Source organism: the organism of the source record quoted next, unplaced genomic scaffold (genome assembly GCF_019419815.1).
Source record: "Pyrus x bretschneideri cultivar Hongxiangsu unplaced genomic scaffold, Pyrus_bretschneideri_v1 Contig20, whole genome shotgun sequence".
NCBI classification, from domain to species: Eukaryota; Viridiplantae; Streptophyta; class Magnoliopsida; order Rosales; family Rosaceae; genus Pyrus; species Pyrus x bretschneideri.
In genome coordinates this window covers 1544641-1616729 of record NW_025999502.1, presented here as the reverse complement: position 1 = coordinate 1616729, position 72089 = coordinate 1544641, and the positions used below count along the sequence as shown (strand labels likewise).

Here is a 72089-nt window from a genome sequence, read left to right as displayed (position 1 = left end):
TCGTTACCAATAATCCCACAGCTGGTGTGAAAGTGATCACAATTATCAGAAGATTAATTAAATCGAGTACCTTGATTTGGGTTCGACGATTCTGAAACCAAAACTTGACCTGCCTTGGAGCAAGGCCTAATTGCTTGCTCAGTTGCTGCCTCTGCTTCTCATCAGGATGTGGTGATTCTTTGAACAACCTGCAGATTAGTAACATTCTCAATTGATTAACACAATCTGGTTTAAACATTAAAATTTAGATCAGTATTTTTAAAATTAAATCACTGCAATTAGGAAACTAATCAGTATTTTTAAATTGTATGTAAAACAAAGAGCCAAAACACTTTTCAATGTATGTATGTTTTCTTTTGTGATGAGCAAATTTATGTCACCAACTCTCTTTGAACCTTTACATCGTACATGGTAAAGTAATCTTGTTTTCAAAAAAGCTGCATGCAAGTTAAAAGAGATTAAACCGACCAATTACAAAAGCATGTGCTTTGTTCAAATTCCAAAATCCTAACTAATCCAACTTCCTATTTTTTTTCTTTTTTTTCTTTTTTTGAACTGATAATCCAACTTCCATTAAAACATGGTATTTTACACAGGAAAATTGGCATTTTTTTGTCACGGAAGTGAACGAATTAACGAACATAAATGTGTAAAAGAAGAGAAGAGATGTGCGAAAATTATTTTCATTTTGCAAGAATAACTCATTGGTTCTAGTGTTCCAATGAAGATGTGACTAGGCCATATCTGTTCCTAGTCATAACACATTAAACCGTCTTAAATTTCGCTTGTACTAGGGGGAAAAAAAATATAAAGAGAGGGAATGTGTAGTTACGCTTCCATTTCTCGGATTTGCTCGGTGGTGTGCCTATGGTACTTTTTCCTCTTCTTCTTCTTGTTCTTGTTGTCTCCATCAACATCATCTTCGTCATGCTCTCCTTCTCCGTCAAATTCATCTTCCGATCTCGACCTCCCAGGGCCCGAGTTCTCGCTGCTAATCTCCGTCGTGTCTTCTCTCCGGCGGACACTGCCTACAGCTGCACTTGCGCCTCCACCGCTGCCCTCATCCCCTTCCTCCACCTCCCTGCTTGCCGCCGCCCCAGCATCACGAAAAATCCCAGCCTTCAAAACCCAAATACAAAAAACATTATTAAGCACAACCCAAAAGAGGATTTATCTTTACTAGTGATAAAGCTAAGATTAAAAAGGTTAACTAGTTGAAATGAAATGGATGAGGGTTGGTGAAGAAGTACATACGAGGGAGAGGGAGAGGGCTGGGGAAGCAAAGAAGTCCTTGGTCCGAGAAGTTGGTGGATTGTTAGACATGTCGACGCCCATGGCAAGCTTAGTGCATGTTCTTGGTATTATTAAGGAGAGAGTGGCCAATAGGCTTGTTTTATGGGATGGCAATGGTGGCTCTACCTAGCTAGCTCTGCACAAAGAGAGAGAGAGAGAGAGAGAGAGAGAGAGAGAGAGAGGTGGGCGGATGTAGTTGATTAAGGATATAAAACAAAATGAACTGAAAGAGTTGCTCTTTTCTATTTTTTTGCTGTTGGAATGGAGGGTTCGATTTGATGAGAGAGAGAGAGAGAGAGAGAGAGAGAGAGAGAGAGAGAGGGGGGGGGGGGGGGGGGGGGCTGGTAGGGGTTGACTGTTAGATATTCTTCTGTAAATGGAATGTGAGAGAATTGACCTCAACTAACTTGACAAGGAAGCAGTTGAATATATATCTAACGCCTCAACGGTATTTTCTGTTTTCCTCCTTATTCCAAATTTTACAGGCTAATGGCTAGCCAGCTTATTGGCTAGGCTTTGGTGGCTGGCTCATACACCACTAATTAAATTAATTTGTTACCTAGGGTTAGGGTTTATACATGTATGTAATGTATATAGACAGATGTGTTTCTATTTTCCCTCCATGACGCAAAAATGACAACAATCTCCACCCTTCCTCTTTGATGGCACAACAAAGCAATTAGGAATAAATCATGAAGGGGTTTTAGATTGGATCCCACTAGCTCTAAACAATATTGATAAAAGAAGTAATGTAGATATGTTGAATGATTGTGGTTTTGGGATTCATATTTCTCCTCTTTTTAGGTCTCTTTGCTCAAATATTTTTCTTTGAATAACAACTCATTTTTGTCATTTTAAGCATAATAATACCCAAAAAGGAGTATGGAAGTGATAGATGCTATGTGGAGTTTGTTACTCTCATTTCTTCTTTTTTTAGGAGAAATTTTAGTGTCCGTCTGTCTCACTAGTAAGATGATCCCACCACATTCTCACAAATATGATGCTGTGAGATGTATATATTAGTTAAGTTCTAAATAGTTTCTTTATCCCACATTAGTGAAATACTTGTAAAATAACTCATGAAATTCCTATATTTATATATCTATATATCTCTAATTGGAGAATAATAAAATTATTCATATTTTTCCTAAACATAATTTAACTTGGCATCAAAGCAATTCGCTCTTGGTACTAATTTGTGTGCCCTAACCTCGTGCCCAGTTTTCCTGTGTGTCGTGCCCTAGTTATTCAAAAAAGGTTTGTGTTGCAGTTCCCTAATTTCTTGAATTAGGGTTTTGCTTGTGTTCGTACCCAACTGTTCAGATCTACCTCGACGGTAACATCACTGACCGCCGCTTTAGATTTGGATACTTTACTTTTTATAGGTAAAAGTAAAGAAACTAAAAGTGTTACCAAGGTCAATAACAAAAGTTGAGTTTCATGGTATGTAACATTGTGTTTGTGAGTTGTTGTGGTTGAAGAAATTATTTAGGAGACCTTGGGTTAGACCTAAGGAGGCTATGAATTTATATTGTGATAATATGTTAGCTATATATATTTTCCATAATCTAGTGCAACATGATTGTACTAAATATGTTGAGATTGGTCGACGCATCGTCAAGGAAATTTTTTTATGTTGGAATCATTTCCTTGCCATTTGTAGGAACTGAAGATCAACTTGCTAATGTGCTTACTAAGGCTATGTCTAGTAGTTTGTTTTTCAATTTGCTCGACATGTTGGGCATACGTGACATCTTTACTCTAACTAGAGAGGAAGTGTTTCCAGTTGTATATATTGATTAAGTTGTAAATACTTCCCTTGTTCTGCATCCGTGAAATACTTGTAAAAATAACTCTTGTAATTCATATATATATGTACACACGCACACCTTGAATTGATTAATAATGAAATTATTCAGAATTTTCCTAAGTACAAGCTGAGGGTTTCTGTATACTTGTTGCTTATGTGCCCATTAATGTTAAATCTCTCTTTCCCTTAATAATTAAACCCATATGTCATTTAGCATCAGAATTCCATGTTAAAACTTTGAAAACATTAGGGTTTTAAAAGCTTAGCTCAAGAACAATGCAGTAGAACGAGATTGACAATAGAATGCAGATTCAATTTTTATCTACTAAAAATAAGAAAAAGTGCAATTCAATCTTCTATAAAACTTTATAGATTCCAAAGAGTTTGTTATAATAAAAATTTGAGAAGCTTTAAACTTTACAAGGCGATACTCTAAATTACTTAAAACCAGAAGAATGAGTCAAATTTGGACGCAATCATGTAAAGAATTGACACATTACCTTTAGGCAACTAGCCTAACTCACATCTGGAACGATGCTTTTAAAAGGTTTAACTTGAAAGAATGAGATCACATGTCGTTGTGGGATCTTATTATTTATTTCAAAGAGGGTATTTTACCTTTCCTTGTGGGGTCATTATTTTGTAAGGTTCAACTCGAATGGTTGTCCTACAAGATTCTCAAATATTATAAAGATTATCGTCTTATTTATTACGGTAACTAGCACCTAATGGTCATAATCTTCACTACTCAGCAAGTTGTTTTGGATTCAATTCAATTAACATCAACCAGCACGACTATTCCTTTCTTAATACCATATATATACTAATGACAACCCTCTTTCTTCTCTACCTTATAATTAATTAGTTAAATTCGTATTTGATGGAAATTAATAAATTAGATAGTTGTGCTAATTAAGAAACCTTTAACACAACTTTAGGACGATGTTAATATACATCTCAACGATCTTTTCCTAATCCGACATGGCATTCCCACATTTCTACTTATGCAATGTATGATGTACATATGAAACCTTTTTCCTATTTCGGATTTGCGAAATTTTCAATGTATAATTTTCTTTCAACCGACTATTGTATCTTTTAAACTACAACAAGAATTTTTCGATAGACAAACACGACATTGTTGGACCAAACTAGTTTTATTATTATAAAAACACTTGTTATTCATAATAATGAAAGTTGTATGAATACAAAGTATTGCGCTAATAGCATCATTAGCATGTCAATTTTCAAGATGCAAACAGTGAAAAAAGATAGAGACCTAGTCTAGCTAAGGCATGCATATAGTGGTTATGAAGTTATGTAAAAGAGTCATCTTGAAGGTCGTAATGAGGAGACAAGTTTCTTAATCTGAGACTTTAAAAACTAATAAATTATTACAATGTAGAAGTTAGACATGACAAAAGATTACACAACGAGTTTAATTAATGACCTATTTAGCCCGTTTATTTTGATATCCCACTAATAAGGTGGTGATTGTGGGTATTGGTAGTTTTGATGGTGGTGTTGGTATTAGTGATGATATCAAAATAAATAGGATAATTGAGTCACGCATTAAACTCAAGGAGTGATAAATTGTCAGGTCCAATTGAAGCTATTATGATTTATTCTTTAACTAGATATAAATTATTAATATATAGAATATCACTATATAGATGCTTTTTACTTTATATATTATGTTGTGAGACTCTCAAACTATGTGATTGATCAGTTGGTTAGATGAGAGCTAAGACTAATGAGCTTTGGCTTAGGGTTAGCCAAGCCATATAGTAAGAAGACAAGAGGAAGCTGGGGAGGAGGGAGCTAACAAATAGTTTAACGGGAAGGAAGAAGGAAAGGTCAAAACATACAGTCATAGGTCACGAACAACCAGCACATGCTGATGTAAGTGCCTGGTGTGAGTGTGAGTGACTTCTTTTGTGGATTTATTAGTATTTTTCTTTGTTTGTGTCCTTTTGTCATTTAAAAGGTTGAAACGAGTGAATGCAATTAATGAATTTGGCTCCAAGCTTTTCGAATTATTTATTAGTAATTTACCAAAAAACACACTCAAACTAAGCTCGGCTGCATCTGCATCTGCATCTTCATATGCATCTGCACTGCATGGACATTTGTCCACACATTTTCTTTCTCTGGGTCAAATACCTAATCCTCTTACTATGTTGTGGACTTGATAGGAAATAGACAAGAGCCTCACATGCTGAGGCACGCAATTCTTTGTCCTTAAAACTAATTTTTCTAATAAACATTTGCACCTCAATTATCATTTTCTTTTCGAGAAAATTGTAGCAATGGTCATTTAAACATTTATGATTACTGGTCCCTTAATTCATCAAAACGTCAGCTATAATCATTTTCGTCAACTCCGTTAGAACTTCCGTTAAAATGAGTCACATGCCACACACCCAAGGCTAAATGAATGAGCAAATATGGAAAACTAAATGAGAAAAATTGTAGCAATGGTCCATCAACTTTAACTCAATTAGAGAAATGGTCGCTCAACTTTAACTTAACTAGAGCAATGGTCCATCAACTTTGACTCTTGTAGCATTCCCTCAAAAAAATAAAAAATAAAAAATAAATAAGAAAACTCAATTGTAGCAATGGTCATTCCAACATGACTCATTTTGACATAGGTTCTAACGAAGTTGACGAAAAGAATCATAATTGCACGTTTTGATGAGTTAAGGAATCAATGGTTACGGATTTTTTGTTGTGAAACTATTACTCTAATTGAGTTAAAGTTGAAGGACATTTGCTATAATTTTCTCTTTCTTTTCTAATAGGACACCTAATAATTATTGATATTAATATGAAAATAGAAGAAGGGTTTATTTGAAAGTGATAATTGCTTTTAGTTTTTTTTTTTTAATTGAAATAAACAAAGGAAAAAAAAAAAGATGTTTCTCCTCCTACCCCTACAACTTTTGAAGGAGGACAAAAGGAAAGTGAAGTTAAGGGAAAACCCAAATTACTAAGCAAGAACGTAGCATGGACCTTGGGGACCTCCACCCTCTAGTTTAATATTGGATCGTACTGTTAGTAAGGGATTAGGGTTACAAAGAAATTTTTTCGTTTGGAAAGAATGGTACGTTAAAATGGAAGTATTCCAAACTAATCACACGATATTAAGTGAACAAACTAAAATACATGACAACATGTAAAAGGTTTAGATTACTACTACATTTGCACTCTAGTTGCATATAAGCTCCTCTTGAAGAATGAGTGGTTAATTAAGCCGCACCTACAATTTTAAAGGTAAAGTATTATTTTGTTTATGCATCAATTTACGAGTAGTATTTTGAGTTTATGATTGAGTTAACTACTTTTTACCTTTCTCCATGTTTAAGGTGATTTTCTAAATGGTTCATGAAGTTTCAACTTTGTCACGTTGCATCCTGAGGTTTGAAATGTACGTTTCCCTCTATTTGAGCGTATTATCCTTTATCATATTGATGTGAAACCCGTTTCTAGGCAATGCAGAAACCTCACTTACTATATTCCCGCCAAACAGTATGATTGTTTGTCATATTGTAATACGCAATATTGATCAAGGAGAAGCCGAAACTCCATAATCACTAGTTCAAGTCTATGCGATGCAAATGTGGTTTTCAAATCAATTTATAAATAAATTACACATGTTTATCACGTTATTAATTTGTTGAATGACTGTACAGTCAAAAATATACGAATACCTAATTGATCTCGAAAACTCAATAATATAATATGTGAAAATTAAAACTCCATGACCCATTTTAAAAATATTAGGTGACTTGCAGATTGAAGTAGCTGGTCTAGTGGTCCATTGATTCCTTACTTTTTTTCGGAAACCCTGGTCCTTGCTGTCAGACGGCACAACATCGATCCAACAACATTGATCTAATTCACAATGTGTTAATGAGCTTGTAATTTTTTGTTACTTTCCCATCAAATCTTCCATCAACACACCTATACCTTTGACCTTTGGTTGTACATAAGGTTCAAAACTCCATGCCATTTAGTATCACAGTCAGTGATATTTTTCTTCACTTGTAAGTAAAACGTCTTAGGTTTAATTTTCACGAAAAGTAAATTTAAACCACATTATTATAGCTCACCCATTGTAAGACTTAACCTACTCCTCCATCCCTTCAGTGTAGATAATTTCACTTGTTCAAATAAAATAAAATTAAAAAATTAAAAAAATAAATAAAAAAACGCCATGCAATTTTATTTTTATTTATAAATAAAAATAAAATAAAGTGACCAGCATCATCATGAGCCATCACCATCCTTAATTATAGTTTTGGTGGCATACGGGTTATGATTAATTTCATCTGCAATTCAAATCATCAAATTATAATGTTGTTTCATCATGTCCTCCTTTGTGCTTCCTCCTCCAATATTTGGTAGTTTGGAACGGTAGATAGTTTGTAACAATCACATAATTCTTAAAAAAAAAAACCAATTAAAATATTCAAATTTATTGTCCTGAGGTTCCTTTTGGGTAAATAAGATCCTTTCCGGATCCTCTTTATGGAGATTTGGAGGATCAATTAATCATATTTGTTCATCGTATATTGTACGGTTAAAAATTATTTAAAATTTTTAATTTAAAATTGAATATAAATAGTACCAAATGAAAACTAGCCGCACAATGTACAGACACGATTCATTGATTCCCGGATCCCCACAGAGAGGATCCGGAGAGGATCCTTGTCCCTTTTGAAGGATGAGAATCCTTTCTAGATCCTCGGATATTCACATTCTATTTGTTCATCATTCATTGTGCGATCAATTTTTGTAAGGTATTATTTGTGCTAGTTTTAAATAAAAAAAATTCAAAATGATTTTTAATCGCATAATGTACGATAAATGGATAAGATGTGATGATCCTAAAGATTTAAATCCCCTTTTGGGATCTCTCTCTCTCCTCTCTCTCCATCACTCTCTGCTTTCTCTCTGTCCTTTTTTGACATCCATTAAGGAAAGCAAATAAAAAGAGAAACCAGAAAAACCCACAAGAAAGTGGCATCTTTGCTTTGGTTTGCTTTATTTCCACCTTTGTTTTCAAGTAGTTTCAGCTTTCTTGTGGAACAAGTTTTGGAGTGACAACATTAATTGAAAATATTCCAATTTGGAAAGAAAGAAAGAAAGAAAAGGCAAAGTTTTGAAGGGCTGGGTAAATTTGAGGTGGGAAAACCTGAAATGATGTAAGCTACAAAAGGACTCAAAAGAAAGAAGAATTAAAGAAAAAGATTTCAAAGTTGGGAATATTAAACTTGCTAAGAGGAAAGTTAACAACCTGGGAAGATATGCAAATGAACAGAAATATTTGAATGTCCTGTATCAAGTTTTGAGTCTACCTCTTCCAAATCACTGTTTCCTTCAACTTTGGGTACTTGTTTCTTGTACAAACATCTCATTCATACCGAATTACAATATCTATTAAATATTCTCTTTCGTGTCGTGCGTAAACATCGTTATGTGATTCACTTTATGGAAATTCATGAATGCAAAATACACTAGTTTTATCATTCAATCAGTCTGCACATAGATAAATATATGAAAGATTGGAGACATGCTGCCAAGCAGCCATTCCATGTAGTCACACTTGAAAGCATATTCAACATCGGGGTTCAATTTCATTAAACAATCACAACTTGGTTTAATCCCGACATAAGCCATCGCAGGAAATGTTCATACATTCTAGTAAAAATCAAATAGATACGGCTGAATACCTACCTCTCACTATCACATGGAATTCTATGGTCTAATCGAACAATCCTTAGGCTGTCAAGTCTTTCGTTCATCAGAAAGAACCTGCTCAGGACATCAATGAACATCTATGAGTAATAAAATGCGGGAGATGTTATTAATTAGCACTCCAAAAATTCATCCTGCACTCCTCTCTTGTAGCAACATAAGGTAAGAAACTGCCTTTCGAGGAGTGCAGGATGACCATTTTGGATTGCCAATCGCAACTCCTAATGATATTTAGTTATAAATTCCCAATCACCAAGCAAACAAAGACGACACGTAATCCACATGGCGGCAGACTCGGGCCCCATGAAACGTAAAAATAGACTGCCCACCTTGGGACGCGGTAGTCAAATAAGGATACCACACCATTCAATTTCTAGCCTTGACACGAAGCTCATAAGATCCTGCACATAAAGCAGACTTCCTATCCAACCTTGAGAGGCAGTTAGCTATTGAAGAGTAGATGGAATGGTGGTCATGGAAGTCAGGTGAAAAGCTACCAGCAAATAGTGCCAAGAAAAATGAATAGATTATACAGAAATGAAATAAATGCAACGGACATTTTTGTGAAATATGCAGTCTGAACAATTTTATGCAACTCATTAATGAATGCACAAGTATATATCATTGAGGCAATTCAAATGAAAAAATAGATTCACCAACATGATTTGTCCCTTATTAGTAATTGAACTACTAAATAAATTTAGACTCATGCATGCATAACAGGAGGTTAGGTGAGCAAAAACAATTGGCAGAAACTATACAAGCTACACTAAATTGCATATCCTTGTCACTCCCTGCAATGTAAAATCATTACCACTAAACTTACAAATCATATCTAATTGAAACTTTAAACAACAATTTTGAATTTTTATCATTTTTCTCCATTTAAAACTACAGTTTCGAATTTTACGCTAAGCCTCCATCAACCAACCATTCTAAAGTATTAGCATTCAATCCAATCCCAAAGTATGCCTTTCTTTCAGCAAACCCTTATCTATTTCGTCAAGGTAATGTCTAAAATATGGGCCAACTAATTCTAGATTAGTTTTTAACTTTTCAACGAACTAAAATACGTTAGCTGAATACCAACAAATAGATAGATCAGTCATGCTAGGTCTTCCTAAACTCCACATAATCTAATATAGTCAGATTAATCATTTCAAGCAGGCTAAATGTTATGCAAAACCCTCACACTATCCAGACAACTCCATCAGTAGATGCAAAGAATTTGATCTGAAATGAATGTCATCATCATTGTCGAATGGTTGGATATTGTTTTTTTTTTTTAAAATGGCCCTTTTCCCTAACAATTTGATGCTTCATATCAGTCAAAACAAAGGGATGAAATCAACTACCAGTCTACAACTAACTCAAATGCTGATCCAACGTATGCCATATTTTTCACAAGCTCCGACATAAAGTTAATGGAGCCATATACATTTATAATCATCAATTAAACTCGGGATGCACATTTTCTAAAATTGGATGATCACCAATGATTTTATTCAATACATTGTTCTTCAAGAAAACTAAACTCAAAGAATAATGCAAACATAGACCCATTGCAAATTTATTCAAGGAAAACTCTAAATCCTTGGCCAAGGAAGATACAATTGATAATGAAAGTCATCATACAATAGGAAAGATTACCTAGAATCAAATTGTATAAGAAAAATCTTAGCACTTGTAAGTTGTAATGTTTCAAAATCAAAACTGAACTCACTTAAAAAACCCCATGAACCATGAAACATGGTTTATCTCTATTCTTTTGAGGTGAGAAAAAAAAGGTTTTACTCATATGATATAATTATAGATATAAGCATGGTCACAAGCTGTCCACTAAAAAAAGATAAAGGCCTCTAACCAACCAACTCCTATAATGTCCAATAGTATCTCAAATCAGCATGGCAAACCATCTATCTAAATAAGAAAGGACCTTTAACTCGAGTATCACTTCTAGGCCATGTTTGGATGAGAGAATTGCACTTCCCAAAGGATTGAGGCCAAGTTAGCACGGAATGGATCACAAAATGTTAGATAGGAGGGGTTAAAAATGCACCGCATGAACACTACAAAGGCATTTGGGAGGAATTTGCATATGACCACTTGGAACGAGTCATTTACAAATCCTACTTGCATACCTTTGTGACAATCATGTACTGCATTTGTAATCCTCCCATCTAATGTTTTAGAGTTTGAGTGACGGACTTCTAAATTCCAAGGGATTTAGGCCAAGTGATGAAGAAATGGATCACAAAAAGTTAGATAACAGGCCACGTGAGAATTGCAAATCCATTCTAAATTCCAACTAGTCAGTTGCAAATCCCTCTCCCATGCTTTTGCAATTCTCATGTGGCCTGTAATCTAATTTTTTGTGATCCATTTCTTCATCACTTTGCCTAAATCCCTTGGAATTTAGAAGTCCCTCACCCAAACATTCCTCACTTGGCCTAAACCCCTTGAGATTTGGAAGTCCCACACGCAAACATAACCTTAGGTAATTGATGATGTGTTGGCCCACCATTTACAATTGGACCAACATATAGAAGCAGATTCCATTTGAATGCCCACTCTATGCACTAACTGGTACTGCCACACGAAAACCATGTTTTTTTCATAAGCCTTACAGCTCTATCTACCAGTGGTATGGCATGAAACATGCAGTCTGGTGGGTAAACAGGTTTTGTAACCCTCATAGTTCTATCTACCAGTATTCCCTAACACTTAATACCAATTCCAGAAAAGCTTCGGAGCCAATCTCTGATATTTCAGAACACAGCTTTTATCAGGATAGCCACTTGAACAAGAGCAGCAAAAAGATCAATACACAGAGGTTTAAAATTGCCAAAATTATTCTGCCTGCGTCTATAAAAGGGGAGAGTAGAAAGGAGAAATGTAAATATATTAACCAATAGAGTACATAGTTTTGACACTGCCATCCTACTTGCGGAAGAATAAAGTTTAACACACGATTGCGTGGAAGTTAAGTTCTTCAAATTCAAAAGATATACCTTACTTATTGAGAAAGAAATGGTTTATTTCAACAGCCGTAGGACACTGACATCGCACTTACAACAGAACAGGGTGATTTGCTTCTTGAGAACGTATACATGACACTTTAAGATCTCCTTTACCATAACATTAGATTTTCTCTGCAGCATAGAGTGGAGTTTGTTTACTAGGGAAGATATATACTAACAAACTATCCCATGTTACCCCTTGTTGGTTGTTTTAAAATGGTAGCTAGTAGCTACTATAAACTATACATTCGTAGACAACAATGTTTTGAGAAATAACCCAAAATTATAAACAAAACATGTAAAGATATGGCCTAATTTTATCATTTCACTTCCAATCTTCTACGTAAACAGTCTATGGAAAGCCTAAATGGTAACTTACGAGCTCTTTCGAACACAGTTAAATGTTTCATATGAAGTTTGCACAACCTCCAACTAACAGATGCATCTAACGCTTTGATGCTTCATTTGTCCCAAAAATACGTGTTACTACATATACGAAAAGCCTTACCTTCGGTTGTTGACCTCGAATTCGACATTGTCGCAGATTTCCTTCCACCATAAAAGAAAGGACTTTCAATTGGGTCTTTCTAACCAAATCCTCTTAGAAGAACAGTTACCTAGCAGGAGACACTGTTTACAAAAATTAAGATAATAATCATTAAAAAAAAAAAAATAGTAGCATTTATCCTTTGACGAATCGAACAAAGGAGTTCAAGAAAATGCCTACCTCTTTGCGTGAGAAGCTAGATTTTACACATCATGTCGGAAAACAGACAACATTGTGAAGTGGGTCTGTTTGGTTAGTGAGAAAATGCAGGAAATGAAAAGGCAAAACTTCGAACTCCAACTAATCTCAACTAATATCAACCGATCTAAGCCTTCAGTGATGGAAGGTTTTTGAAACTGTTGATACATTAGGGCGATAGATTAGGGGTTTTTCTTACATATCCGTTGGTAGAACAGGGGAAGATGGCAGTGTGGTACCGTCGAGAACGAATGCTTTGGGCTTTAGTCCAATCTTTTGGGTCTCCATATGACCCATGGGCCTTACACCCACTTTTGCTTCCCACTCTCCTAAAATGTTAAGATTTTTGTTTTGTTTTGTTTTTATCCTTTAACTAGTCATGTGCCCATACGATACACGTGTAAATAAAATTGTCCATTATTTGTTATAAAAATATTTATATAATATTTTTTAAATAAACCAATAAAATAAAAGGAAATAAAATTGGGCGTGGAACTTGGAAGAAGGGGTTTTTTTTTTTTTTTTTTTTTTTTGAAGTGGGGGACGTGGGGTTAAAAAAACTTCTCAATTTTAGTGTGTATTATATTTATTAGGCTATGAGATTTGTGTAAAAAACAATAAAATTTTTGTGGCATGTAATTACCAAATTGCCGATGTTTTTTCTTTTTGTTTAGTTTTGATAAGAGGTTTAGAATAGTACTTTTAGAGTTTTGGTTGACAAACAGAATTCTATAAACATGTAGTTTAGATAAAGCTAATAATTACAAAGTCCATCCCTAACGATTGAGGAAGGACTTACATATTTTCATAATGTTACCATTGTACCTCGGTGCAATAATAAAATATCATATATTACATTATTAGTCTGAAACATCATAATGACGTCTCAAAATAGTACATATAAGAATATTTCTTAATAAGATTTAAGGAAGGAGAAGAAGTTTGCTCATTCTGAGATTGGCAGCAATAACAGGAGCATTTGCTCCACTACATAGGAAAGGGGAAGAAGTTCGTATGGAGCAAAGAGTGTTTTGAGGCCTACAATGATTGCAGTAGTTGATCACCAACCTTTTTACTATGAAGGCACCAAATCCAAGAATCATGCTCAAGCTCTACTTTGCCACGACAAACACCAGAGTAGGGGCTTTGCTTCCCTAAAACAAACCCGGTGGAGAAGAAACACCAATCTACTATGTTAGCAGACAACTAAAAGGATCGAAAACTCGTTATCAGAAAACGAAGCGCCTCTGCCTTGCCTTTGTCTATGCATCACAATGATTGCACCATTACCTTCTTACTCACAAGTTGCACCTCATAGTGAAATCTGACTTTTAAGGTACTTACTCACTAGACCTACATTTTCTGGTCGTTTAGCTTGTTGATTACTCCAACTTTCTGAATTTGATATTATGTGTGTAAAGCCAAAAGCGATCAAAGGTCAAGTTGTGATAGATATATTAGCACTATTCGCCGAGGAAGAAGAGGCGATCGTTTCCAAGGAAATCTATTCAAGGTACGAGTCATAACATGGCTAAAGAGGTCTTAGAGATGCCTTTTCCAATTGATGAGGACAAGGATGTGTTCATTTGGGAAATGTCTCCATTTGGATCTTTTTATATTTTATAATGGTTATGAAATTATTTGTCATCGGTTTCCTATCAAGAGTTGGGCTTATATTATTTGACGTCCTTTCATTCCATCTCACTACTTTATTAATTCGGAGGATTCTTTTCAATAAACTCCCAACAGAGAATCAACTTCAACGACAATGCATTCCTCGATTCTAATATGCCAACTATGTTATAGTAATTCTGAATCTATTGAGCATTTGTTTGTAGTTGTGAATTTACACAACATGATTGGTTTTGGCTTTCTACTCAATTTGGCACTATTCTACTCACTTTGTGTCAAAGCAGCTTTCTCCAACACTTTACAATATCTGGCTAACATTAGGGTTATTCTTATTAATAACTATTTGGAAGATGCGTAATAAAGTGAAGTTTGAAAGTAAGCCCCATCCCTTTCCACGCCTTTGTCATTCTACTTTAGTCTGGATTAGGCAGGTTGGAGTTTTCACTCTTGGTCATAAGCGTGGTATTTTGGATAAGAAACTTTTAGTCTTTCTTGGAATCTTGGATAAGTCCTGTAAAGCTAGTCCTATAGTTCTTATTTTTTGGCATCCTCTCCATTTCCTTGGGTCAAAGTGAATATTGATAACCTTGCTAGGTAAACGGGGTCCTACGACTTGTGGTAGGGTTTTTCGAGATTCTACGAGTTATTTTCGTGGTGATCTCTCCTTGAGCTTGGGATATCATACTTCTTTCTATGCGGAGATTCATGCTATCATCCTTACTTTGGAGTTTGCCCATTCCTAGGGTTGACAAAATTTATGGCTTGAACGTGACTCATCTAGTTTGTTAACTTGCTTTGTTTATGGTTCTTTTTGTCCTCTTTGGTTGCTCCATACTCTTGGAAAAAACTTTATTTCCCTGTTGCAATACATGGTATTCCGTTGATCTCATACATTTTGAGAAGTGAATGCAGTTGCTGACAAATTAGCTAAGGCTTCTCTTATCTTCACTTGCTTGGCATGCCGCTCCTCTTATAGAGTTGATTCCTTTTCTGCATTTAGATTTATTGGGCATGCCAGCCTACATGTTTATTTCCCCTTCTTGATGTGTGATTTTCTTTTTTACCTAATCTTTTGGAGTTTCCTTTTTGTTTTGCAGCTTGTCTTGTATGGCTCTTACCTTTTAGGTTTTATTTAGATGGGTTTGATTTTATGTTCCCCCCCCCCCTTTCCCCCTCTTTTTCTTATATTTTCTTTATCAAGAGAGGTACGGTTAATGTCTCACCCTCTTTTTCTTGTATTTTCTTTTACAAAAAGGATAAGGTGTATGTCCCCCCCTCTTTTCTTGTATTATGTTTCTTACTTTACGAGGGGTAAGGTTTATATCTCCCTCTGACTAGGGATAACTTCTCTTTTTTCATATCAATAATTTTTCCTCGTACTGCCGAGGTTCACCCAAAAAAAAAAAAAAAGCCTTGGATCTTGTCGCCATGAGGTTGTATTAATAGGAGCTGATGCGACTAGATTAGGATTCTAGAATGCAGGCAGCTGTTAAATGGGTGAGTCTCTAGCTAAATCTCATTGTGACTTGCATCCACTCCCGTAGTTATTGCACTGGCTGCAATAGGAAACAAATCACTGCCAAAAGCACTATAATTTGCTTAAGTAGAGGTATATGGTTGATTGGTTGATTGTGCCTCAAATCTTGGTGAAATACAAGAAACTCTAAATTAATGTAGTAAGAGGAGTCACATAGAAATATTCAAATGAAACCTATAGAAATATTCAAATGAAACCTGTAGAAATATTCAAATGAAACATGTGACTGGATGCCTATCTTGTGCCTTAACATGTTCAAATAGAAGGATGCCCTCATAAAAAATCAACCAAAATTTGAGTGGTAAGAAGTTGTAGACAACAAGCAATTATAGTTTCTATAAGATGGCGATATTTCCTTTTAGCCATCCTATTCTGTTGCGAAGTGTATCGACATGATTTATAATGTTGTATGCTTTTGGCAACTAGGCTTGGCAAAGAAGGTAGTAATATAAGCATGAAACTTAACAAAATATATAGCATGTATATCAAATTTATTAACAAGGGGATAAATCTATGTATATCTTGTGAAGTCATCAATGAAAACTACATAATAACGATAAGCATAAATGGCAACATGTTGACTAGGCCACCATACATCAAAGTGCACCTTATTAAAGGGCTCACTAGCTCTATTAGCAGAAGAAAGAAATGGTAAACGAGATATTTCAAGCAAAATCAATAGGAAGTCTTAAACTAGGGCTCTTCGGTTCGAAATGGTTTGGCTTTTTACCAAAACCGAAACCGAACTGAAATTTTGGTTCAATTTTTTCCGGTTCGGTTTTTTTTTTTTTTTTTCCCTTCAATAGCAAAAAGTTCCTAAGAAAACAAAGCTTGCAGCCATTTTGCTTGCTAACACTTGAGCGGCTTAGGGGGGCAACATAGCACCTTTTTTTTACCATGACGATTTACCCGAGGATCAAATTTCTAAAACTCAAGCTTCTCTTGCACCCTACTCAGCTTCTTCTTGACATAGAAAAATCGAGTCCCAGCTACTGAGATTAGTCAGATGAACAACAGAAGAGAAAGTCAATCAAAAGTGAGAGAAAACACATGTTTCACTACACAAACAAGGAAACATGTGCACAACTAAAGTTGTGCATCTGCAGTAAAAAACAAAATTCCTACATGGCCTTAAACATCACCCCACCCCCCAACAAAAAGGAGAAATTAATCAAGAGGAACAACAACTATCTGTAATTCAAATCAATTAAAGTAATTCTCAGAACAGAAAATCCCATCAAAACGCACAGGGGGAGAGGTAGGCATAACATCAATAAAGCCTTTGCACAAGCAAGTTTACATCTTGACATGGCTGAGAATTTGAGATTCATTTTCCCAAGCACACAAACAAGTTTATAGGAACCCAACTAAAATTACCCAAATTTTATAGGAACCCCAGTTGAATTCTAAGTCAGATTGGGAAAAATATTAACTGGGTTTGGAAAATCCAAGTCGGTTTTGAACTAGGTCGGATTGGTTTGGTTTTGGGTCTGATTCTATCTTCCACCAAATCACAGAAATACAACAATGGTTTAATCCCTCTATCTTCCATAACTACTACAACCATTCCCATTTCATGAAAAAAAAAAAATTAGTAAGAAAAACACAAAACATTCCTAAGAAAAAGAAAAGTAGAAAGATGGAGCATTTGTACCCAGAAATGATGAGAAGAATTTCGAACTTACTGTTTAACTTTTGTAAGCTGCAATCGCCTGAGAAGTGAGAGGTGCAAAAGCCGAAAACAGGTGCAGCATAACCCAATTAGAACCAATTTGCCCAAAAAAATGTACATTGCACACAGATACAGCATAACCCAATCAGAACCAATTTGAACAGATAACAGAACACAAATTAAACACAGAGAAGTGAGAGTGTGAGACTAACCTTTTGCGACAGAGAGACACAGAGTTTGAGAAAGTAAGAGACAAAGACTTTGAGAGTGATTGAAGACCAAGAGAGAGATGAGGCTCAGAGGTTGCGCGAACTGGGAAAGTGGGAAAGACTCTGCGTAGGGTACTAAGGGTAGGGTTACTCTTCGGGTAAAACGATGCCGTTTTAGAATAGGATTATTATTTAATAAAATAATTAACTTCGGTTTGGTTCGGTTCGGTTCAATTTTTGAACCTCAAAAATCGAAACCGAACCAACCAGATTCGATTCAATTTGGTTTGACAGTTTCAGTTTGGTTTTTTTTCGGTTCATTTTTTTCAGCCTCGGTCTGGTTGGTTTTCGGTTTTCAGTTTTTTGAACGCACCCCTATCTTAAACAAATCAATATTCTAACCAGAATCAATAAGGAGGTCTTCGACAGTTCATTCTAGTATTTCATCAGATGGGGGACGGTCACGGTAGCAAACCCTTTGAATTAACTTAAAATTGTGTCTTTCCAATATATAATAACACTTCAAATTGGTACCAAGTGGATTACTCTACAATAAAAACTTTGAAACCAACTATGCTGACTAGTTAAACGTGCTAGTCAACTGAGTACAGATTGTTAGGTGCTCACAAGTATATAAACCAAGTAAACTTACAAAGCTAAAACAAGGCAGTGTAATCGTCAGTTACATTTTAGCTTTAATTTTTGAGTTATGTTTGCTTGGTTAACAAAGTGTCAATACCAGCAAACCCTAAAATATTTACCTCTAACAATGGTTATTTAGTCATAAAGGATGTTTTGTAAAGTATTTAACACAAGGAAGTTTTTTGCCAGAAAAACCCACCTCTAGGTTAAAAAACCGAGGACTCTCCACTGAGTCCAATCCACTAGTGTAAACAAAGTTCATACAATGACCACACAAGCTCAATTCCTAGATCCCTATCTATGGAGCAGCTTTACCTTTGTATAACCTTGTCTTAAACAAGATGAACTCCTTCGGTCTTCACGAAGTGACAACTCCTCATGAGCTCTTCACCTTGTGGCACCGAGATCAACACAATCAATGATATGATATCATGATATGTTTATGAAATCTGGATTCAAATGACCAGTCAGATTCTCTAGTTAAACTGTTGAAGGAAGAATCTAACTTGAATCCAAAAGCTTGGTCTATGAAGCATATGAAACTTAAAGTATAGACCAACAACTTAATGTAAAACCATAAAAACAATGCAACCCTAATATTCAATGATTGGGTGTTTGTGCATGAGATGGTTTTGTGGCTAGGGTTTTGGTTTGGAAGCTTAAGAGGTAGCTCTAGGTTAAATGCACTTTTTCTCTTGAAATGTGAATAACCAAGCCCAACACAAATGAAACCTTGAAACCCCTTTTAATGGAAGAGATGGATGTTTTAGACAAGGGGAATAAGGAGACACGTGTTACAAGCCAAATAGACCTTTCCAGATCAGGGATAAGAGATCCACGCACGGAAAAATGTGTTAGTTGGCCCATGTGGGTTGTCTTAATTTGCTTGCCTAGACAGTTGGACAACAAAAGGAATTTCTAATTAAACAACTACACTAAACAAAATGAATCTAAAAAAAAAATAAGCTTGACATGCATATGCAAATGTATGATTAAAATCTTTTGTAGTAAAGATGGTGCTTTGACAAGTTCAATCCCAGTAATAATTCCATATCAGCATTGTACCGTAACTCTAAATTATGAGCATGTGTGGCAATATTTACAAATTTTGACAAGAGAAGCCAAACAAAAACCTAGTACTTAACAACACTAATTTTGAATTAACTTAAAATTGTGTCCTTCCAAAAGTTGCGGTACATATAATCCTACAATAAAAATTCTGGTAAATACATTGTCTTATTGAAGAAATGCCTATCATTCATGTACTGTATTAATTTACAGTCTGCTATATAAAGGGACGTGACCATACCAACATACTATAACCCTGAACTCTTTTGAAAACAATAGGTTTGTATTATTTTTTGGAGTTTGACCACACAAGAAAAAAGAACAAATGGCAAAGAACATTCTAATTGTGCTATGCATTATGCAACCCATGTCTGGGCATCAATAGCCACACCAGGAATTGCTACTTACTACACAAGCTATATTCGTAAGTTTGCTTTCCTCTTTACCTTTCTTTTTTCGTTAAAGCACTATATTGAGTTTCTGAAGATGAGCCAATCAGTATTACAATCTGGTGGTATTCTTCTTTATTTGAAAGTGAGAGATCTTAAGTTCGAATCTCGTGGATGTTGAATTCGATACCAAATTAGGCTGCCCATTGTGTGCCTTAACCAAACTCCCCCTCCCCTTAATGTAAAAATATTAATGTACTCCAAAAAAAAAAAAAAACAAAGTTCTGGAGATGAAGAAAATATTGTATATAAATTATGATATAATACAAATTGAATACTATTGCTCCTTTTTTCCACTAATTTTGTTGTTTATAACTAAATATTATTAATGACCCTTTCATAAATTGTATTTAGTTGTAACCAACAAAATTTTGACCTTTTAAAGAAAAACCGATCAAAGGTGGAGATCCTTTTCGTTATTACAGCCTCATCATGCTACGGGAATACACCATAAGGCATTTGGATTTGCTACTGCAGGCGATGTCATAGGTACCGTTTGGTACATGGGACGGGATGGAATGGAGTGAGACGATGCGTTTCGTCCCACGTTTGGTGCGTCTAAAACGGGTGGAATGCACAGTCCGGCGGGACTAATTTTGGGTGAATTTTGGTTCCGCCTCCCCCCTGAAACGACTCGTTCCACATCCGTGGAATACAAAATTATAACATTTTAAGATAAAAATACCCCTTATCTTTTTCAATATTTACACCGTCCAAAATACAAACCCTAAAATTCTATGTTCTTCATTCCATGTGGAGAGTTTTACAATGTTAAATGCACTGGACCTCGAAACCCAGTTCCACATCCATGCACCAACTCGACAGTTAGAGTGAAGATCGTGGATCATTGTCCTGGAGGCCAATCCACACTTGACCTTTCTCACCCGGCTTTTGCCAAAATATAGAGAACTATATATATATATATGCAATATATTTGCACATATAAAGTACTACAAATACGTTCAAAATTTACCTATATGCAAATTTATGATAAGCAAATAACATATATTTTGTAGGTAATTTTGAATCTAGTAACATTTCTTTATTTTTTAGGTAACTTATTTTCAATGTATTATTACACATATTGAGCATATTTTATTATGATAAGATATATGTAAAAATAATAGGTAAATTCATTTTGAATCAAATAACATTCTTTTATTAGGTATGTAATTTGTTTTGTATGTATCATCACATATATCGAGCATATTTTATTATATATGTACAAATAAATAACAGGTAAATTATTATTGGATAAAATAATATTGTTTTATTACGTAGGTAAAGTATTTTACGTATGTTGGGTAAATTGTTTTGCCTTTTTTTTTTTAACCATTCTAATATTTTAAAGTTCAAATAGTAGGTGAACTCTATGTGGGATTGAAAAACTTTATTCTTTCAAGAGTTGACTACACAATTATAAATTTATGATATGCAAATAATTTCCATATATTTTTATGTAAATTGAAGGTAAAGTAATTAAAAGTTAATTTACCTATAAATAAATTTATTTATTATTAGCACGATATTTATTTTTGGATTGTACGTATAATTTGCAAATGATTGACCTATGTTTTTATGTAAAATATAGGTAAATTAATTTTGAATAAAATAACATTTCTTTGTTTTGTAGGTAAATTATTTTTCATGAATTTTTAAATATATTAGGCATTTTTATTATATATAGTCTGTGTAAATTTTTTTTTTTTTTTTTGATAAAAGGAGTAGAATATTCATTGATCTAATATAGAAGTCACATAGATAGTAGGATAGGGTGCATATTTAATGGGTATTGATAAAAACCTTGTCGGGGATTTCAACCTGATCGAAAGGAAAAAGAGCATCCCATGCCAATAAAATAAATTAACTATCATCTATCAGGAGATCATAAATTACATCAAGCGGTTCCTCGAACCAAACTTGTCTTTGAACGAGAGTAGATCCCAACTGCGCCGATATGTGAGCAACCTTGTTCGACCCTCACCGCGTATGCTTGATTGTGGCTTGTGGAATGGAGTGAAGGTAATAACGTCTCCTGAATTATAGTTCCCAACAATTACATATCATCATCCTTTTGAAGAGAGAGCGCAGCAATAACCAGGGCTGCATCTCCCTCCAATTCGAGCTGATTTGTGCCCAACTCTCGAGCCAACATAACTGCAGCACGTGCTGCCTCCAGTTCTACTACCAATGGAGCTGCAACTTCTTCCCATTTCATTGCCATTGCCGCCACAAAATGCCCCGCTTCATCTCTGATCACCACCCCAATCCCTCCCCTTTTTTTTCTTGTTCCTTCCAAGACCCATCAAAGTTGCATTTTAACCACCCTACTGTTGGTTTTTTCCATCGATCCACTGCCCCAAACTGTTGGTTATGCTTATCAGTCTTCCATGCCACTTTTTTATATTCTAAGAACCACGCTTGTGACATGTAATGGATATCAATTGAATGTCTTGACGAACCTTGCCAAATAAGCTCATTACGGTCCTTCCAAATATTCCATATAAAAAGCAGCACAAGATCGAAACTTTCTTTTGCCAAAGACTTTGCTAAATTGGCAATCCACTCCACCCAGCCAATATTCCTTGCGTCATAAACTCTGAAACGCAGCAGGCTAGAGAACCATATCCTAGCTAACTTCGAGCAGTCTCTCAAGACGTGCTCGACCATTTCCACACCTCCACTGCAAAATGCACAAAAGTTATCTTAAGCAGATTTTCTTTTGTTGGCAACTCATTCAAACAACTTCTCCACACGCAACTTTTTACTTTTCCTGGCACACACGCTCTCCATAATGTTTTCCATACCACCTGGACTTCGTTTCCTAATGAAGATCCACTCGAAACTCATTCGTTCTCCTCGCCACAAGTACGTGCTAACTGATACGCACTTTTTGTGGAGAACAAACCATTCTTTTCAACATGCCAAATTTGAAGATCCGGTGGTTTAAGACAGCTTATAGGAATACTAAGGATTAGTTGTGCTTGCTCGGCACAAAAAATCACATTTACAAGCTCTTTGTTCCATGAAAGACCTCCTTCATCAAACAAATGTCTCATAGTAAAAGAAGTATCTAACCCCAGAGGAATGGGACTAGTAACCTTGAAAAAGTTTTTTCTCGGAATCCAACTATTACCCCATACTTGTATATTCATTCCATCCTCAACACGCCAAATCTCCCTCTTTCTTACAACCCTTCGAGCCTCCGAGATAATCCTTCGGTAAACTGAAGCATTCTTCTTAATAGGAGCCTCCATAAAGTCAAGAGTTGGATAATACTTGGCTTTAAACAACTGAACCACGAGAGAATCCGGTTTTTGAATTAATCGTCATCCGTGCTTTGCAAGCAAAGCCAAATTGAACACGTACAAGTCTTTGAATCCCAATCCTCCCTCACTTTTTGGCTTACACAATTTTCTCCAACCAATCCAGTGTATCTTCCACTGCCCTTGTTTTTGTCCCCACCAAAATTGGACTACCATTTGGTTCAACTCATTACACAATGTTTTAGGCAAAAGAAAGGTCTGCATAGTGTAGAGTGGGATTGCTTGAGCCATTGGCTTAATCAACAGCTCTTTACCCGCACTACTCAACAAATTTCCACGCCACCCATTCAATTTTTTCCATAAACGATCTTTTACATATAAGAACGTGGCTTTCTTGGCCTTCCCCACAAACACTGGTAAACCCAAATAGCAGTCATGGTAATCGACTTGAGCTATACCCAAACAGTCGAAAGGAGTTGCCTATCCACAGTTGTGAGATTTTCACTAAAAGCCACACAACTCTTGTCATAATTTGTCGCTTGACCTGAAGCTTGTTCATATATTTTTAACACCTTCACCCTTTGACATTCCTGAAATGAACTTTGAGCAAAAATAAAACTATCATCGACAAAAAAGAGATGGTTTACACTCAGTGCACCTTTGCAGATGGTAATCCTCTTAATTTTTCCTCTTCTCTCCCAGCTTTTGAACAACGCAAACAACCACTCTGCACAAATTACAAATAAATAGGGGGAAAGAGGATCTCCCTGCCTAATCCCTCTTTTTGGGTGAATATAACCCACCGGGTCACCATTTAACTTAAACGAATAAGTGATTGTAGTAACAGATATCATAATCAGATGAACCCAAGACTCGACAAAACCCAATTTTCTCATCATTTGCTCCAAAAAACTCCATTCAGTACGGTCATATGCTTTACTAATATCCAGGTTTAATGCCATACAACCATTCCATCCACTTTTCTTTTTATGTATTAAGTGAGCAATCTTTGACGCAATCGTATTAAGTGAGCAATCTCTGACGCAATCATACTGTTGTCCGAGATTAAACGTCCTAGAACAAAAGCACTTTGCGTATGTGAGATAATCTTTGGTAGCACATGCTTTAATCTATTGGTAAGAACCTTTGAACAAATCTTATAAATGACATTGCACAAACTAATCGGCCTGAGATGAGTCATTACGGTTGGATCCTTGTTCTTGGGGATCAACGTCACATGGGTGTAGTTAATTTTCTGAAGTATGATTCCGGAACAAAGTACAGACCTTACACCATTACAAACATCTTGCACAACTGTATCCCAGTGTTTTGGTAAAAACCTGGGGACATGTCATCCAGTCCCAGAGCCAGAATGATGCATTTGAAATAGAGCATGCTTTATTTCCTCATCCAGGAATGGCAAAGAAAGCTCTTCATTTATTTCCGGCCCCACCCTTAGAGTTACGGTATTAAGAACCTCCATAGCATTTGTTGCTCCCTGAGAATCAAAGAGTTTTGTGAAATACACTCCATACCTGGTTTCTCATTATGCCAATTTCTGTTTTCATCAAATAGCCCATGTAAACCATTGCTTTGTTGCCGACGATTCATTCTCCGATGGAAATACTTTGTATTTTGGTCACCTAGACATAACCAATTTTCTCAGGATCTCTATCTCCAAAAAGCCTCTTCTTGAGCTAGTAAGGAATGGAGTTGTAATTGTAGTTCTTTTCGTTGGGCAATGGTGGTGTCATTACATGGTTGACCAAATAAGCTATTCAACTTGTCTTCAGTCGCCGCGATTTCCCCAGGAATTTTCCGCGTTTCTTTACTTGCCCATTTGAGCAACTGAATTCGAGTTGCCTTGATTTTTTCTGTGACTAAGTACATTGGAGAACCATTGCATTCCGCAGCCCACCCCACCTTTACCGCCTTTGTACAACCCTCTTTCTTTGTCCAAGCTTCCTCATACCTAAAAGCCTTTTTAAACTTCATTGTGCTTTGTGCCTCCTAATCAAGAAAAATCGGTAGGTGATCCGAGGAAGTTGGCTTAAGGTGAGTAACATTGGCTTTGGGAAATAAATTTATCCACTCCTAAGTTGCGAGAGCTCGATCTAGACGAACTTTTGTACCCCCTCCACGCGTCGTTTCCCATGTAAACTTATTTCCGTGATAACCCAAGTCAATAAGTTGGCATACATTGATAGCATTGCGGAAACCACGAATCTATCGCTCACTGCGGAAATCCTCTCCTTGCTCGTCAGCTTTCAAGATCTCGTTGAAATCCCCAATACAACACCATGGCAAGCTTGCATTTTCATTGAGTTGTTCTAGTAGTCTCCATGATTTATGTATGTCGGTCTCCCTTGGGTAACCATAAAAGCATGTAAGTCTCCAATGGAGTGCATCCCCCAAACCACCTATCTCCAAATCAATATGGTTTTGAGAATAGGTCCGAAGAGAAATATTTGACTCACTTTTCCACATCCAAACTACCTATCTCCAATTCAATATGGTTTGGAGCAAGTATCCAGTGTGTGTAAAAAAATTACCTAAATTATATGTAAATATAAGGGGTGTTTTTACCTAAATTATATTCAAATAATTAATGTGCATTTTATTTAATGTCTCTCATTAAATATATTTAAATTTATTAATATACAAATTTTACTTTATTTTTTGGCCAATTTTTTTTAAATTTATTAATTTTATTTAACATTCTTCAAACTTGAAAGACTCAATTAATGTACCTAAGTACCGAAATGTATTATATTGAACTAATGTATTTAAATGTTAATACCGAAATGTATGTACTGAAATATATGCACCGAAATGTATTATATTAAATTAATGTACCTAAATGTGTGTATCGAAATGTATTATATTGAATTAATGTACATAAATGTTTGTATCTAAATGTATGTACCAAAATATGTGTACCAAAATATGTGTACCTAAATGTATGCACCAAAATGTATGAAAATGAATTTAATGTACCTAAATGAAAAAGACAAAGTACATCGAAATATATTTTATAACAAAAATTAGTTTATTTAAATGTTTACAACAAAATACATTACAATAAATGGAATAAAAATTATAATTATAATGAAATAAAATTAACACATTAAAATTAGGAAGAAAAAGAGAAATAATTCAAAATGCAATTAATAAATGAGGCTATTAATGTATCAAGGGACTAAAATTGTATTTTTATCACATCCTGCCCCGGGCCCCCATCACATACCGGGCTCGACTCCACTGTAGCATTATATTATCCGTTTTGAGCCCCGACCACGCCCTCACGGTTTTGTTTCTAGGAACTCACACGAGAACTTCCCAGTGGGTCACCCATCATGGGAATGCTCTCGCGCATTACTTGCTTAACTTCGGAGTTTCGATGGAACCCGAAGCCAGTGAGCTCCCAAAAGGCCTCGTGCTAGGTAAAGATGGGAATTTACATATAAAGCTTACATGATTCACTCCCCTGGACGATGTCACATGTTACAATCCACCCCCCGTTTAAGGTTCCGACGTCCATCAACATAACATCTCTCCCCTCTAGGCATAACAAACTCTAAATCATACCCTAGAGGTGTAGGATGAGGTTGTGTCACTTGTGCAAATGTAGGATCACCTTTGGGTGTTGTTTAATTAGTACTTGTCCAATCGGACTACACTTAGGTTACTTATGCTTTGGTTGTGTATTTCACACTTAATCTCACACTAGCACCTTTTCTTAGCTAGTACTGCTAATAGTTGGTTTTTATTTATTCACATTTTTATTATTATTATTGCTTCCACACTGTGTACATGGTTACGTCACTCTCACGTGACGACCAGCACACCCTGATTTAGGTCGGGATGTGTCAATTTTGATCTTACTCATGGTTTTAGTCTAAAAGTCATATTTGTCAAGGATTAGAATGAAGTTTTCTATAAATATAATTTCACTTAATTAAGCATGTATTATTACATATATGAGGCATGTTTTGTTGTTATTATATATTAGGCAATGAATTTATAACTGTAAAAAATTTTAGTCATGGTTTGTTATTATTATATATTAGGCAATGAATTTATAACATTAAGGTTTTATTTCTTTTTCTATAATTATTAATTCCCCCTTAAAATTTGCTTGAAATTAATTGTGTATATTAAATATTCAATAGGACCTCACAGGTCCTTATTTTGAAGAACTTAGGTGAGCAACACTGGAGAGAATAATAGAGATGTATTTAATTGGGATTTAAAGGATTTTAATTGATTTATAAAGTTTAATTGATTTGTAAAAATTCCATATAAAATATTGATTCAATTCCCTCGAAAACTCAGGGGAGGTAAGATTTGTGAATGCTTAAAATACACTACGAAATTTCTCAAATTCCTCAACTTCTTAAAATTTTTTAAAATAAATTTCTAATTGGATATACTTGAAATTTTATAAACTTGTTAAAATCCTAATTGAATACACCGGATTTTTAAGAATTTTAATAAACTATTTTAAAATCCTAATTGAATACTTCTAAATTTATTAACAGAATTAAAATCTCTCAAAATCTCAATTCAACATGGTGTAAATTTGTAAAACCTTCCGATTTATTTGTGTTATTATTTATGTGGTCATCGATCGACATTGGCTAAGAACCTAGTTTGGTATGTATTTCCTTTTTTATATATTTTATAATGTTTGGTGTGTACTTGCAAATAAGGGTTGATCTCAGTTTACTATCTTGAAGTTTTTTTATTTTCAACATTTGGTATATGAAGTTTTTTTCATCGCAGAGTGGTACCTAAAGTCATAATTTTGGGACAATCTCATACATCTGTTAAAGTTGCTATTAAGTCAACCGTTAACTGGTGATGTGGTGCCAAAATGAAAAATAAATGAACACCATGTGTCATTATAGGTCCACGTGAATATTAAAAAATTAAAAAATAACAAAAAAAAAATTAAAAAAAAAAGAGAAAACCTTTTTGGTATCTTATTTAGATGTCATGTCGCTAGTTAACTGTTAACTTAATAATAAAATTAAAAGTTGTATGAGACTGTTTTAAAATTATGATTCTAAGTATTAGTCTGGGATGAAAAAAAACTGAATATTGAAAACAAAAAATTTTAGGATAATAAACTGAGATTAACCTTTCAAATAAATAGCAAGTTTATTTCGAGTTCAAATAAATAGCAAGTTGACATTCCCTTATTTGTGAAATTTCGAAATCGTGCCTTTGTCGAACAGGAGAGGGGGATCCCAACCGTCCAAATTGAATTTATTTGTTTTGGTTAGAAAACAGTAACAAATATATCGGTGTGAACCTTTAGTTCCCTGTTTGTATAATAAATACACGCCTGCTGCTCCAACAAGCAATAAATGTATGGGTGACTATTGGTGAGGAATAATTAGGGAGGTTCAAAGTTGGAAATAATCAACTCGATCGTGCCTTGTGAATCTTATAAGAATCAATCATTATTCAGTGTCCAGTACTGAATCTTTAAAAAATAAAGGCAATAAAAAAATTACCCGTTCTGGAGATCCTGCTATAACAAGATTGTATCTCTATACAAGTACATGCATTCAGATACCTTCTTCTGCTATAATTTTCGGTTTCGCTTGCTGCATTGGAGGAGCAAGTTCTGAAAGAAAAAAAAAGAAGATGTCAAGTATGATTGGAACCGTTCGGTTTGGTTTGCTGGGTTTGCTGGTTTTGTTAGCATTATCATCAGCAGCAGTTTCTGCGCATGAAGAACTGGTGGAGTCACAACCTTCAAGGCATGAAAATAATACTGGGAAAGAGGTTGTAGCAAACTTGGGATATAAGCATGTGTGGCCGGTATGTCCAATTTTCGAATAAAATTTATTGGGATTAATGTTGTCTAAGTTAATTAATGCATGTTGTTCTAAGTTGATTGTGATATACATGAACTGTTTGGCTTCTGAGAAAATGCATGTCGCCACAAGGGTGATCGATTAGGCATGAAACTTCTGAATTTGTGTGTGTTGAAGTTGTACTTCCCAGCCAACACAATCAATTAACAATGTACTGTATACCTTTGTTCTCTCATAATCAAAACTCACTTTTTCAAGCTTAAGTGGTACTTCGAGTGTCGAAATAGTTCAAAGTTGAATTGTAGTTTTTACGTGTAGGAAATCAGATTCAGCTGGAAAATTGCTGTTGGTACGATGATTGCATTTGTTGGGGCAGCGTTTGGGAGTGTGGGAGGTGTTGGTGGGGGTGGCTTTTTCATCCCAATGCTCACCCTAATCATTGGCTTTGATCAGAAATCAGCAATAGCAATATCCAAATGTAAGTATATAGTTTCATGCATCACAGAGGGGCTTTATTTAATTCATCTCTTTCCCGATGCTATTTTACCTTTTTCTTTTTATGTTTTCCATTGAAAAATCTGAATGTCGCTTCTTTGCGGTTAGTCAGGTATGATCACGGGTACAGCAACTTCAACGGTCCTGTACAATTTAAGGCGAAGGCATCCTACACTTGAGTTGCCCATCATCGACTATGATCTCGCACTTCTTTTCCAACCAGTGTTGGTTCTAGGGATCAGCATTGGCGTTTCTCTGAATGTGGTTCTTTCTGACTGGATGATCACAATCCTACTATTTGTTGTCCTCTTAGGTAACAATTTCTTAACAATTCTTCTTCATTCACATCTTGGACAAGCTTCATTGAGTGTTCATGATCTGCAGCGGTATCAACTAAGTCATTCTTCAAGGGTGTCAAGGCATGGAAAGCAGAAACCGTAACTAAAAAGGCAGGCTCTAAACTTTGATTTCTACCAAATTCATCTTATATTCTGCACAACTGATCCATCTAACTCTGAAACTTGTTTAATTATTTTTAGATTAAACGTGTTGCTTCCGAAGGCTTGCAATCGAATGGTGAGTTGGTCTACAATTTGTTCTTGTCGCCTGTTTAAGCTCTGATATTTACCTTATTAGTATTACTTGGAAGGCTAATTTTCTCGTTACTCGTGAAGATGTTGAAGACAAATATATTCCTGGAGGCGCAACCAATGGAACTCTAACAGAAAAGAATGAAACTAAAAGAACGAAGGTAAAATTTTTGAAGCTTAAACTTTTCTCTGCAATATTTTAGGCACTAAGTTCTGTGACATTCCCAGGTTTCTGTTGTTGATAATGTTCGCTGGAAGGAACTCGGAGCTCTTGTAGCAGTCTGGCTTGTAATACTTGCATTGCAGATTGCTAAGGTTTATATCTAGTGTCATACATAGTCGGTTTTCCTTACACCGAATCTTTCCATTTGGAGTCTCCTTCACTTCTTTGCATTAAGAAATTAGATTAACGTGAATCTTACTTGTCGGTGCAGACTTATGTGAAGAAATGTTCTGGAACATATTGGTTGATAGAACTCTTGCAGGTACGTACATCTTCCATGCTTCTTGTACCAGGAAAAGAAAAACTTCTTTGTGCCTGCAGATAGCCAGATATATGACCAAAATGAGACTCCCATTGATGGAATTTTTTCTTGTCGTATAAATTAGATTCCGGTGGCTGTTGGAGTAACTTCATATCAGGCAGTTAATCTGTACAAAGGGCGCAGAGTAATTGCATCGAAGGGAGAAGCAAGCACAAAGTGGCCAGTTTACAAGCTTATTGCTTATTGCGCTGGTGGCATAGCAGCTGGTATCCTTGGTGGATTGCTTGGCCTCGGCGGAGCATTCATGTTAGGTCCCCTTTTTTTGGAGATGGGAATCCCTCCTCAGGTATCAAGTGCCACAGCCACCTTTGCCATGACATTCTCTTCGTCCATGTCTGTTGTAGAGTACTACCTCCTAAAACGCTTTCCTGTTCCCTACGGTAGCTTTCTTAGCCATACAAGTTTCTGTGATTGTTTAAAAGACAATTTGGTTATACTTTCAAATAAAACGTTGGCTTTTTTCTTTGTAATTCTCTTGCAGCCCTCTACTTTGCTGCTGTGACTACTATTTCCGCAGTCGTAGGGCAGCATGTGGCAGGAAAGGTGATCAAGAAACTAGGAAGAGCATCTTTGATTATCTTCGTTCTCGCTTCCACGATACTTGTGAGTTCAGTAACGTTAGGTATGCACCATCCCCTCGTACTCTATTTCTCTTAGTGAGTTGAACCTGTCATGTTCCGGCCAGTGAAGATATGTATTTCTGTTGACAAAGTGAATACTTTTTTTTCAACTTAACAGGTGGGATTGGCGTAGGAAACATGGTTAAAAATATCGAGCAGAAGAAGCCCTTGGGATTTCAGAACATCTGCACTTAAAAACCCTAGCCTTTGAGACGCAGAACATATGAAAGCTGCATGCATTTTCCGAAGACGAAAATTTTGGCAGCAGAGAGAAGCAACTGGGGAATTAGCATGACAATTTTTGACCTAATTATACCTCCTTATACTAGAGACCAAAAACATGTACTCAAAACCAAAAGTTTAAGCTATTTCCATATCATTATTTAGTTTCTTTTGAATGTGTGCCCCTAATTATATTATTAAATTTTATAGTTTGGAGAACGAAATTGTGAAGTAGCAAATTTTACTCTTCAAATTACCGCGTAGGTTAATAAACTTGTACTTGTAGAGGCTGTTGGAGATGCTCTAAGAACGTTCACCCTTATGCACGAAATTAGTGTGTTTGGTCCGGGGCTTTAAACAGCACTCCGGTCTTCCCTGGTATTGCTTGCGTTGAAAGGGAAAATAAGAGAATCGTCAAATTTTTGTAGTGGCTTCTTTCCATAGTTCCAATTTAAGAAAACATGAATGTGTGCAATCTTTTGAGTGCCTGATTGATTAGCATGTTAATTAGGTTAACAGATATCCTGTTAATTGTTGACCAAAGTTTTGCAACTTGATCACCATACAATGGTTTTGAGATCGATTCTTAATTAGGTTTACAGGTATCCTGAGCTCAGTCAGCCCATCCACACTCGTGTGGATGACTAATGAGCCATAGGTGCATTACCGGATCTAATGCATCAACGGCTAATAGTCACTTACAAGAGCAACTAAACCCTTATCTACGAGGCTTTGTAATTGCATACGTATTCACGAAGACTGATTGAGTTAACCAGCTAATTGTGTGAACTCAAGTGAACCCTTCCACAAATCTACTAAATGTTAAGAGGAGCTTCATTGCAACCAGTAGAAAGCTGAAACTTGAAAGAAACGTTTAGATATTTTGGCCAAGAAAGAATTAGACAAATAAGTACAAGCACCTCGGAGGAAAACTTCTAACCAAAACATGGACGAGAATTTAAAATTATAGTCAAATAACAAGACATCAACTGGTAAACAAAACAATCAACGTGATCACCGGCTATGTACGACTGTATGAAAATCAGATTTATTTTGCATTGACAGAGCGTACTCAAAGAAAACAAACTACTTAACAAGTCGATTTACATCTTCGGACCCTATCCTTGTTTAGCTATAGTTCATTAATTTCTACCACACAGTTTCGAGTATAAAATGGAAAACCAAGGCTTGTGGAAGAGGATGCATCATTGTTCTCTCCACCTCCTCCACAATGAGGAAGGAGTTCCTCGTGAAGGCGGAGGCGTGAGGAGGTCTAACATGGTTTGCTTCTCATTCGGGGTCAATGGAACACCTCTAACAAGGTTCAAGGCCATGATGTGGACATTAGTCTTTTGCCTGTGCCTGTTATATGCCCATATTCCTGCAGCAGCACCAGCAACGACAAGCTGTTTCCAAAACCCAATAACAATCAAATGAGCATAAATCAAAAATTAAGATTCCAGCAGAAAAGTTCAAGTGTTTAAGGTTTTCTAATTTACCGGTGATAACCACAAGCCTGCAGTCTGCAGATCAAATTTTGGGGCATAAAGTACTGTCTCCCCAAAATCCTCTTCGAGCTTCTTATATATCTCTTTATCGCTCTTCCCAGCATGAATTTCATCCCGAATTAACTACACAAATATCATATACATTAACGTTATTAGGTAAACCTTTATGACACAGATGCATGGTCATTTATGTAACAAAAAGTTTATGGACTTCCAAACTCCTTCTCACAAACAGCAATCAAGATGGTTAGAGAAAAGTCATACTAGCAAAGTTCAAACGGTATTTGACAGTTTGTAAATAATCATTATGTTACAGTACAAAAAGTTAATTAAGTTAAAAAATAAAAATAAATTCCTTTTCATACAATCAAGATGGAAAGTAATACCATGCTAGAATAAGTTCACAAATGAAATTGACAAACATGCACCTAAAATGTAGTGTTGTTACAAATATCCCGCCACTTAGTACATCTGGGTTAAACAAGACTAGCCTAATCTTGGCCATTAATTAGTCTCACTCATCGCAAATATCTCCATCTTCTCTATGAAGCAATTATTTCAGACATGAATAGTTGAAGACTATCATTCACAGATAACTTATAAGTACATAACAAACAAATAAAAACCTCTTATATTGCTAACTTGGATATCTAAGTGATTAGTAGCTGCTACTTGCTACTTACTAACATGATGTTTCTCAAAAGTTTTGATAGGTATCTCAACTTTGGCGTAATTGAACCATACGCAAATTGACTAATGATATACCTAATAATTGTTAGCATGCATTGTCAAGCACCCGGAATGAAACCAAAGTGAAAGCTCAGCAAGTCAATTAGTGCAAAACGTAATTAGTTAGGTTTTCAATTAATCTGTTGTGTTTAGATTTGTTTGTACCATACTTGACCAATACCGAAACTATCAAGCACTGGTCAACTTCATACCTTCAAAGACCCACTGAAGGGTTCATGCTGAGGCACCCCTGCCGAAGCACAAGAGTTTCCCTCCAACCAGTAGGCCAATCACAACACGACATGTGTCAACATCAGAATAAAGCTCCTAGAGTCCCACATCAACCACGAACAAAAGCCGGAGACTCTTCTCAACTATAAAAGGAGACCATTCTCCTACAATTAATCCCTAATGTCATTATTGTACTTAAACTAGTCATTAGAACCCACTAATGATGATTATGCTTGAACTTATGTATTTGTGTAAACCCTTCACTATTAATGAGAACTCCTCTACTCCGTGCATGTAGCCAAACTTAGAGTGAAGCACGTACATCTTGTGTTTGCTTCCCTACCTCTATCTCTTTTCATATTATCCTCTCTAGATGACCGGAGCAACCGAGCAAAGGTCACAAACTTGACACTTCCAAAGTATCACTGATTTTGTGCATCAACAAGCTTGTTAATAATAATAATTAGAGTTGTATATCATATATCTGGTCTAAAACCAGATCATAATATGTAATGATTCTTTACTGTTCTCTCTCTCTCTCTCTCTAAGGTTCACAATAGGTTTTTCATGGATTGTATCAATAATGTATCTCAAATTCAACATAATGGTAAATGTAATACCTTTCTAAGCAAAATGGCAATATCCGCTTGTGAATCTTCAATGGACTGACTCCCACATTCAGTGCATCGAACATTATGACTAATGTTCCGAGCCCGGGCATCCACCACCTGAGACTTCTTCACCGGGTCCTCTTCGCTACCCATTGTTCTGTATCGGGCCTCAAGATCTCAAATCTACCAACGATCAGCCCAAAAATAAATAAAATTAAATAGGCAATTAAACAAAGTTCAAACAGTTGTGCTTTCACTGAGACATTTCATCAAACAGTTGCCGTGCATTTTATTTTTTCAAAAACAACATATCCAACAATCGATCAAAACCGCTATATGTTGTTTATAACTTTTGAGAATTGACTGAGTTATGAAAGACAAGTGAAATTGTTACGTAGTTTTCTCTCGGCATTTTCTTGGCAAACAAACAGATGATAAGAAATGAAGAATAGAGAACCGGCGCGTACGCCGTACCTGAGCTGAAACTGAGATGATACGCTCCCAAAAATTCTGTCGTGCCTTGAGTTTGCTTTGATTTGAATGTAAAACGACAGTCGTATCAAATGTATGCTGTCGTCGTAAGAAAACTTTTAGCGCTCCATTTTTATTGAAGGATAATGTTATTTATACACTTATTTTTGCATTTCACATATCTTTTTAAATTTTTATAGTTGATTTTTTTTATTCATTCAATCCAAATATCAAAAATTAAGAGGTGCGTATGTGAGAAGTAAAAAAATGAGTGTGTGGATAACACAAACCTTATTGAAAGGGCTGAGGCTTTTTGTACTTTGTGCTCCGATCAAGTCTGCAGTCCTGAGTTCAATCGAAGGGGTGTCATGAGAATTGGAGTAGGATTCTCTCATCTCCTACTCTCATCCACTTCCCTTCCATTCTCTCACACTTTGCTTGATGTCTTATTGTTTCTATATAAAAAAAAAATTCAATATAAGATGTTGACGTTTTTTATTTGACAAAATTAATACTCTTATAATCTTATTACATGATAAGCATATCAACAACATCAACTATGGACATTTATTTCATATTATTGACAAAATTAATACTCTTATAATCTTATTGCATGATAAGCATATCAACACCATCAACTATGGACATTTATTTCATATTATTGACAAAATTAATACTCTTATTACATAGTTGCGGGACCTCAAATATTTGATGTGTAGTAATGATGTCGTAAATAAGATATGAGTAGGGTTGGTTACATGATAAATACTAATGAGACTATTTCAAAAGTTAGAATCTTCATTGACTTTTTATCACCTCATGTTTTTAGCACAATACTTATAATATTGTCACAAAATTAACATTAAACTGTGAAATGACAGAAAGTTCATGAAGAATTCCACTTTGAGGGTCCTTAAACACTCAATGCATGTTGAGTAACTACGCTCCCTATTCGATGCATGTTGTACGGGGAAAAGCAACCATCTGACCCACTTATGCATGTCACTTGGGAATAGTGGGTGCGCAATTGGATCACATATGAAAGGTAGGTTCGAGTTGGGCAGTAAAGGTCGAAGAAGGGCAATCACTTATTCTTAAAATCAGCATTCTTAAGATCAAAGAGTCGCGTGAAAAATGTCAGAAAGCTCTCTGTTTCTAATCCTCCTGTAGCTATATCCTTCGGAACCACAAGAATCTTAGAATGGGATTTCGACTCAACGCATTTCCTTTTGAGATTTTAAGAAAGGTGCTCTTGCTTACCTTGGATATGAGGAACTCCTAAAAAAAGGTATTTGACGAAAATCTTTCGATCAATAGATAGGATTTAGTGTTCAATATAGGGGATATGATGATCCATCTGCTCTCTCTCTCTCTCTCTCTCTCAAAATAGGGAGGGGGCACATATAACGATATATAAAAAATGGGTAGATGGTAAAGGATGCATAGACGACATCTATGGGGATGCCTATTCTATTCCTCTCTTTTTTTTTTTTTCAGACAAATAAAAGGTAAGCTGATGAACGTTAATATGCTTGCTCTAATAATCAATTATCTGTAAAGAAAATTTACGTTATGTTGCATGAAACATAGCTGTCGATATGTCAGTTCATATTATATTATTTGACTTTATTAACATTTTGATTACATAGTTGTTGATATATTTGTCTATTTAAGTGTACCTAGCAAGTAACTAACGTGTGACATTTCTTATTGGTTGATCTAACACAAATTTTCTCAAGCATAATCTCGTTTTGCTAAATATTAGGCTCGTCAACCAGCTATTTTATGTCTCGTAGAACAGGATCCAGCCTTCTAGATATATCTTAGTAAGTAGTGTTAGGGTATTGGATTTTTATTCATGCATTCCGGGTTCAAAACTCTCATTTCCTAAATTATTGTAATAGCTTCAAACTCTCCCCCTTATAATAGTAAAAAGAAATTAAAAAAAAAAAATACATACATACATACATACATACATATATATATATATATATATATATATATATATATATATAAAGCCGGTTTCATGCCAAAGCAACCCGGAAAAAAGGAAAAAAAATTCGGGAAGGGATCCACCAAGGCCACAAATTCGGATCTTTGAAATTTGATTCAACAGCTAAAGTTATTATAACTTTTAAAATGGACCCCTGTTTGTAACAATTGGATCAAATTTCAAAAGCTCAAATTTGTGACCTTGATGGACTTGGTGGAAGGGATCCGGATCCCTTTCCAAAAAAATGCACCAAACTGTTGAAGATCTCAAACCAAAGAAAGTGCACGTAAACATTTAACCAAAAGAAACATCCGTTATATCCATCAGAACACATAATCTTAAGCTAGAATCAAAAGATCATTTGTGATTTAAAGCTTTAAATACTATAAAAAAGCGTCTTATGATTATGTTCCTAGAGCGTGTATACAGTTAATTATCACTCTTAAGTAGGTCTTAAATTCGACTCTCGTTGATAGACAAATTCGAATCAGAACCAGATTAGTACCCTCCGGAAATCAGGTCAACAATTTCCGAGAATCATGCCATAATTTTGATGGAACAGTTGTATTATAAATTATTGTGGAAGTCGGGTCCTTCATGTATTACATTGCACTGTAAGTTTCAGTAGGCTCACAAATATTCAAGGAAGAAAACAGCTCTCGTAATTTACATAGGCCTTGCAGGGTGCAGGGTGAGCACCTGAAAATTAGTACCCAAACTCCCCAGCTACAGGTTACAACGCGACGATAACTTCCAAAGGGAATTCAGGCAGACGTATCCATACTAGCTTATTGCTCACTATCTCCCTGCAAATCAACACAATACATGAATTCTGAAGAATATAAACACACACCAATCAATAAATAAACTCTGTTTCCACCATCCGGCAAGTTTTCTTTTCGTCTGTAATTTAGTGAGTTTAACTAAAGAAATTTCAGCTAAACCTAAAGTACAGAGATCATTTGGAGGTAGCAGAGCTTGAACTAGAGAATCAACTTCAAGGTCGTGAAACCAACTCCAATATTGACAGCAGATTGCACCTACATTAGTAGAAGTTGAAACTTTTTGTGACCAATCATCTAGTTGGCAAAAGAATGGGGACTAATTGGAGATTCAAGACACCTACTCTGAAAGTTAAAATTGCAAAGGAGACTGACGAGACAAAATTCGAAGAGACATAAACTAAAGTATCCCCTTCACTGTACCCTCTCGGAGCTGTTACCCAGACGCTTTCTTTTCTAGAATGTCATGTTTTCTGATAGTCTAAAAAATTATTCAGGTAACCGAGGATGTTAAGGAAAAACGGTAACTGGACACTCAACTGAGCATGGCAATACACTAGGGGCAAAAGTGAGTCATAAGTTCCTTCGTTAGTAAAAAGGACTTCAGCTTTGTGTAACATAAATGATCTCTAATTAGTGTTCCCTAGATAATCAAATAAAAAGATATTAGATAAGGTTACTGAACAAATTAGCCCTCAACTCAGGGAAATGGAAGCTCAATGAGCAGACAAAAAACCGAACTCTGTCTCATAGCTCTGCCAAAGAAGCAATCAGTAACTACGTCCCTTTAGATCCAAGAAATCCTCAAAATGTAATCCTTACATGATAACTGCTAAAAAGTAATAGTGCATGATACTGAGAAAACAATTATATAATTATAATTCAGGTAATATGAGGGAATACCAACTATCAAATTGCGACTACCTATTATGAGGTACACTAAAACCAAGATATGTAACGGGTTGATGTCATAAAACTAAGGAGTGCCTCATAAAATAACAAAATAGATACCTTCATTGTGGTGGAACAAGTGCAATTTCAATTTCTTGGAGGGACTTTCCTTTTGTTTCTATTACGTTTCTCTTCACAAAAAGGACGGCCAGTAGACAAAACGTAGCAAAGATTGTATACAGAATTTGTGGCCCGATTTGCTCCAGCAACGGTAAAAACAACAGGCCAACAAAGAAATTTATCACCTGTTGAAGGCACCAAAGTTCATTAGTGCGAGATGGCATTAAAAATTAGAAATTTGTGCAAACACAAGAAGCAATTTCATTGAGACCTCGACATGCAACTCTCAAGAATGGATTCTTACAAGAACAACAGTAACCATGCAGAAAAGTATATTAAATTAATTATGAACAATGAATAATATCCGAATCAACCAATATAATTGCAGCAAACCATAATTATATTAGACTATTAGCGTACTACTGTATCATCCATGCAGTGGCCCAGCCATGATAGTTATTGTGCTGGACTGAACTTCCAAAGAAACAATAATTGATCTTATTCAATAAACTGTCAGATTTGAGTAGAATCCCCTTAATTCGCATTTTCTAAAGCTAAACCTGTTTTTATGTAAATCCAAAAATTACGCTAGGATACCAAGACCTTCATCCCTGTTCAATACCTGTTCAAGTTAATTAATTAAAGATGAGAACTTGAGAAGGAATATTATGCATGAATTCTATTGTCATTGTAGATGAAAAAGCACCCTACACTTTATCATTAAGGGAAAAAAAAAAAAATTCATTTGATCGTCAAATTCAATGTACTGTGGATGAGCTGTATACACAAAGATCGTGGGCTGTTTTAGACTGACTGGCCCTGCAGCCATGACAAATTATTAACACCAGATTCTTGCTTTCGTAGATTAAAAGTGATCATCAAGTAGAAAAGTTTTGTCGGATATCACGTTCATAAAAATATGTTTGGTATGTGTGTAGGACAAGTTATCTGTCAGCTCCACAATCACGAAAATAAAAGGTGCAAATGAACCATATCTGGAAGAACTATAGATGACAATTACCCAATGCACAGCCATGCAAACTGCCATTGCTTTTGCCCTAATACGGCCAGGAAGAATTTCTGATAGGAGGAGACCAGGCACTGGACCAGCACCAGTAGCAAACATGAACACAAACCTGCAAAAACCATTACATAATCTAGAATATCATAACAATCATACCCAAAAGCTTCTGTGCAGATTTGCTTTATAATCTCAAAGTCATGTAAATGTGGTATGTGGAAGTATAGATAATTAGATATGCATGCATAATGCATTAAAATAAAAAATCTATGGAGAAATGGCGCATAACATTACAATATGTTATATTCACTCAATTGTGTCAATTTTTTATAATATTGTTAGGCAGGAGTTAAGTTTGAATAGAAAAAGAAGAAAACCAGAATGGCTTACTAAAATGAATTCACTTATACCATTTTGATCATCCCAGTGAAAGACCCATTTTAAATTCCATACTTATTATAACATAGCTTTTCCTCTACTCTACAAACAAGACTAAGGATCACTGACTACTCACAGCAGCATGCCGCCAACAGATAGACTCAATGCTCCAGACCCTGATGTGTAAGAACTTGCTCCAGTTACTTGAAGACCCATTGCCACTGCCTAAACCAAGAAATGCACAAAGGGTTAGAAAACATATCATATTTAGTCTACTTGATGAAATCAAGGAGAGAACCTCAGTAGGAGAACGTGCAACATTGGTACCACAGATTCCACAAAACAGACATATTTTAGCTCAAAAGTTTGCATCAAATATTCGGAGTATTTTTAGGAGCCTACCATGCCAGAAAAACTTCCAAGAAGAAGCACCTTTCTTCCAAGCTTATCCATCAATATCATTGCAAGAATTGACCCTAGAACAGTATAAGAAATTGACCAAAAGATAAGAACAGTATGATGAATACATAAGGAAACATATACGCAAATCTCAATTATGGACAAATAAGATGCTTGAGAGTAAACCCAATCATACCCGATAGATTTGCGATTCCAACACATACGTTAGCCAGAGCTGAAGGCACCCCAAAGCTTTTAAAAACAGTTGAAGAGAAATAGAACACAGCATTTATGCCTGTCAGCTGTTGTAAAGCAAAAATGGTAGACCCAATGAAAACCACTGCAAAATATGGAAGCAATAAGGTAATCATGCAGAAGGAAGCACGTATGTCACTTCTGAACAACTCACATACTAATAAGTTGAATATATACTTTTGAAATGTCGGCCAGACAGTAGCTCAGAGAACTTTACTGTCTCTAGTTCATCCCCTCTGTCCGACTTTGACAATTCTGCCATTGCAAATTTAACATGTGCTGCTCCTAAAAGTTTCTCAAATTCAGCTTCAGCTTCAGTACCACGTCCTCTCTGAACCAATCCAAAAACAACTTTTAGCATCAAATATATTATAAGAAGCCTTCAATGGGTCAAAAAGAAATGAAGTACACTCATATCGATCTCATACCAAATATTGTAAGGTAAGTAAATGATGAAAGCTCTTAAATCCTTTGGATAATATCACCCAAAAGGCATGTATACTTGGGAGGGAAAAAAACAGCTAAAAAACAAAGATACAGAGGCCTGCTGCACCAAGAAATAATTTGGAGCAGTAACATCAAACACTTCCAATACAAAGAGAAAATGAACCTTTTCTGTACTTGCAACAACAGAGAAAAAGAAAGAAAGACAAAAGAAGAAAAGTAAAAAACAAATTTCAAATCCCCCTTTGATCCAGAACTGGATCATGAAGCACAATTATTAATCCAGATCACTGCAGTGCAAAATCTATATATATATATATATAATACTATATGCACGTAATAATATGTTAACTTCTTAGATATCAGAAAATAACAAGAACCGAATTTCCCTAAGCCTGCATAGAGCTCAACCAATTCAGCAATCAAGACCTCATATAGGACAATTTATATTGAGTCCAAACATGAGATACAAACTTGACCAAATGTTTCAAAGGTTGGCGATTAAGAAATGAGAGCATATAACCTTGAAAAGCCACTGAGGACTCTCTGCACAGAACTCCATGCAAACAGCTAACACTGCAGCAGGAACAGTAGATACCCAAAAACAAACCCGCCACCTATGCATCAATGGTGTTGATAGAAAACAGTATTCTTTAGATAACTGTTGGGAAATACAATAAGATGCTAACATAAGAAAAAATGGATAAAAATTTGAAAAAAAGTTTTCAGGATCTCCATAACCCCATAAGATTATCTTACCAACCAATTATATCCTTGGCCGGGAGTCCAATAAAGAGAGACCCCATAAGTCCAAGACATGTAGAAATTTGTGTGAAGCTCCCAAAAGTACCCCGTACAAAAGCTGGTGAAATCTGCTTATGTGAACAGAGCATACTTAAATACTTAATAAGATTAGATGCAAACTAAGCAATGTCAATTAACAGTTGCAGAGAAAACAACAAATATAATTCATTATACCTCTGACACATAGATAGCAGCAACAGGTGGGCCAATTCCCATCCCAGTACCAACAAATATCCTCCCTAGAAGCATGCCCCATAGACTTTTGGTTGTTGCACTGCAAATTCACATACAATATTATTTAAAATGACTAATATGGATTGCTATATGAGGAGTTTGTGATATCGATCTTTTCTCTAATTGTATCGGGTGTAAAAAGTAAAACAAATTTCTTATTTTTGTAAGGGGATACTTTTTTTATCAGGAAAACTTTGAGTGAGAGGTATAAGAAGGAAAAACATGCGAGTTTGGATCATGTAAAATGTGAGCATAAAAACAGTTAAAGCAAGAAAGTTATCATTTTGTTGATCTGAAAACCTTTGACTGCAAGGAATAACAGGGAAAAGCATGACAATGTCGGATCATGAAAATGGGGTCATTAGTAATTCATGGTGCCATACTCAGTACTTTGTTTGGGCTATGGGGTTTTGGGGTGGTCATAAACCCTAATGATTTCATTCTGGTGATCATAAGTACTCTCCCTACCCCTAGGGAACCTATCTGGCACAAATCCAAATTGGTTATATAACACTTGATTATTTAATTCGTCTATGTTCTATTTTCTCTTCACACAATTTCAGTGTGAATCATCCAATTAAGTTTTCACATTACCCAATTGGGCACACTTAAATTTAAAAAAGGGGTTACGCATGATTGATATTGTGATAACAATGTTACCTCATTGATGCACCAATTATCATTGGCAATGCACACATTTGGAATGCTCTTCGATGCCCAACTCCATCTAGAATCCAACCACTAAATATAGATCCAACAAAAGCACCACCTAAACAGGTACTCACTACTAGACCTTCATTGAAATAGAAACAACAACAGGTAAAATTATGAAATGCATTTAGCTGAGGAAAGATCTGAAATCCAATACCACTTTTTACCCTTCGCCAAAGGATTCCCACTGAAGCCAAGGTCTAAAGAAATGCTATCTAGTGTCTCGTTAACCACTCTGCAGTAGCAAAACCAACAAAGAGTATACTATTGAAGTTAACGAAACATAAATCAGAAAGGCATAAAAAGAATTCTGAGTTTTCAGGAGTAGGGATGTCACCCAAGATGGTAGCCATATAGGAACGAAGAAAGAGCTGCAACAAGCATATGCGGCAAGGAGCGCTTCCATGAAGGGTTTCCAATACCTTTTCCATTCACTAAACCTACTAAAACCCACACAAGGAATCAGCCACAAGCGCAAGTACTTACAGTACCAAATTATTTAAGACTACATTCTAAATTTATTGAAAATCCCACTTGAATGGAACGTCTAAATAATAATGTACAAACCGTGTAAAAGCTAAAGCAATGTAGCACCCCGGAGGTAGAAAAAAACAGAAAATAAAACTGGTGACAGAGCAATCCTTGAGTACCTGCACTTTCTTCTCTATCATAAGCATTGATAGGGTCCTTGGACGCCACACGCTTGTATGCCGAGTAGGCATCGAGATGACGACCCCGCATAGCAAAATTATAGAAACCTTGTCCAAAATTTGACACAGAAAACTGTGCCGCCGGCTGCAAACACCAGACAACACTGACCAATCAAATTTCTAACCAATTCATCATTTATTATATCATATATTGCTAACCAATCTGGAAAACCAAGAGCTGCATTGCCAGATTAACACACAAATCACAGTACAAATTACAAACTTGAGTGATAGAATGTTGTTATATCCGATCCGGGTAGATCACGAGATCACGGACTGTAATGTCAAATTTGCACCATCGATTCATCATACAAACAACATTCATGCATGCACATAAAATATTCAAAAATTCGGCGGAAATGTTAGAAATCAGGATCAAATGCAGAGAGATCCTCTGCTACAGCCGAAGAAAATGAGCTTCAAACGCAAAAAACGGTGGCGTTTTGAAGGCCAGCAACGGAAAGCAGAAAACTCACCATTTTTTAAATAAATAAATAACAAAGAAAAAGTCGAGACAGAGAGAAGTTTCAGCTACATATTGCAGACAGAATTTTCCAGGATTCTCGTGAATCCGACCGTGAACTACAAGATGCACATATACATATACAAACAGATATACGTATGTATACACATGCATTTACATAAGAGAGAGAGAGAGAGAGAGAGAGAGAGAGAGAGAGAGAGAAATTGAGTACCTGTGTAAAATGCGGAGGTGGAAAACGATCTGACAGCGAGAGGAGAGAGAGATTGAAGAAGACAGAGGAGGAGGAGGTGAAACTGCGCCGGAGGTGGTGGAGGTGAAAGGACAAGCAGAGGGACTGTTTATGCGTCAGTGTCAGCTCTGCGACGGAAATCTAAGCGAGCATTTCGAAACCGTCCCGTCTATCCGGCGGGAGGGAGAGAAAAAAAAAAAAAAGGGAGGGGACACGGGGTCCGTGCTAACGTACGCCTGCGGGTGTGCGTGTCAAGTGCTTTTTGATTAATTTAATAAATTTTAAATTAGGAAAACTAATGAAAAGGATTTGAGAACTTTAAGTTTTAACAATAAGGACAAAATAAAGGGTAAAGTGAATAGTACAGGATTGACTTTTTAGTGTAAAAATGTAGTTTTTCGTTAAAATGAACAATACCTTGGGCTTTTCGTTAAAACCCTCTTTTAAATTTCAAATGAATCCCCTTATTGGTTGAGGTTTACCTTATTACGCAAATATTCTGATTTGTGATTTACCAATGAAAGCACGTTCTCATAATACCAGACAGGCACCGCGCTTGTGTGTGGGCGGGTGCATTTTTATCATCACCCTCAAATCGTGGTAAATGCTCATTATTTTATTTATCATCGTTAGATGAATTTAAATTTTGAGATTTGTATCTATCTTTACACATATCTCAAAATTTAACTCATCTAATGGTGATAAATAGAGTGGTGAGCATTACCATCACTTGAGGGTGGTGAGCAAAAATATTCTCGTGTTGAGCGGTGGTGGATCTTGTGTTTTGCAGGTTGGGAACATTTTTGCTCATCATCATAATTATGATGTATGCTCACCATACACCTGTCTTTTTAACTAACTCTAGTTAACTTTAATATTAAAGGTTTGTTTTCAAATTTTGAAAAAAAAAAACTAATCATGGTTAAGTGAAATGGCACGGGTAAGATAATAAGATGTATGGTGAAAATAACATAGTTTATGATGGTGAGCCAAAATGCACCCTTTGTAGGTCACAACCAAATCTAGTTCCACCAATAGCATGGCGACACTTCACACACAACCAACAACTAAAGTACTAATTCTCCATTTACCTAAGGATAATGTTAGGAAGACCAAATTCTTAAATTAAAATTCACAAATCAAATGATTTGTCGCTAATAAAATATAAACACGTTAATAAACACTTGAGTGACAATCCATTCATCACTAATCACATCATTTGGTTTACTAAATTTGTTTTAAAAATTTAATCTCCATAGCATTATCTTTTATCTAATTATATTTCATAAAAAAAATGAGAAATATATTTGAAACATTTATGTCATTCCACTGGAAAGTGTCCTCAGACATCTTTCAATATTAAGAAAAGAAATATAAAGAGATTAAATAATCAAGTCATCCAATGTTTTACTAGATTATCAATTTTGATCGTTAAATAATTAGCTAGAGTGATTAGTTTTTGACATTTAGTTTTACAAATAATTAATTATTTGTAACGACGACATATTGATCATATATCGATGACATAACAATTGTAAAACGATGATATAATCACAACATGCTAAAACTAACTAACCATTTATGCAACCGAATGCCAAAATTTGATTATTCCAGCTAATTGTCCATAAAAGTAACATTGTTTAGAGATTAAATTGTCATATCATTCGATAATGTTTTAGTTACTCAAAATCTATTTCCATGAAAGCATATCAAACCATACAACGGGCAAGTGGCCCTCTACTACGGTGGTAGAGAAAAGTGTTGCTCATGCACTATGACGTAGGTTTGAACCTTATTTGTTGTACGCAAATATTATGTGATAAATACGTTTTTTGAAACAACTTAATCGCAACTAACATTTTTCAACAGCATGTTCAAGACTAGCAACAACCAAAATTAGTTTTCATTTTATGCTTAAGAGTTAATTTTCACACTTTTTTTTTACACCTCACATATTTATTTTTTATTTTTGACCATCAAATCAATTAAAACAAACGAAAACAATTGAAAAATTAAAAGACTTCGTAAAGAAAAGAAGACAAGACATTTTCCTTGGGGGTTTTTGCTTTTTCATTCGGTACCACATCTCTATCGAGATGTCGATTGACGTAGTTAGAAAACCTTGGTGCCATCATTGAAATAACTATATGGGAATTATTATTATTATTATTATTATTATTATTATTATGTGTTTGATCAAGATTGCGAAATGTTCACGGAAACTATTGTATATTCTAATTATTATTATTATTATTATTAATATTATTATTATGTGTTTGATCAAGATTGCGAAATGTTCACGGAAACTATTGTATATTCTAATAGGATAAGAAATTTCGGAGCTGGTTTTTTTACTCTAATTTTTTGTTTTCAAATAATAAGTACTAAGTAATTCAGCTATATTTATCACCTTTAAAAATAAAAAATTTGATCCAAAAATATACCAAACAGCCCCTTCATTTTTTTTTCAAAATTGACAATAGAAGCAAATTTGCTTATTATAAAATTAAAGAGATCATTTGATAACCATTTTGTTATCAATTTTTCACTTCGTTGTTAAGTTGAAAACTAGAAACTTGTTTCGTACTTATTTTGAGTTTTCAATTTTCATAAAAAACTCCAAACTACCTTTTGAGTTTTCTAAATTTAACTTTCAGTTTTCACTATTTTTTAAACTGAAAACCGAAAGTTATTACAAAATAAATTTTCAATTTTCAGAAAAATGAAAATCAAAAAACTAGAAACAAAATAATTATCAAACAATATTAAAACTGATTGTGGTGAGAGATTTTACATGCCCGCATAGTGGCCCAAACATGAGAAGTCATAATTTTCCAAAGGGCCCAAATTCAAAAGGACATGGGGGCTCAAACTTTCGGTTGGGGAGGAAAAGCATGACTGCTGGGTGGGAATAAACACCCGTAGGGCAAAGTGGGGAAAAATAAATCTGAATTCATATTATTTGTGGGTAAATATAGTAACACAAAACTTGAGACCTTATAACCTGGCAAAATCTGACACCAGGATTCATGCTATACAGCAATTCCCCCAAATTACATACATGTTTAACAAGCGCGGGCGCGTATTACGCTTTCGGTAGTTGCTACCGAACTCTTCGGCCAAAACAAAGTTTTAGGACACCCGGAACCCGAGAGTACATCTTTGAACAAACAATTCCCATTTACCCAGTATACATTATACATGACCATGAAGATCATGACTTAGTAGACGAGCGCTATAACGTACCTTTTAGGCTCCAACGGATGAGCTCATTATCTGGATCTGTAGATATACGTGGGCATGTATAATTGCATAACATTAGAAAACAAACATCATGAGTTTTTAGGGGGAGAAAAATTGGACTTCAATCAGCACAATATTACCTTGTTGACAAGCAAGTTTACTTGCTCTCTGTACATCTCCTTCAAGTCCACAATATCCGCACGAAGTTCCTCCAGCTAGGCACACACAGCCACTTTAAAATCAGGACTAGCCGTAGAATATCAATTTTCATGCTTCCCAAATTAAAAGTAGATAAACAGAACAATTGGAAAATGACAATTAAGGAAAGGGAATAGGGAATCTTCCCATCGGTGCAACTAGTCATATGTGCTATACGAAGATGGTCTCTCTCTCTCTCCCTCTCTCTCTCTCTCTCTCTCTCTCTCTCCTCTCTCTCGTTTTCAATGTTTATAAATCGGATGGAAATTAGGAGACGGAGTGTGAGTCTGAGAGAGTGCTAAAATTTAATTCTAAATCAGTTTTTTCTATGCACTTTTAATCTATTCCTACTAGTGCTGCTTCTGTTTTTCTCTTTTAACATTTTATTAAATAGAGAAGTGAAGGTAGCCTCCTTAGACAAACTTAATTGAGTCATGACTTGTGCTGAATAACTTGGAGAAGGAAAAAAAATTAGTTTAGATTGGATAGATGGAGGCTTTATCTAATCTACCATCGCATTTGTTTGCCAAAACAAGTAAATAAAATTGTATATAGTAATAAGCGGTCGATCTCTGTGCCTATTTTAGGTATTTGGGGAATCCTCCTTAATAAACATAATATTCCTATTATGTTAATGTCAATTGAATTAATGTTATTAGCTGTGAATTTAACTGCTGCTATATTTGATAAACTTGACACCTGAAGAAAACTTATTAACCCGTCGATGCACACAGTAGCTACACTTCTAAACGACTTTTTCAAGATCTCTAAAGGCTGAGCATTACATGTCATACACATGAATCATTTAGACAATTTATAGGTAACAAATTGAAACTTAAATGTACCTCCTCATCGCGTTCGCCCATTAGCTCCAGTGCAGCAGAGTGCCGTCTCCTTAGTGCATCTAGCTCTGCTCGCATACCAGGCAACATGACAGCCTCTGCCCTTAACTTTTCACACTGCAGCAACATGATCAATCTCTAGCTCAGTTATAAGCAAGATACCTCCACACAATAATTAATTCAGATTCAAACTCACCTGTTCTGTCATTTTGACTAACTCCTCAGCAAGAGAATCACGAATAGATTCCATGGATGCCTGAAGTAAAATTGATGAAAAACGTATTAGACAAAACACAGTAACAAACATTTTCTAGGGACTTAAGAGTCCATGCTGGTTCCATGCTAGTTCTTTTAGTGTTTTGTTTTTTTCAAGGTGTAACGCCTAAATTAATCTGGAATATTAATTCAGAATATTAATTATCAAAGCAAACAATACTATAACATGCGATGTAGATCTCAGTGACATTATTGTATATGAGGAGCTTGAAAATTAATACGCACCAAACGAGACATGTAAGATGCTAGTTCACCCTCCTTCTGACGAAGAGAAGCTTCAAAAGCACTAGGTGTCATGCTCTTCATATAGTACGGACTCATGGTTGCCTCTCCAGCATTTCTCCTCTCAGAGAAACCATCGGATGAGTCTAAAGATGCTTGAAGAAAATAGCTTTCCTCCATGCTCCCCAGGCTGCTAGCACTTGAGAGTTTTCGGCTCAAGCTTCCTGTTAAAAGTAAACAAAATTATAGCATAGCCGACAGACAACTGATGTAACATAATTAATAATTTACATAAGCCAAAGCATCAAACCATTCTCTACAGCTGAATTGTGCCTTGTTATAGGAGTCTGATCAGATACAGTAGTAGAACGGACATGAGCTGTCTTTTCCAACTCTAACCTAGCAGCTTTCTCCCTTTCTACCTCCTGTCAAAATCAAAAGCCTAAGTCAGGAAAGCTAATGATCACCAATGTTATATACTGAACAAGGAACTCAATTTTGTATGCTCAGATTAGTTTCAGATCAACTGCTTCTGCCTTTTACACATTCTTTTTGGTATGAATAACTTTTTTGTTGCATCAAATATGAAATACTAATCATAATTTGTAACCGAAATAAAATACTAATAATAATAAACTATTTCTAACACTATCAGGAGAAGTTCCTGTGTCTTACTGCCTATTTATTTTAATGGATTCTGTTTCTTACTGCCAAGATTAAAAGATTGCGACCGAGGAGAGGAATAAATCGAACCGAAACAATGGGAGTCCTCTAAACAATTTAAGCACATATGGTTCAACAATTTCTTTTCAGTTTCCTTGCTCGTCAGTTCCGATTTTTTTTTTTTTTTTTTTTTTGCCAAAGTCACTTCAGAATTTAGATGCATCAAATCAACTCTTGCTATTACAAATATTAAAAGGAGCAATTTCACTTAACAATCAGACAAATAAATATGAGGAGAGAGGCCACTTTCATAGAATTGAAATACAATATATTTATCAATGAACCAAGAAGCATCACCTGCTGTAGCAGTTCCCTGTGCATCAATGCATCTTGTAAATCTTGCTTATGTTTTCGCCTGAGTTCCCTAATTTCTTCTTCAAGCTGGCTTGCACGGCCTTCTTGAGTGTCAGCTTCCTCCTTTGCTGCAAGGTACTCCTGCCTATTTTCAGCGGCTCTTTGTCTCTCCTTTTCAACAGACTTACTTAACTGGGATTGCTCAGCTCTAAGACATGAAATCTGAGATATATATCCGGTATAAGTTAATGAAATAATGACAAAAATTTGATAATTCCCACTGATACAGCCCATAGAAATCCAACCTGAGCCTCAAGAACATTAATTCTAGATAAGGTTTGAGACAAGCGCTCATTAACAGATCGCTCTCTTTCCTCAGCAGCTGCAGCTTTGGCCTCTGCTTCCTGTAGAAGCATTAAAGATAAATGACCCTATACATATTTCAAATTCTAAATCATAACTTGCCAAGACATTCCACAAACCTGGAGTCGAGAGTTAAGAGACCTCTCAACAGCTGCCCAAGCTTCTGCTCTTCTTGAAGTTGTTTCCTGTTACCAAGGAAACAATAAAGAGTCAAGACTAATCAAACTCCATGAGCCTGACTCTAAGCAAATTAAAGACCAGCATCCAAGGTGCATTAAAATTCTCAAAGTATGCCCTAAAAGAGCATTCAACTCTGCATTCACCTGCATAGCTTCAATCTGCCTAAGAAGAGGCCTAGTAGATTCTGGTACTTGGGTAATCAACTCCTCACATCGGCGCTCACTTGCCTAGAAAAAAACAACATAAATCAAATAAATTGCACTATATTTGCAAAACTTGGAGCCAAAAAAATATATAAGAAGAAAAGTAAACGACAATCAAAGGAAGCTTTACGGACTTGATAACGTTTCTGAAGATCCTCAATGTCCCGGCGAAGCATGTCTTCTCTAAATACTGCCTGAAATTAAATGAACAGGTAACTTAGGCCACAACTTTTGGCAGGTCAGCTTAAACAACCAATGACAATAGACAAGTAAAAAACCTGCTGTTCCTTTCTAGTTAGAGTCTGCCGCAGCTCTTCAAGTGCCTGAACTAGCAAAGCCTCACGTTCCTCACCCTCTTTTAGACGCTTCTCTAGTTCAGATCTGGCTTCATCGTTGGCACGTGCCTCGGCCATAGCTTCTGCCTCCTTGGCAGCAGCCAAAGCATTAGTATAATACTCTTTCTGTAATGCGAGTTCTGTTTGGTGCTTTTCAATGCTTTCCTGCAGCAACTTTTCTGTTGCTGTCTTGTCCTTCTTAATGCTCTCTACTTTATTCTCTTCTACCTGAAGGAAGAACCACATACATAGTACTAATGACAGCCATTTTTGCACCAAAGAACGAAGACCATTCACTAGATGCAAACTAATTATCCATATGTATATTACCATATAAACATAAGAGTGAGAAAAATAATGTTCCTTTGGTTAAATAGTTGATTGTTTCAACCTTGCAGCTTTGAAAGAAAAACGAGGGCTGACCAATTTAAGTGTCATAACATCAATGTCATTTCAAATTCTATGATGACTGAAAGAGTTTACTTTGAAAATTAAATCAGAGAACCACAATTTTAAAGATTCTAACTTGAATTACCTGAAGTTTAGTACTCAACCCTTTCTTCTCTTCTTCCAACTCTCTGATCTAGTATTCAGTAGAAAAAGATAAGAATAGCTAGCAGTGAAGGATTAAAGAATGAAAATCAGACAATAAGTAGACCTGCTGGCATACCTGAGCCCTTAATTTCCTAATCTGAGCCTCTTGAGCAGCCTGCTTTTTTGAAAGCTCTTCGCCTGGTACAAAAATTGAATATATGAAGGAATTTTCATAATGATTGAAATATGAAATCTAGTCAGAAGTCCTCTGGTTTAGCAGATAACACACAATATCAATGAATTACACATAATGTCACAGAGAGAGAGAGATGTTCTTAAAGACTCCAGAAAAAGTCAGCTCACTAAAAATTCTTAATGCTTAAGGGCCAAATTCATTTTTGCCTTTCAAATCAATGAAGATGCAATGATTTTCACAATCCATCCCAAGCCTACTTTTTGTCTGATTTGTCATTTGCTCTCTATCTACATTTTATGCAATCATTTCCTCCCTACCCTAAAGCGAAGTAGCCCCTCTCATCCTTCACAACTTTGTTATTTGCTTGCTCCATCAACAGAGAATGGAGCCATATTTAGCTAAGAAAAATGATAACCAATCTTACTTGAGCCAATGTCATGAAAGCAACTGTAAACTGCTGTATTATGATTCCTACCCTACACTAAAGCCAAGTAGCCCTTCTCATCCTTACAACTTTGTAGTTTGTTTGCTCCATTGACACAGATCAAGTCATCCATGAAGCAATATCTAACTAAGAAAGAAAAAAATTATTGAAAGCTGTACTTTACCAATCTTACTCAAGAAATATCATGAAAGCAACTGTAGATCATTGGAACAACTCAAAATGCACATAATGACCAATGCAGCAACCTTAACCAAATCACTTTGACCAAGTATCCGAACCGGATTATTATCAGTTTCCCAGAATACTTAACAATAATTTTTTCTTTGACAAAGACTCCTTCCATAAATTTCCATCTTGTAGAAGAAAACTTAATAGAACTGCTATAAGTCATTGACAAATCTGGGAACTAGCAAGAAAACATTTATACCTAAACATAAGCAGACTAGCTTCATATATATTAAAAAAAAAAATCCAATACATTTTTGTCAAGAAATATATAGAATATGTAGTAAACTGAACCAAATATGGAGGGAAAATAATATTTTTACCTTCAGCCATAACTTGATTAATTATTTCATCTTTTTCCTTCAGAAGAGCAGCTGCGTCACTTTTCTTATTCTGCTCCCGCCTAAGTGTGTCCCTTTCCTTAGTAAGAGCATAAACCTGAAATCATACAAAGGAATATAAAATATCAATTCAATACAATAGCAGTAAGGATGTAAACAAACAATACAAAATCCAAGTTAGCATATGATCAAAAACATAGTGCGCACAGTTAACAGTTTGATCAATCCCAGCACAACTTTAAACAAGAATTTTTTGGAAGAACTACCTTCCTTTCAAGTGTTGCAACCCTTTGATGATATTCCTCTCGCAGAGACTCAACTTCTAGCATCACTGGATTTTCTCTGTCCAATTACTTTCACCAGTTAAAATGTGAAAATCTATAATAAAAGTACTTTATTACAATGCAAAACTGCAAGGCTAATAAAGCAATTCAAGGGGGAAAAATAATAAATTGATAATGACAAGGTGAACCAGTCAGCCATGGTTGGTTTCAAGAAAGACCAGAAGTTTGTCTAAACATCAAATGTATAAATAAGGACAACCATCAGATTGTATGTGCAAACTGGTAACTTATAATTCCATAACATGATAAATTACACTGAAAATGATAAAGCATCATGAATGATTCCCACTACACAAAATGAATAATCAAAATAAAATATACGCATTCAAGTTTCATTTACATAAAAATAAATAAATCACAAATGATAGAATAGTGCATTTAAATTTTAAAATAATAAATCAACATAAGTAATGATACGAAGAATTAGTATAATGTGGCTGATATAATTTCGCCATATTTTTTCAATAAATGCTTCAGTGACAGGCCAATGGGAAAACTGCCTCTGTCTCAGAATTTCCCAAATTGGCCTTATTTGCAGGACAAACAAATGTGAAGAGAAGGCTATATATGGAAGATGGTAGCGAATACAAGTGCATCATACACCAAGTGTGAACAAATCAAAGCAAAAATATACATGAACAAGTCATTATCAAATGTACCCAAAATAACAAAGAATAAAAAATGTACAAATACACATACTTTCAAATCCTCAATCACTGCTTTTAATTGCTCATTTTCGTTCATAAACTTTGCAATCTCATCAGCTTTTGCCTGGAAAAGGAATCAAATATATTAGACGTCAGAACAGAAGACAAATAGTGAAACGAACATGAACAATGAAACATAAATGCACCAAGAGAACCACAATGGATAGACAGCATAAGAAATTGTATTATTGTTTTTTGTATTTTTAGGTACCTTATCTAGTTCCCATATACACAAATGGATAATGTTTCTTTTTCCTAAATCAACACAGACACGTAACCTGAAAATGCGAGGTTTTCAGGTTAACTATCCAACTTTCATAAACACACACACACACACACATATATATAGGGTTAGGATCCCGGGACATTGGCCTTTAACACCCATTTTGTAGGGCCCACTTCGTAATGTATTTCAACGACCTGAAATGTCTATATTTTAGTACATCATCATAGATCATCCTTGCAAAAAATTAGACAAATCCAAAACAGTAACACATTCATTTGTAATGAAGAAAATGGCCGAATACGGTTCTACAAACAAACGGTAAATTTAATCCAACTGTCATATGGTTTCAGATCTGGGTAATTTTTGGTAGACGTGATCTTTGAGGGAAGACCTAAAAGATAGACGATTCGGATCATTGAAATACATTATGAAGTGGACACATTACGGAGTGGGCCCCACAAAAATGTGTGCCAGAATGTGCATCAAAAGCGTGTGTCACCGGATCGAATGAAATGAAGAGGATCAAAGGAAAGAACTAAACAGGGGGTGTGTGGATGGAAAAAAGGGGTGTGTGGATAGCACCACCCTATATATATATATCGACACTAGACACCACTAATATATTAAAATAGATTTAGTCAAGAAGTTCAGCAGCGGTGTCTGAAGTGTCTATCCACTAAACTGACAGTAACAATAAACAAATGGTTAAAGTATTAAAAGCTCTCAAATAAGATGCTACGTATTCATTTCATTGTGCACCTGAGCTTGTCTTGCAGCTCCTTGCAATGCAGCTTCCATCATTTTCATCTCCATCTTTACCTTCTCCAATTCAATCAAAGCATCTGAAGAGCCAGATGCATTTTCTCCCGAGCTCAAATGCTGCTCTTTAACGTCAGCTTCATTATCATCAGCTCGTTGATCAACTTCAGGTTTCTCAACAACAGCATTTTGCTCTTTCAAAACCAATTCAGAAACTGTATCCAAAGCATCATCAGAAGGATGCACATCGGGTAGTTGATTAGTAGAAGATCTACCAACACTGTGAATCTCCTCCGTTGAGAAGGAGGGCTCATCCAAACCTCCAGGCTGACTATCAGTCGATGACTCAGCTTCGACTGGAGAAATCATATCAACATTCTCTTCAACCTGCGTCATATGTCCATCCTTCTCTACTTGTGGTCTATGTTCATCCAACTTCTCATGCACATCGACTACATCATGTTCCTCACCCAGCAGAGCAGTACTAGTTTCCTCAACTTGATCCGCATCAACAGATCCTGACTTTTCCTGCGATGATTCTGAACTTTCTGAGGGTCCCACCATAGAAATCGTGTTGTGTTCTTGAGAATCAACAGAATCTGATGGGCCAGAATTCTTAACAGTGGATTCAGGTTGTTCAACTGCCACTGAAGAAGACTCAGATTCAGATTTTTCAGACTCTGCTATCACAGTCTTTGTTTCCCCCACAACTGTAGCAGGGTTATCATCTTTTTCTTCCTTGACAACTTCATTTTCCTCTTTAGCAGCCGTCTGTTCAGTTGTAGATTGTTGCAAAGTTTCAGCTTTGGCCCCTTCTTTCTCCTCAACCGTAGATGTTAGCTGTAGAGATTCAGTTTCCCCAGGTGATTTGTCAACCTTAGGTGGAAACTCAGAAGACACGGCTTTCTCTGATGATTCAACATTACTTTCCTCATCTTGTTGCCCCATAAAAGACATAATCCTTTCAGTAGATGAAGGCCATAATCCTGAAGCTGTCATACATATAGAGAGGATATCACGTTTCAATTTCCGTCCAAAATAGAGACTCAGAGAACATAAATAGCTACCTAATAATTTTCAGTATTTAAAATCTCTTTTAGCCGCTTATAGTGTAAACAACTTCCAACCAAAAACAAAACCCATCTCCTAGAAACGCACTGGGAGAAATCACAATTTACCATTAACCGAAAATGCAATCCATATAAGCCCTAAAGACGGCATTCTTTCCTTTTGGTTTGATTGAGCAAGCAGTTTAAGTTGCTTAACACGAACCATGACACCATTTTACTCAGTGAAGCATAGAATGTAGCTCATTTTTCAACCCGATAAGCAATATCATAATACTCATGTAACAAGATACAGAAAAATAGATAAAGTGAGACAAATATGAACAATGTGTGAGATTGAGAAGTACCTTCATTGCCGGATTCGGCTTTCTCTCTGTCTTCGAACCCGAGGGCGCTATCGAAATTCTTCTCGATGTTCTTAACGCTCTCCTGGAGCTTATTCACGGCCCCGGCGAGATCGGGAAAGTTCCCCAAAGACACTTTCCCACTGAACCACGCCATTCTGTAAACAAAAACGAACAAATCAGATTCAGATTCAGATTCAATTTCGAAAAACCAAACAAACAAAAACCGATCGGAATTGAAACAAAATATAAAGAATGATCAGGATCCGATTCGAAACGGGTGGAATCGGAGAGGAGCGGAAGAGAAATGAACCTGGTTGTGGGGGTCAGATTAATGCCGGCGGCTTTGGGGATCAAATCATGGCAGATGCTTCGTTGAGCTGAAGGAAGAAGCTTCTCTGTGATTCGCGTCTAGTTCCGAAGAGAGAGGGAGATGGAGAGAGTTAATCCGAATTCTGATTGCTCGTAAAAACTAGAAATTCGAAGTACTGAGTTTGACAAGGTACACGGCGCCGTTTTTCATTAAACTAAAAGTAAAAAGAATCCTTTTGAAGGAAAAAAAAAATTTAAATATTGGGATCTGACTTCTCCCACAACCTCATGAAAATTGAAAAGGAGTTGAGAGATAAATATAAGTGTATGGATAACAGTACCTTTATATGTTCATGTCTGTTTATTTCTTTAATTTTGTTCAATATAAAGATAAAAATAAATATGAATGTGCATAGAAATAAAAGAGTGCAAAAACCCACATCTTTTTAACTTTGAATAAGGATTCTCTCTGAATCTTCTTTGTGAGGATCTCGAGAATCTTTTAATCGTGTTCATTCATCGTACATGATGCGGTTAGAAATCATTTTAAAAGTTTTATTTAAAATTAAACACAAATAGTACTTGACGAAAACTGGCTGCACGATTTATAATAAACAAATATGATTAAAGAATCCTTTGAATCCTAACAAAGAGGATCCTCATTCTATAACTTTATACTTCAAAGAAATGGAGTTTTATATTTAGAGACAAAAATTTTCACTATATTACAAAGAACTTTACTAGTTTTTAAACATGTCACAGAGAGACAAAAACATAAAAATAATTAAAGCCCAGCCCAGCCCAAAAAAATGAAAACAATGTTTTAAAATACCAATCATACCCCTAAGGCATTAGGACTCTTAATAGAACCCAACTCCCACAACTCCAACAAAATTAATATATGTCACAAGCTCAACCCATCATCGACTATTTCTAGATAATCAGTTTTGAAACTATATGTAGAATTAGTTTATATCTTTTATTATTAAAATAATTCAACCAGTCATCGACTATTTTTTCATAATTGATTCAACCAGTCTTCGACCATTTTTGTAGAATCAGTTCAATCCGTCCTTAACCATTTTTGCCAAGGTTTTAAAATACGCTAGGCGCTAGTCGGACAGTAAGCTGGGGCCTAACGCCTAGGCGGCTAGGCAAGGATCTAGGTGGACTAGGCAGATTTAAGTAAATTTATTATATCTATATCTAAATATATAAAGAGAGAAGGACAAAATGATAAAACATTCAGAAAACCCTAAAATACCCCTTTGTTTTCTTCACAACCAAAACAAATCAAAAAAAAAAAAAAAAGAAGAGATAATCCAAACCAAATGGTAAAACCGTTCAAAAGAGGAGAGGATAAATGTGGGTGTCATTTTTTAAACTGCTATGAGCAGTTACGGTTAGGTTTATATTTTTCTCCATCATGCAAAATCTAGATCATCTCAGTCTTTCAGTATCAAGTTTTTTACATTTTTTTCTTCTCTTTTCTTGGAGTTTGATTTGAGTATGAAGTTAATTTTTCATTCAAATGCAGAAATGTTGCGGTGCAAATCTTTAAATTTACTTTTCAAGCTATATTTTATTTTTTGAGTTTGCAATTATAAATCATTATTTTTTTTATATATAATTACAAGTGCTTTTATTGTTCTCCATGGTTATGGATCACGCTTCAAAATTGTTTCTCCATGATTGCTGCCAAAAGCATGAAGTCTCTAATGGTCTGATCAAAAGGTTTTTTGTTTTATTCACTTTATTTTCTTTAAATTCAGTTTGTAAATTCTTCTTATTGTTTCAATTTAAATTATTTCTTTTACTTTCTCAACTTCTTTTTCCATGGAAATCCAATGCCAAGCATTCATGGGTGTTGTGCCAATCTTTGATTGAATTTCCAGATTCTGTCAAAATTCATGCCATTAAATTTTTTATTTTTTATTTTTAAGAAGATTAGGCAGAAAAGAAGAAGTTCATCCATTCATGAAAGGACGAAGTTAGAGATCTGCATGGATGGGGACACCCTTAAATAACAAAGTTACAAATTAAAAAGTTCAAGAATGTATATTAATCCATAAGTTTTTTTTTATACAACTTATTATAATATCTCTCGACGCGTTTCATGTTTTGAAACATTGCATGACAACTTCATTACTAATACCATCAAATCTCTCTCCATAAAAAATAATTATGTTATCATTCACCCAATGATCTTTCATCCAATTTCCCAATTGATCTTCAAAACTTTTATGGCTGAATATGCTCTTTCAACGATGGCAATAATGCATAAAAAAAGTTAATACTAATATCACAAGCAACTAAAAGAGTATATTTTTTCAACAAAAAAATAATTGAGTGGGGGCATTCGCCCCTGCTGGGCCTAAGCCCGCTTTGTCCATGCATTCACACCTCTAAGTTCAATATAAGATGTTGGTAATCCTATATTTAATTTCTTATATGTTTTTACAATTTGTTATAATTCTTCACAAAGATATGCACTTTATGATTGAAAGGCATTTCACCTTTAATACAATTGTGGTATTGGTGGCTTGCGAATGAGCGTAATAAGGGAAACTCTCACATCTCAGTTCTTGTTTAAAGGTAACAATCTCTTTAATTTGTTTGTCATCAATTATATATATATATATATATTCCTCTTCCCTTAAAATAAAATACAACATACATTGCAAATAAAAGGAAATAAAACATAATTAAATCGCGTGTAAAATGTGAGAAAAGAAAGACTCTTTACACACACGAAAGCACATTTGAAGAGGTTAATAATTAATAAAGAAAGAAATACAGTAAGGAACCAAGATATTTCATATATATCATCTTTTCCTTGCCGTTTATCATAAAAAAAAAAAAGTTGTTAAAATGAGTTGAAAGGTTTGTGGCTTCATAGTATATCTACTATTTTTTTTTCTTGATATATGATACACTTTCTCATTCCACCTGCAAACTGCTTTGTCAATTCAATAGCGCCACAACGCCAATGCTTGTTTCCAAATCACATTATCATGTATATTGTATTGCAAGTTTAAACATTTGTACATAATATTTTAATTGGTATTGACAATGAAATAAAAACATTAGAGATGACCAGCTCAATTATTCTAAAACCTTGAATTAACAAAAAGAAATGATACAATTAGATTACCAATTGTTAAGAATTTAGAAGAAAAATGCATAAAAACAAATCATTTCAAACACCAACAAAACGGGACAGAAAACTGAAAAGTCTTGAATCTTCATATTCCTTAGCGAAGCAATCCTTATGCAATCTCATAAGCCAAAGGTCATTTATACCTACATAGAATTTTGTCCACGTACCAAGTAATTCATATTGCATTTCAAAAAAGGCTTTTTTATGTAAAAAAAAGTACATAGCGAAACATATACAAATTTATAGCTAGAAAAATAGTGTGCACACTTACTCTGGAGAACATCTAAAATTGAAATAAGAGAAATTAAACTATCCAATTATTATTGCAAACAAGTTGGCAGTTAGTATTAAGCTACGGTCTTCACTAAGAAATTACAATAAAGTTTTCTTTAAGTTTGTCACTTTAGTCTTCATGCCAGACACAAACACTTTGTTTGAAACTATTAATTCTAGATATACTTGATAGTTGTAGGCATCATAGAAAAAGATGTAAGATGTACATCATAAATACTATACACATTTGTCTATGTATCTCTACTTTCAATTGTATATTCAAGAAACTTTGATAATACATCTCTATAAGGCTTGAGAGGTTTACTACTCATATGCCAGCATTTAATATTACTTTCAAACTGAAGAAAAAGAATGTAAAGAAGGCATCTTAACAAATGAGAATGTAATTAAATAAAAATTTCTTGATTAGGTGTGCTACTCATATGCCAGCATTTAAAATACCAAAACAAACAAATAGTAACATAGGTGAAAATTAGATCAAACAAACAGTGAGTTAATCAGTTACAACACAATCACATACACTTAAAATTTCAAGAACAAATAAATTTCGTGATAAAATTTCAAAACATATATTTTGAAGCAATGAAGAAATTGATCGTCTGCATAAATCATCATTAAACATAACTACCATAAAAAACCAAAGAAATAAAAAAATATATATATTATATAGTTGATGACAAAAAAATTACTGAGATTCTTACCTTAACAATCTCTGAGACATTGGAATTTCCATTCTTACTCTCATCTACAATTTGACTTTTGTTGTTCATGAAGTTGTTGCCTGCCATAAAAGAAACAACAATTAATTACAATACAAATGTCATAAATCAGATTCCACATATCATGGATCAATACTACAATTGTGTTAAAGGTGAAAAACCTTTCAATCATAAGTACACATCTTTCTGAAGGATTATAACAAACTGTAGAAACATATAAAAAATCAAATATAGGGATACCAACATCTTACATGAAACTTGGAAGTGTCACTAGGTGTGCGTCTTCTATTTTGCCTAATCTTCTTCTTCAAAAAAAAAAAAAAAAAAAATTCAATGGCATGAATTTTGACAGAATCTGGAAATTCAATTCAACAATAGCAAAGCACCTATGAATGCATTGAATTTCTGTGGAAGAAAAAGTTAAGAAAGTAAACGAAGTAATAAAAAGTAGTAAAAAAAATGGTGGGGACCATTTCAAAGAAGACGTGCAGGTTGCTGCTATAGAGAAAAGATGATGGGACCATCTTAATTGAAATCGTGGGAATTAGATCCTCTCCGGATCTCCTCACTAGGGATTCGGGCGATCAATGAATACCAACTGTTCATCAAAGATGATGTGGTCACAATTACAAGCTTTTTATATTTTCAAAAGTAAAGTAGCATTGTTTTACGTGAAAAATATAAAAAAGAAAAAAATTGCGGTCGCATGATCTTTGATGAACAGTGTGGTATTCATTGATCCTTCCGAAATCGTGCAATTAAAGTCAGGTTTGGAGAATAGAGTTATCTTTTTCTTCATGGAAACCGACTCTGCAACAACAAAATTTGAAGATTCCAATGTCTTCTTATATGCCTGATTAGTCTTCGCCCAGCTCCGCCTTGTTCCGCCTAGACTTGCATATCTTCGCCTGGTCCTGCCTAATGCCATCTAGCGTGCCGCCTAATATCATTTCCGATTTTGTAGTTGAGTAGGAGTTAATCGTGACGGTCCATTGCCGTTCAGCCCCTAGGCAGCCACCTAGGTCGATTTTTAGATAACTGATTTTTGCAAAATCAGTTCAAACAGTCTTCAACTATTTTTGCAAAATCAATTCAATCTGTCATCGACCATTCTTACAGAATTAGTTTAACCCGTCCCTAACCATTTTTGCAGAATGAGTTCAATTCGTCTTTGACATTTTTTACAGAATTAGTTCAACCCGTCTTCGACCATTTTTGCAGAATCAGTTCAATTCGTCTTTGACCATTTTTTCAAAATCAGTTCAACCCGTCTTCTACCATTTTTGCAGAATCAGTTCAACCGCGTCAACGTCTGCTACTTTAAGGTCATGGACTTGATGCGAGATTTATACGCACACAAATTAAACCTTCTTTTTGTCAATTGTAGTATAAGTATAAGTAGGGATCGTTCTGGACCGGGGATTAGGAGGGATTGTTAATCACTTGGATTTGATTTCAAAAACGTAAAAACAAGTTTAAAACACTATACTAAACTCGAAGAATGCAAAACTAAAAATAAGAAAGATTAAGACTAAGACTTCAACGAAATAGGGGGGACTTGGATTTGGACGAATTTAAACTAAAATGGATACTTGGAAACAAAACAAATTGTAAATATGAATTTGACGGAAATGAATGGATGGGAAGCTAGCTAAGGGGTTCATCTCCACACATGTTATACTTGCATACAAAATGGTTTCTAATTGCTTTTCAATAAACCATGAATTCTCAACACCCCGGGTTAATTAAGTTCGTTTAAATTAACCGTCAAGTTTTCCTTAAGTTAATGAATTGGATGATTGCATACGACAACCCAAAGCATTCCTCACAAGTTCCCTACATGAATTGCATAATAGAGATACAAGCAAGAATCATTACGCATCATGAAAACTATAAGTGTTGACGAGGCATTCGTTACTATGATTGCATGAAACTTATGCCAAGAATTTGTTTAACGCGATTGTTTATAAGCAACTTCCACTACTTGTGAATATAAGTTCATAACTATTACGTGAAACTCACTTATATTCTAGCGTCATATTCATGCATGAAAATTAAGCGTGAACTCTCAATAAACATACATAAATAGGTTATCAATCAAATAGTTAAACAAATTGAATTCATAACTTATGAAACGCAATTAGAAGTAATCAAATCATATTGCAAGCATAAACATATATTTCAAATCACCCCCTAGCTAAGGGGGGTTTAGTTCCTCATACGTACAAAACAAAGAGAATTGAAATTAAACATTGAAATCAAAGAAACGCCTAAACATTCCAACAACTCAAACTTGAATTGTATGAACGTTTAGGCCCTCTTCTCTTCCTCTTCATTGTGGCACAATGTCTAAGGGATGTTGTTGGTGTGTTGAATGGATTGGGGAATTATGGAAATGGATGAGGAGTGGTGCAGAAAATGGATGGGAAGTGCACGGTTTTGGATTCTAAGGGGAAGTGTTGTGGTGTTTGTGTATGAAAATGAGATGTGGAATGAATGATAATGAATGAGAATGCAAGGGTTTTTATAGGAGGAATGGATGGGAGAGCATGTGAATGATAGCTAGGAGAATGATTAAAGGGGTGTTGCTAGGTTGGAAATGCATGTGTGTTAGGTGAAATGTATAAGGGGTACACGGCAAAGGCTTGTGAATGCATGTGAGTGGCTGATTTATATTGCAATGATGAAGAGTTGCATGTGGGTTAGGTGGAATGTAGGGGGAATAATGATGAAGCAAAGATGGAAATGGGAGTCAAAGCCACGACAAGGGGATTTTTGGTGGTGTAAATGCATGTGTTTGTGGAGATGTAAAGCAAATAATGTGCTGGAAATGCATGTTGCAGCATGTGAAAGCTGGAAATGGGTTGGTAGCCACGGCAATGAGTGGTGTTTAGAGCTGGAAATGGATGTGGCTTCAATCTGAAAATGGGAGAGCATGTGCACGGCAAGGATTTGAATGATTATGGAGGGATGTGATTGAAATAGCATGTGGAATAGCTGGAAATGCAATGGAACCCACGGCAAAGGATGGGCTGTTTTGTGTTGGTGTGTTTGTGTGAGCTGGAATTGAAAAAGGGAAGACTATGTGCACGGCAAAGAAGGATTTGTGGTGAAATGGATGAATGATTAAGAGTGCATGTGGGTGATTTGTGGTGTAATGATGAAGAGAAGTTGCTGAAAATCTAAGGGGAAGGCACGGCAAGGATTTCAGGATGCATGTGTGTGTGAATGGTGGTGAAAATGCATGTGATGAAGAGTGAATAAAGAAATGCATGTAGGGTTAGCTAGGTTGGCTTTGTTTGGGTGCATGTGTTGGCTCAATTATATTGTTGGGAAAGCATGTGGATTAGGTGGTGTAATGATGAAGTGGGAAGTGGAAGAATGTGGTTGGAAAGTGGAAGGGAAGGCACGGCACAAAGGGGGAAGTGTTGGAAATGCATGTGATGCATGGCAATGTTGTAATGAATGGAATAAGTGCATGTGGTTGAATTGGTGGTGAATGTGCATGGCAAAGAATGGATTTGGCTGCAATGGTGTGTAATTGGGCTAGGGTTTAAGTGCATGAAATGGACCCAAATTGCTCCCCCTTGCATGGCAAGGAATGGTGTTTGTGTTAAGCCCACGGCAATGTGAATGTAATTGGGTTAGGGCCATTGTTTTGTGTCCTCAAGTGCATACAAGGCCTTCAATTTCATCCAACACTTGGGCTCCAAGCATAAGCTATCCATCCTTAGCCCAATAGTGCTCCAAAAGGCCCCAAAACACTCCACAATGCATCCTTTCGTCAAACACGTCTTATGATCCTGAAAACACACAAAAGAAGCATAAAGGACTAAAATAACTAAAGAAACATAACGTAAATGTACGAGAACAAGCCATTTAAGTCGCATGAATATGCTCCTATCAGGACTCAGCCAAGAAGTTTGCCATGCTTCAGTTCAGTGTTTACCTCTTTCATTGAGACTCCTTCAAGGGCTTCTTCATTGCTCATCCATATGTGCCTTTTGCGTTTCCCTTCCGGTATTTTGTTTGTGCTCTATGTGGCTGCTAAAAAAGTAAGGAAGAAAGTAGAGTAAAAAATTTAGGAATTTATGCCTGTAACACGACCCAGACATCGAATCAATGAAAAAAAAAAAAGAGAAATTGGAACGAAATTGAACCAGATCTGATAGGGTTCTTGCCGATCTGTGAAGAAGAAGGTTATCTTCGATGAATATAATATAAAGCAGCAACAAAAAGCTTTGATCCAATTTCAAGGCACGTTGAACTTGAAAAGGGGAAAAGAAGGGAATTTTACCCGTCTAAAAAATAGTTAAAACTAGATGGAAACTTTAATTGTCCAACTGGGAATGAAAATGGGATGGTACGCTGGGTAGAGGTTGCAGATTCACAAGTCATTCATTCATTAAGAAACCATTTACTAGTTTGGTACATTTGCCCTTCATTCAAATGGTGCCCCATTGAATCATTATTATAGTGATCAAGATATGAATTAACTAATAAACCTTGTTGGAAGTCCAGATTGAAAAAGATTGGCAATAATGGCAATTATAATAATAAACCTTGTTGTAAATGAAATTGCCTTATTCGAATCCTAAAACTTATAAATCCAAACATTTTTGAAAAAAAACTGGATAAATGTTGGACCACATATTTAGATATGAAATTTCCGATTAAATTGATTTTTTTTTTTTGTTTCAAATCTAATCCAATGTTAGATTAGTTCAAATAGAAATTAGCACAACGAATAATTAAATTGAACCAATATTTCTTGAATAGAGAGAGAGAGAAAGGAGCAACAATTGAAGAGATAGAAGTGTGGAAGAAACTTTTTCATTATAAAGGGTAATTTATAACTTGCACTCTAGAGAAAAAAAAAAAGAAGACAATGATGTCATTTTCACATGTTTTAACTTTTGTCTCTCATTGAAATGTTTAAAAAGTCTTGTCTCAATATACAATTAAGTATTAAAAGTATATTTTATGTGTAATTTTTCCTAAAAGGAATCCCTTCTAATAATGTTTAATGCATTTATGAAACTTGATCATAAACTGAAATTATAAATAAATTTATTATTAAATTTGTGGTAATAGCCTCTATTAGTTTTCTGCTAATTTAATTAAATTAGTACAATGTCCTTGTTCAAATACATTATTTCATATTTTACTTAATAGTGCTCCTAGGGAAGGTTTTCTCTTAGTCATCACCTTCTTTAGTGATTAACAAAAAGGCCTAAAGGTAATTTTATTTTATTTTATTTTTATTTTTATTTTTTTTAAGAAGTGGACTAGCTAATGGCTTCGGCACGACAGTTTATTTTTTCTAAAAGTAAGTTTTAATAAAAAAATATTTTGGTGGATTACCTGAAGGGTCTTCAAATTTACTCCAAAGGTGTGTATTCTTCATCTTCTTTTTTACTTTGTTGTGAAAATATTTGGTGTCGCATCAACCAATGTTGCCCATGATATTGAAAGAGATTTTGTTTCTATTAACTTGTTTATTAACCTTTTATTGCCATTTTGTTAAATGCATGTTGCATGTTAAGTTGAGGCTTTTTAGCAAAAATGGTCTTTGAGATTTACATAACTCCTCAGTTTGGTCCCTGAGATTTGAAATCAATAGAATTGGTCCCTGAGTTCGTCTACAATCAATCGTTTTGATCATTTCTCGAAAAATCTCCATAAAATAAGGGTAAAATGATAAAAATACCCTCAAATTTTGTCAAATCATTTTGGCCTATTGTTTATTATTTGAGGGTAATTTTGTCATTTGGATCCTTATTTAACATAATTTTTCACCGAATGACCAAAATGATTAATGATGGACAATCTTAGGAACCACTTCTATTGATTTCAAATCTTAGAGACCAAAGCGAGGAGTTAGACAAATTTCAGGGACCACTTTAGCTAAAAAGCCTTAAGTTAATGAACCCTAAAGCTAGAAATCTCATAGTTTTCCTTTAACCACCATATTTTCCACCATTTGCACTGCATCACCAATGTCACCGCCACTACCACCTTTACCATTGTTGTTGCCACCACCTTGCAATCAACGTTGCCACTGCACGGCAACCAACTATTTCCACAACCACATAAATGACAAGCATCACCATTACCCTTAACAACCCTCCATAACCATTTCCGCCACCACGCCACCCCTACACCATTGTCACTTTCACCGCCACCCACAGACTTTCCACTACGTCTACCACCCACCCCGCAATCACAAAAACAAGTCAAATTCCAACCAAATGTTATGACACTGCTTCCCATACTCCCAACACTTTTACAAATACCATTTACCAAACGTCTAACTCACTCGTAAACTTTACAACTCATTATTTTCTGCAACAACAACAACAACAACAACAACAAAGCTTTTTCTCATTAAGTGGGTTAGTTCTATGAATCCTAGAACGCTATTGCACTCGATTATGTGTCATGTCTTCCGTTAGATCCAAGTACCCTAAGTCCTTTCTTAGAGTCTCTTCCAAAGTCTTCATAGGTCTTCTTCTACCCTTTCGGCCTTAAACCTCTGTCTCGTAATCGTATCTTCTAACCGGAGTATCAGTAGGTCTTCGCTTCACATGTCCAAACCACCATAATCGATTTTCTCTCATATTTCCTTTCAATTTCGGTTACTCCTACTTTACCTCGAATATCCTCATTCCTAATATTATCCTTTCTCGTGTGCCCACACATCCAATGAAGCTTTTTCATCTCCACTACACCCATTTTATGCATGTGTTGATGTTTCACTGCCCAATATTCTGTGCCATAAAGCATTGCTGGCCTTATTGCCATCCTATAAATTTTCCCTTAAGCTTCAGTGGTATACGGCGGTCACACACACACGCCAAATGCACTATTCCACTTCATCCATCCAACTTGTATGGTTGAGCTCTCCATCCAACTCTCCGTTCTTTTGCAAGATAGATCCTAGGTAGCGTAAGCAATTGCTCATTGATACTTCCTGATCTCCAATCCTCACCCTAACTCATTTGAGCCTCCGTTCGCACTGAACCTGCACTCCATATACTTGGTTTTTGACCAACTTAGGTGAAGATCGTTGTATACAAAGCTATCAAATACCAATTCGTCTACCGTCACAAGCTAACACCAAAGCCACCATATACGGACTCCCTCGTAAAGTTGTGTGTCTTTTGTGATCAAACCAAACCAAACCAACTTTTTGAGTGAGGTTTGAATGCTGACCAAACCAATCTTCCCTTCTACTTCTTCAACAAACAACATCAACTGTTTGTTTCACTGACGTACGTACCAACACTGCCACCCATTAATATGCTCCACCCATATATGCAGTCGACCGCGCCATTTAATCTCCTTAACCAACAATTTTTTAGCACACTTTGCTCCTCTTTCTACCCACCTTCTCTCAGACGCACCCACGATTTGCTCTGCTCGTCGCACTCTGTGCACTTCTCCTGTAAGTTCGTTCCTCATGTTGTTTGATTAATTAGTTCCAATGTGCTTGTTTGGTTGCTGAGAAAGTTGGAGAGAACGCAAGAGAATGACAGAATGAGGGAAAATGTTGTAATTTTTTTTGGGGTTTTGAGAAAAATTGGAGGGAAGGAAAGGTCTGGATGAGATTGGGGTTTTTGGGTTTCCTGGATTATGGTCCATTGTGAACGGTTTTCATATAAAAATGTTTTCAGTGGGTAATCAAACAGAGGATTTATATTTGTTCTATGTGAATAATTAGGACGAAACGTTTGTGGGAAATTTGTGTTTTAATTCTCTTCCAGCCGGACCAATTCCTTTTCTTTTCGATGTTTTCGTAGCAACACAAACAAGATTTTGCCACTGTTTTTCCTATAAAAATACAGTTAGATGCTTCTAGTTGATCAAATTTACCGCATTCCTTTGAGCAGGATATTTGATTGTTGATATCTTCTATCAGATGCACCGGTCACTTGGAATTTACTTGACCCCATCAAAACTGTAATTTTGTCTTTGTATTTTCGGATGAACACGATATGCTCCTTCAAATGTCCTTCACTCTTTCTCCAAAATTTGTTTCTGCTACGAGCTTACTTGTGAATATGATGTAGAATTCAGTGCTGTCTGCGGAATTAAGTTTGGAGGTACATGTTATACTGCAATTTATAAAGAATCCTATTTATATGTCTCTATCGAAGTTGCAGGTGCAATGTTTGCCTAGTGATAGTTTTCTTGCAAGGGCTGAAGTGAATCATTGTGCTATATGAAGCTAGAAGTTAGATGTTTATTTATTTATTTTTTGGTTACAAAGTTAGATTTCTATTTAATTAGCTGTTTCTTTTTTTGCATTTTCAATCTATTATAGCATTGCAATCTGGTTCATCCATCGAGGAGTCAAGGGTAGCTAATCAAGGGTCTGCTACGCGTGATAGCATTGCTATTCGATCTGATCACAAGAGTTACAGTTACAACCAATTAATCTCATCTGCATCAAGGATATCCAGATTGTTATTTACCGGTGAATTGAATGATGTGAGTTTTAGTTTTTATTTTTCCCTTAAATATTTCCCCCTTCCTCTCCTGCCCAACAATATTTTAGCTTATTCTTAGTGTCTTTGGTGTACAGACTTCTTCAGCATCGATTGATGGTGGGAAAGGACAAGGGCACCTTGGAGGGGCTAGAATAGGAATTGTGGCTAAGCCCTCAGCCGAGTTTGTTGCCGGTATACTTGGGACATGGCTTAGTGGAGGTGTTGCAGTTCCACTTGCTCTCAGCTATCCTGAACCTAAGCTCTTGCATGTCATAAATGACTCAGTGAGTTCCCAAATCTCTGTCATTTTGCTTTTCCGTCTCAACGACTTTTGTTTTCCTCAGCACTACTAATTAAATTAGCTCCCTATTAAAAATTATTGTCGTTCTTTTTGTTTATGGATGTAACATATTTTTCATAATATCTAAATTAGAAATCTTCGATTTAAACCTGTTGAAGTGGACATGGATCATGAGCAATAATGTTGTTGTTCATATTCAAACAGAATTACGTCAGCCCAATACCATACTAGTGTTTTCATAGGTTTCTACTATGTTTTGTTTCTAAATTTTCATTAAAGTGTAGATTTAGAAAGCTTGCTATATAGATTAACTTGGTATAATCTCTGAAAAAACACGTCCTAAGTTGGAAATAGAGAAGGCCTATATATACATTAACTAGTCTTAATCCATGCCGCCATACCTTATCTTCATCCTGTCTTTTTGTCTTTTATTATTAGCATAAATCTACCGGCCTTTAATCATTATCTACATTTACAGGACGTCTCAATGATACTGAGTACTGAAGAGCATATGCAACTGATGGAAAATGTTGCTGCTAATGTGCTGCCCAAACTTCTCTTATTCCACCAGTTCCCAATAGTTCTTCACCAGAAAGTGGAGCTAGTAGTTTACAAGTAGGAGGAATAGATGCAGATGCAATTTTTCACCGGAATATAAAACAATCAAGTAAGAGAGATCTTTTGTCTTTAAGAATACATAAATTTATCTTCTGTATTGGGATGCTGTCATTTTTATCGTCATGCTGTCATTTTTTGTTGTGCAGGTGAGGATCCTGCATTAGTTATATACACTAGTGGCACAACGGGAAAACCGAAGGGAGTTGTTCACACACACAAAAGCATCAGTGTACAAGTATGCACTTTATCTATCCTTGCAAGCAAAGATTTAGCTATATTTCATTTCACCAATAGAATGGTTGTCTGGTTAGGCGTAGGACATCGATTGGTGTTACTTATGGTTCTAAATTTTTCCCTGATAACTCAATTTCAGGTCAAAACCTTGGCAGAAGCTTGGGGGTATACATCTGCTGATCAATTTTTGAATTGTCTACCTATACATCGTATCCTTCAATTTTTATGTATTCGCTTGCAAAATTGTAAAGTTTTCAAATGCAGTCTCAGCTTACTTTTAGCTGATGTCTTCAATGTCTTCTGTTTTCGTTAGAAATTCAATTCAAAATTTTAGTTGTGCATCTAATTGGTGGCTTGGACAAGTGGTCTGAAACATGCTTTAATGGATCCTTAACCTATAAAATACATGTTCATGTGCTTTTCAATGTTGTACTTGCCCCTCTCTATACAGGTTCCACGGTAGTCTTTTTTGTTTTCTTTGATTGCTTTGTGTACTGTAGGCTTTTGCCATTATCTTCTATGGAGTGTGAATGTTTTTGTGCATGTGTCTTGCTGAGCTATTCATGACAGTTCTGGTTGTAATATCCGTTTGTGCTGTTGAAGGTTGAGTTTATGCCAAAATTTAGCGTGGGGGGTATTTGGCAGACGTGGCGAGAAACATATCCAATTAATGGATCTAATGCAGAAGATGGCATAATGGTCTTTACTGGAGTAAGTGCACTTTGTATGTCAAGGATTTTAATGCTAAAGAAGATCTATTGCAAGGTGTAACATATTATAATTTCATTGGAATTTAAAACTTTGGGAAATGTTGTCTTATTTTAAACATCAGTTATCTGCTGGCTGTTCATTTTTTTATTGGTTTTATAATCTTCAAGGCATAAATTTTAGTGGTAAACTTGGTATGCATCCTTGCATTGCATGTCTCAGCATATTGATTTAGTTGCAAAATAATTATCTTTATTTAGTTGGACTGCAAGTTATAGCTATTTTTGTGTAGGTTCCAACCATGTATGCTTAATTGATACAAGCTCATGAAGCAATGGATCCGAGCTAAAAGCTGCCTCTGCCTATGTCGCAAAACAGTTGCGTCTAATGGTAAGTAGCTTGAAAGCTGTTTCTTGACCCAATAACATTTTTGTTTTTAATTTGTAGTATGAAGTAAGATGCTTTTATTTTTTTAATATTTTTTATTGGATCTTTACAGAAATGCATATGACAGTCTATAATTTAGATATATTAGCTATAGCCCCTGCAGTGAACTACCCTATTGTTGTGCAAAATGTTCTTTAAATTCAGATTTGGTTGTTCCTCTGTATTCGAGTCTTTGGTGAATGCCCATAACTAAGAGCCTTATTTATTTATCATAGATGTGTGGTTCCTCTGCACTCCCTCTTCCTGTAATGCAACAATGGGAAACCATCACAGGACATCGTCTTTTGGAACGATATGGCATGACGGAGGTAAGTGATATCCAGTTT

The 72089-nt window shown here is 35.5% G+C and overlaps 5 protein-coding genes, 1 long non-coding RNA gene and 1 pseudogene across 10 annotated transcripts in view; 2 read left to right on the top strand and 5 right to left on the bottom strand.

The window, feature by feature from the left end:
* The window catches only part of LOC103930444 (homeobox-leucine zipper protein GLABRA 2-like), a 4472-nt gene extending 3056 nt beyond the window's left edge, over positions 1–1416 (bottom strand). The window contains exons 1-3 of the mRNA XM_048583946.1: positions 1255–1416; positions 833–1119; positions 71–188 (exon numbers count right to left, since the gene is read on the bottom strand). Of these exons, the coding sequence (XP_048439903.1) occupies positions 71–188; positions 833–1119; positions 1255–1335 (486 nt within the window). The 5' untranslated portion in view covers positions 1336–1416. The remainder of the gene's footprint in view (positions 1–70; positions 189–832; positions 1120–1254) is intronic.
* A 7307-nt stretch (positions 1417–8723) lies between these two features.
* LOC125477169 lies at positions 8724–12964 on the bottom strand. The gene is made up of 2 exons (XR_007258341.1): positions 12614–12964; positions 8724–12516 (listed from the first exon to the last, which is right to left on the bottom strand). It is a non-coding gene; the product is annotated as an uncharacterized LOC125477169 (long non-coding RNA).
* A 15504-nt stretch (positions 12965–28468) lies between these two features.
* Positions 28469–31620, top strand: LOC103930452 (sulfite exporter TauE/SafE family protein 3-like). Its single transcript, XM_048584097.1, has 11 exons — positions 28469–28938; positions 29253–29412; positions 29542–29742; positions 29814–29878; positions 29969–30005; positions 30104–30180; positions 30248–30334; positions 30454–30504; positions 30629–30944; positions 31046–31186; positions 31303–31620. The coding sequence occupies exons 1-11, from the start codon at positions 28762–28764 to the stop codon at positions 31377–31379; spliced, it is 1389 nt and encodes a 462-aa protein (XP_048440054.1). The 5' UTR covers positions 28469–28761; the 3' UTR covers positions 31380–31620.
* An 818-nt stretch (positions 31621–32438) lies between these two features.
* LOC103930443 (cytochrome c-type biogenesis CcmH-like mitochondrial protein) lies at positions 32439–35092 on the bottom strand. 3 transcript variants are annotated; one of them, XM_009339785.3, is made up of 4 exons: positions 34960–35092; positions 34495–34668; positions 32906–33037; positions 32439–32812 (listed from the first exon to the last, which is right to left on the bottom strand). In XM_009339785.3, exons 2-4 carry the CDS (start codon positions 34636–34638, stop codon positions 32612–32614), a joined length of 477 nt encoding a protein of 158 aa, XP_009338060.2. In that variant the 5' UTR covers positions 34639–34668; positions 34960–35092; the 3' UTR covers positions 32439–32611. The 3 variants fall into 3 exon arrangements, with proteins under 3 accessions (XP_009338060.2, XP_048440016.1, XP_048440017.1); XM_048584059.1 differs by having other exon boundaries at positions 34880–35007; XM_048584060.1 differs by having other exon boundaries at positions 34953–34976.
* A 2405-nt stretch (positions 35093–37497) lies between these two features.
* Positions 37498–44601, bottom strand: LOC103930434 (probable plastidic glucose transporter 3). 3 transcript variants are annotated; one of them, XM_018643293.2, is made up of 15 exons: positions 44394–44601; positions 43639–43783; positions 43326–43431; positions 43156–43223; positions 42938–43070; positions 42218–42317; positions 41999–42111; positions 41763–41856; positions 40973–41126; positions 40737–40880; positions 40544–40617; positions 40278–40366; positions 39764–39878; positions 38743–38927; positions 37498–37755 (listed from the first exon to the last, which is right to left on the bottom strand). In XM_018643293.2, the coding sequence occupies exons 2-14, from the start codon at positions 43727–43729 to the stop codon at positions 38745–38747; spliced, it is 1464 nt and encodes a 487-aa protein (XP_018498809.2). In that variant the 5' UTR covers positions 43730–43783; positions 44394–44601; the 3' UTR covers positions 37498–37755; positions 38743–38744. The 3 variants fall into 3 exon arrangements, with proteins under 3 accessions (XP_018498809.2, XP_048439679.1, XP_048439680.1); XM_048583722.1 differs by lacking the exon at positions 44394–44601 and adding an exon at positions 44175–44309; XM_048583723.1 differs by lacking the exon at positions 44394–44601 and adding an exon at positions 44175–44309 and having other exon boundaries at positions 43326–43428.
* A 2746-nt stretch (positions 44602–47347) lies between these two features.
* LOC103930435 (golgin candidate 5) lies at positions 47348–56979 on the bottom strand. Its single transcript, XM_009339776.3, is given in 21 exon segments — positions 47348–47693; positions 47795–47869; positions 48698–48811; positions 48891–48950; positions 49196–49416; positions 49503–49617; positions 50213–50431; positions 50515–50613; positions 50692–50757; positions 50896–50979; positions 51090–51149; positions 51234–51518; positions 51826–51873; positions 51961–52022; positions 53014–53128; positions 53298–53354; positions 53356–53373; positions 54075–54146; positions 55068–56059; positions 56482–56636; positions 56792–56979. Coding segments are annotated over 20 exon segments (2949 nt in total). The 5' UTR covers position 56636; positions 56792–56979; the 3' UTR covers positions 47348–47660.
* Positions 56980–68100: 11121 nt separating this feature from the next.
* Positions 68101–72089, top strand: part of LOC103930436 — a 6444-nt pseudogene continuing 2455 nt past the window's right edge.

Coding starts and splice junctions, on each gene's coding strand:
- LOC103930434 (XM_048583722.1), bottom strand. Junction 43,071..43,155: donor TGGGAATCCTTTGGCGAAGG/GTAAAAAGTGGT, acceptor ATTTCAATGAAG/GTCTAGTAGTGAGTACCTGT. Junction 38,928..39,763: donor TTTGCATGGCTGTGCATTGG/GTAATTGTCATC, acceptor TGCCTTCAACAG/GTGATAAATTTCTTTGTTGG.
- LOC103930452 (XM_048584097.1), top strand. CDS start 28,762: ATGTCAAGTATGATTGGAACCGTTCGGTTTGGTTTGCTGGGTTTGCTG. Junction 30,335..30,453: donor TTGCATTGCAGATTGCTAAG/GTTTATATCTAG, acceptor TTGTCGGTGCAG/ACTTATGTGAAGAAATGTTC. Junction 30,945..31,045: donor ACGCTTTCCTGTTCCCTACG/GTAGCTTTCTTA, acceptor ATTCTCTTGCAG/CCCTCTACTTTGCTGCTGTG.
- LOC103930443 (XM_009339785.3), bottom strand. CDS start 34,638: ATGGGTAGCGAAGAGGACCCGGTGAAGAAGTCTCAGGTGGTGGATGCC. Junction 33,038..34,494: donor TTGCCATTTTGCTTAGAAAG/GTATTACATTTA, acceptor ATATTTGTGTAG/TTAATTCGGGATGAAATTCA. Junction 32,813..32,905: donor CAGGCTTGTGGTTATCACCG/GTAAATTAGAAA, acceptor TTTTGGAAACAG/CTTGTCGTTGCTGGTGCTGC.